The sequence below is a fragment of the Furipterus horrens genome, unplaced genomic scaffold (assembly GCF_987537825.1).
Source record: "Furipterus horrens unplaced genomic scaffold, mFurHor1.1.pri manual_scaffold_1, whole genome shotgun sequence".
Lineage (NCBI taxonomy): Eukaryota > Metazoa > Chordata > Mammalia > Chiroptera > Furipteridae > Furipterus > Furipterus horrens.
The window spans coordinates 142545449-142617537 of NW_028327171.1; the positions used below are offsets into that span (position 1 = coordinate 142545449).

At 36.2% G+C, this 72089-nt stretch overlaps 1 pseudogene; it reads right to left on the reverse strand.

The window, feature by feature from the left end:
• Nucleotides 1–4994: 4994 nt before the first annotated feature.
• LOC150021993 (large ribosomal subunit protein mL48 pseudogene) lies at nucleotides 4995–58072 on the reverse strand (annotated as a pseudogene).
• Between the last annotated feature and the right edge of the window lie 14017 nt (nucleotides 58073–72089).

Consider the following 72089-nt stretch of genomic DNA (forward strand, 5'->3'; position numbering starts at 1 on the left):
GCTGTTTTCCTAATTCAGAGTTATTTTAAGTAAGAGTACTGAGGTTTGAGAACAGTTAGTTAAGGTAAAAGTTCAACCCATCCATGTCTTGGGAAAATATTTTAGATAGAGAACTTGGTAATTTAGGGGAAAAAGATCTCTCTTCTTACCATTAGAAAGAAAAAGAAATTCCCTCTGTAGGATTAACAATTTATTAGGGTATACAAATGCAATTCAACATTTCTCTCTCTCAAAAAAAAGAAAACAAAAAAACTTTGACATGATAAAGAACCATGATAACAAAGAAATTAAAAGGCTTTTCAGTGATAAAAGGATTCATAAAAAGGAACTGTATTTTTTTTACAAACTTTTAAAAATACTGTGTTGTCTCTGATTTATGTACTTTTTTAAAGTAGAAAATGAGTCAAATTCAATTTTTTTTCTTAAAATAGAAAATGAATGTATCACCTACTTGGACGTCCAGTGTATGGCTGGGAATCAAATTAATCGTTCTCATGAGGATTAAAAAATAACCTCTCTGCCATGCATTTAATTTCTAAATCTTTGATTTAGGACACTGACTTGTGTGTTTAAATGCCCTTAATGACACATCATTTAACTTTTCTGAGATTAAATTAATCTATCTTTTTGTAAAGATGAAAATAACAAAGATCTAAGAAACTCACCAGTGTTCAAATTCCAGAATGTAGCGTATCTGTCCCTAAGTATGATTATTTCACGGCGGTATTGAAGCCAGCAATCAAGGTTGTACTGTAAGTAGAGAAGAAATAGCAATGTAACTATTGGGGGAAAAGTAGAAGTTGAGAAATTGCCTTCTGGGTAAAATGTAAGTGGGGAAACAGCATGATTTATTGCCGTGTATTGTGGTATTAGAATGTATGTCGGTAAAACAAATTAAACTTATGTTTCTGTTAATAAGTAAGCCAGCAAGTGACAGTATCCAGAGAACAAATCTCTAAGAAAATCTACCTGATAGTTTTGTGGTTTCTAAATTAGCCTTTTAAATTTTAATGCCAGTGTCATAGAAGGAACATCATATTTCATAGCTTTGGAAATACAATGCAACTTTAGAAATACCACAAGCTTTCTAAGAAATCCTTTCCTCTCTGTAAATAAGTATTTCAAAAGTTCTGTTAGGAAAGCATTTTTTAGATTTCTACTTGTTGGCAGAGTATATACTGTTGTGGTTCCCCAAAGGACACATCTATTCCAAAACACATTTAATAGAAATTATTGGATTGAAATTAAAATTTGTTTTCATATGTTTGTTGTGAAATATTTCCAACCTACTTTGAGTTTTTTGTTTTTTTTTTTCATTTTAAAATGCCACATATTTGGGGAAAAAAATGTTTTTTACCTTTTAAGTCAAAACCTTGGATTGCACTTTAGGAAAAACAAATCTTGTAACATGGGAAAAATAAGGTTGGAGAGCAAACAAATTTGATTCAGGCTTGAGATAACAGAAATAGCTGTAATCAGAAGATATCTTTTATTATTACAGATGGAGATAATGGTGAGAAAAGTGTGGGAGAATGCCTGAGACCTATTTTAAGACAAATGTAACAATATATTACCTACATAGATTATTAATACCTTTTTCTGAAATTTTTTTTTTAATAATAAAAACAAATTTCATCATCACAGAAAGACTAAAGTTGACAAGCATTGCTGAGTGTTTCAGGTATACAGCATCTACAAGGCCATATATTATATATGGAGAAATAACCAAACCAAATACAATCTAATCCTGTCCTCTAGGAGTTTATAATCTCTTTTGAAAAATTATGCACTTGAAAAAAAAGTTGAGGCATACTTAGAATCATATGATTCAGTAATAGATTTTTATTTTTTAATTTAATTTAATTAATTAATATATGTATTTACTCCAGACAATGGCAGTTTAGTACCTTATTTTATATATTACAATCAAAGGAGGAGGAGGAAAGGGGTCACATGAAATCCATTAGTGATAGATATGGAAGGACAGAGAGACGGGAGGAGAAAGCAAAACAGGAAAACTCTGGGACTGGTAAAAAAGTAAAAGGAACAGACACAGACTTCTTATACATTGCTGGGAATAGCATAGTTAACAGTCAACAATTAACACAATAACAATAACGATGAGCAGTTTTGTGACCTCTGCTCTGGTGCTAGATTGTGTCCTAACGGGTCTGGAAAAAGGAAATTACCTGACATTCCAGAAGTCTGTTATCATGGATGCAACAGATTTTTTAATTCAATAAAGAAAAATATCATATAAATAATAAACATATGTGCTCATTGGACTCTAAGGAATCAAGTATGTGAAATATTTCAGAAAGAAATAATACTAATTTTTAATAGAAAAATAGCTTGGTATACATTATAGAATAGAGGGAAAGAGGAAAGAAAGACCACTGGAAATATTTGATTCTGGTTCAGGGTATTCAAATTTGAAAAGAATATCTAAATGCATGGCCTAATTTGAAAAAAGTTTCTTAACAATTCTAGACTCTATTTTTCTTGTATTTTCCAGTTTTATAGAAAAATAACTGACATATATCACTAAGTTTAATGCGTGGTGGATTGATTTACAGGTATGGTGAAATGATTACAACAGGTTCAGCTAACTTCCATCTTCTCATGTAGATATGATAAAAAGAAATGAAGGGAGAAAAAATAGAAAGGAAGCAGGTATTTTTTTAATGAGAGCTTTTAGGATATACTCTCTTAATAACTGTCCTATATATCATGCAGCAGTGTTAGCTCTAGTCATACAGCCCTAAGACTTCTTTATGTTATAACTGGAAGTTTATACTTTTTCACCAACTTCCTCTAATTCCTTGTCCTCCTACCACCCACCTCTCGTATTATCACAAGTCTGATCTCTTTTAATATGACATTTTTGTTTGTTATTGTTTGTTTTGGATTCTGCATATAAGTGAGATCATACAATATTTATCTTTTTCTGTCTGATTTACTTCACTAGCGTTTATCTACCAACATAGGTTGATTGCATCTCTTGACTTATAAATTATGCAATGGACATGAGATGAAGATATCTTTTTGAGTTAATGTTTTTGTTTCCTTTCAATATATTCCCAAAAGTGGAATTGCTGGATCATATGGTAGTTCTACTTTGAATTTTTTGAGGATTCTCCATACTGTTATTTATTATAGCTATACCAATTTTCCTCCTATAGTTAATGAAACAGATTAGACAATTATAATACATTCTTCTACATTGGAATTCAATAGCTCAAAGTGGCAAAGATTAGCTATTTGAAGTAATCAAATGAATGCCAGTATAAGAATTTAATATTATTAATAATTAATAACCAAATATAATTGTTATATTCCTTAGGAGTAAGACACTTTAAAGACACCAATGGTAAATAAATAAATTTTTCAAAAATGGCATTACATATCATTACAAGTTGCAATAAAGGTAAGAAAGAAATATATTATTATTATTATATTATGCATATTATTAGTATTAGGATTCTCCAGAGAAACAGAAACAATAGAAGTTGTATACATATGGAGATTTATTATGAGGAATTGACTCATGATTAAGGAGGCTGAAAAATAACATGACCTGTTATCTGCAAGATGGAGACTCAAGAAGGCTGGTGATGTAATTCAGCTTGAGTCTAAAGGCCTGAGAACCTGGGGGACAGATGACATAAATCCTACGCCAAGAGCAAGAGAAAATAAGATGAGATGTCCCAACTCAATGAATGATGCAGGAAGGAAAGGGATGAATTTCTCTTTACTTTACTTTTTATTCTATTCAGGACCACAAAAGTTTAAACCAACCATATTGGGGAGGGTAATCTACTTTAATGAGTCTACCACTTCAAATAATAATATTATCCAGAAACACCCTCATAGACACACTCAGAAACAATGTTAAAACTGGGCACCCATAGCCCACTCAAACTTACACATAAATAAGCCACTGGATTTAGGAGTCCCAGATAAAACACAGGATTTTTGTATCAGGCCACCCTAACTGGACACAATTTTCTTCATTGACTTCACTGAAGTACTAAAGAAATTATGCCTAAAACTTTATCAATCATTTAAAAATTATGTTCATAACTCTTAATTTTACTTCTAAAAAGTTTTAAAGTAAGAGATGTTATATTCTCACACCAAATGATTTGAATAAAGTTATTGACAGTGAGAATAGAGTGAAGAAAGCTGAAAGGTATGTAGAACAGATGGTAAGGTTTATGTATCCATAATCAAATGGTAATAGTTTTATGCTCTTTCAATCAGTGCTGATCAGAAAACTAACATTCAGAATCATAGAACTGTATGATTAACCATGAATGCTTATGTATATGTGTGGGTCTCCACATAATGGTGGAGTTCTCAATGTTGTTACTATAGAGTATGTTTAATCACATAAAGCTAAAACTCATGGTATATTTTGCAAGGAACACATTTAATTTGCTTTTTTGGGGAACTAGACCATAGTCTGCTTAGTTATTTAATATATTTTTATTACCATACATAAAAATTGATTTTTATTGCTATGTAGTTTCTTAAATTTTAATGAGTGTATACATTTATGTAACCACCAACACAATCAGGAGACAGCTGTTCTATCAGTCCCCCAAACTACCTCATTATTTCTTTAGTAGTTAAACTCTACCCCACCCCAACCACTGGTAATCCCTGATCTGTTCTCTCTGTATCATTACAGTTTAGTCATTTCACAAATGGAATCATATACTGTTCTCTCTCTCTCTCTCTCTCTCTCTCTCTCTCTCTCTCTCTCTCTCTCTCTCTCTCTCTCTATTAGATAAAGGATACCTATGATTTGCTCAAAGGAAAGTGATGACAATTGGCACGCACTCTTCCACAGAGGAGAGGAGGCATTCCTGGCTTTGGGGAGGGGTTTTATATATAAGGGTCAGGGTGTCCCACTTCACTTGGTCACCCAGGCAGCTCTTCTCCTTGACACTCAATATCACCAGTGCTGGCATGAAAGATTCTGCGATGAACTAGTTCGCCTTGGTTAACAGTTTTGCCAATTCTGGCCAAGCTTTGAACCTTCCCTTGAAGACTTCTTCAGTGTGCTCCCCCTTCAGAAAGATTGCTGATCTGAACCACTTGCTCACAGAGGGTAAGATTGAGTCCAGGGACATTTTCCTGCCTTGGGCCTGGAGCTGGTAGCACGTCCGTGGTTTCCATAGGCATCGCCTAACTTTCCTTGACTTTAATGGAAACATGGTTGCAGAGGTTGTGAATATATTCAGCATAACTCTCTGTCAGAGCCATGTTGTATGCAGTTAGGTCAATGTTTAAAGCTCCATATTCATAACCTGTCCGCAAATTAATGGGTCTCACTTCTACTTTTTCTTCTTGGGCTCCTGTGTTTTAATTAGATGCTTGCAACTTCCAATGCCATGGGTGGGCTTAGTCTTGTAGTGTCACCTGCAGAACAGACGGGATTCTCTCATAATGTTTTGACCCTTCAGAGGGTAAAAAAGCTTGCTTAAAATGATACCACTCCTCACATACAGTGTCTTTCCCAGAGCTCCGTTCGTCCTTTGCAGCTGCGGCCTGTTACTCTACAGGCTGAAAATCGGCCCAAGCAGCCTCTGTCCCTGGGCTGCTGTGAACCCTGCAGTTGACTTGAGCAACGCTGGGGTCAGGGGTGCCAGTCTCCATGCAGTAGACTATCTGAGTATGACTTGTGACTCTATATAATCTTCCCTTCGCATCCCCGAATTCAACAAAGCTTCAGATTGAAGACAGTATTTTCCATTTGCAGTTGGAAATCCACGGTTACGAATGTGAAAATACTGTTTTTGATTTGTGGTTGATTGAATCTGTGGATGCGAAACCGAGGATAGAAAAAGCCAACTGAATTGGAAGAAGAAAAAAAAATCCGTATATAGGTGGACCAACCCAGTTCAAACCCATGTTGTTCCAGGGGCAACTGTGTGATTCTAAAAAGGTATGTAACCTTTTAAGATGGCTTCCTTGGCTCAGCGCTCAGCCTTTGAGACGCATCTTGGTTATTGTATTGTAGTATGCTCTCTTTTTTTATTGCATGGATGTATCATCATTTGTTTATTCATTCACCTGTTGAAAGATATTTCTGTTATTCAGTATGGGGTTATTATGAATAGAGCCACTACACATATTGTGCACAGGTTTTTGTGGATCCATACATTATTCTTTCTCTCAGGTGGATAACCAGGAGTGGGATTGGTTAGTCATCCTGAGTATTTCAGTTTTCCATTAGCAGTGTATGGGTTCCAGTTGCTCTGCATCCTCACAAGTACTTCATCTGTTTTTTAATTTAGTCATTCTAACAGGTGTGTAGCTGTATCTCATTGTGGTTTTCTTTTGCAATTTTCTAGTGACTGATAATTTGAACATTCTTCTCTGCATTTATTAGTTATTTGCATATCCTGTTTGCCAAAGTGCCTGTTCAATATCTTGCCCAGTATTTAATTGGATTGTTATTTTTCCTGTATTATGGATAAAAGTCTTCGGTGGTTATGTGATTTGTAAATATTTCCCCCAGTTTGTTCTTTATCTTTTCATTCTATAAACAATGTCTTTCATGGTGAAAACATTTTAATATTGATGGAGATATTTATCAGTATCTTCTTTAATGGATCATGCTTTTAGAGTCAACACAGGAAATAAAGATTTTTCTATTTTTTTGTTCTAAAGACAATACTATTTGTTGAAAATACATTCCTAGCTTTATTAACTTGTTTTTGAACTTTTGACAATTGCCCATGTTAGTGTGGGTATGTTTCTGAAACATTTTATCCCAGTTATCTACTTTCTTCAACAATGCCACACTGTCTTGATTAATTTAGCCTAATATGTCTTATCATCAGCCAGTGTGATTCCATAAACCTTTCTTATTTTTGCTATTCTTCTGTTATCTTTACATATAAATATTAGAACTGATATATAAGTAATTGTTTTGGAATTTTAATGGACTTGCATTAATTCTATAGATCATTTTAGGAAAAATTGATATTAGTATTATGTTGAGTCTTTCAACCATTAAGATATCTCTATTAATTTAAATCTTATTTGATGTATTCCATCAAGTTTTGTACCTTTCAGCTGCAGATCCTGTGTATATTTTGCTACATGGCTAAATGAATATTATTATCTAGGGGGTATTGATTATTTAATTGTGGAGGTTTGATAATTTAATTAGTGCTTCCAATTGTACATTGCTTCATATAGAAGTGTATTTTTTTGCCATTGATATTGTATCCTGCAAAGGTATTTTTTGTACTTTCTTAAATTTTATATGTAGACCATAATGTTGTTTGTGAATAAAAATGGGTTTGTTTGTTTCTTTCTAATCATTAGGACTTTAAATTTCTTTCAACAGTAGTTGGGGCTTCTAGTATGATAACTAAGAGTGGCAAGAGTAGAGAATATCATTGCTGTTTCTGATCCTAGCAAGAAAGAATTAATGTTTAAGCATTATGCTATCTTTAAGTTTTTTTCTTGATGTCCTTTATCAAATGTAGGATTCTCTTCTATTCCTGATTTAGTGAGACTTTTCTTATCATAACAAAGGTCATGAATTTTAAAAATATTTGTCCTACATTAATTGATGATATGATCATGGGGACTTTCTAATTTAGACTATTAAGACAGTATGTTACATTGAATAATGATTGAATATTTAACTAGCGTTGCATTTGCAGGATAAATTTTACCTAGTCATATCCTCATGTTCATGAGGAATTGGTTTCTACATTAAAAAATAAAATGTTTTTACTCTTTTTATTTAATGTTAGTATCAAGGTAATGAAGCCTCAAAATTAGTAGGAAATGTTTTCTCTTCTATTTTCCAGAAGAGATTTTATAGAACTTGTGTTATTTCTTCTTTAAAGTCTGATAGGATTCATCAACAAAATTATTTATAGCTGATGATAGCTTTCTTGGAAATTTTTAAATTATAAATACAATTTAATTAATAGTCATGGAAATATAGTTACCTATTTTACATTGTGGGAGTTTATAAATTGAGTTTCTAGAGGAATTAATACATCTCATCTATGTTATGAATTTATATTGTTAGAGGTTTTTTTTCCTTGCCTTTTTTATTGTTGTTCTTTTACAGTTGTCCCAATTTTTCCCGTTGCTCTCCCCTGCCCACCCACACCCTGCTCTCAGAACCAATCCCCACCCTGTTGTCCACGTCCATGGGTCATTTATACTAGTTCCTTGACTAGACGTTTTCCCTTCTTTTCCCTCTTATACCCCTCCCCCCTCCCCTCTGGTTGCTGTCAGTCTGCTCCTTGTTTCCATGCTTCTAATTCTATTTTGCTTGTTTGTTTTGTTCATTAGGTTCCTCTTACAGTGAGATCATATGGTATTTATCTTTCACTGCCTGGCTTATTTCACGTAGCATAAAACTCTGTAGTCTCTAATTTTCTTTTTACTATCTATACAAAAGGTAATGATATCAATTCCTCCATTTCTGTTCTAGGTAGATTGAATCTTCTCTCTCTCTCTCTCTCCCCCTCATCCTCACCCAATGATATGTTTTTATTGAACTTAAAGAGAGAAAGTAAGGGAGAGAGGGAGAATCAATAATGTGAAAGAGAAACATTGAATGGTTGCCTCCTGTATGCACCCCAACCACGGATCACACCTACAACCTAGGTATGTTCCCTGTCTGGGAATCGAACCCACAACCTTTTTTTGGTATACTGGATGATACTCCAGCCAACTGAACCATCTAACCAGGCCTCTAAATATATTGCTATATGTTTATTTATTTTATTTTTATTTAAATAACTAGTTTTCATCTTAATTATTATTTTGTATCTGCTCGATTTAGGTTTGTTTTGCTTCTTTTTTTCTGGTCTTTACGTGGAAGCTCAGATTATTGACAGAAGATCAGCGTTCCTTTTATTTTATTTTATATTTAAAAATATGTTTATTGATTTTAAGGAGATAGGAAAGGGGGGAGAGAGAGAGAGAGATTTCGACATCTATGCAAGAGAGAATTATCGATTGCTTGCCTCCCATACCTACCCCAGATGGGTATTGAATGCATAGCCTTGATTTGTGCCTTGACTGGAAATCGAACCCTCAACCTTTTGGTGTATAGGATGATGCTCTAAGCAACTGAGCACATTGGCCAGGGTGGGGGATCAGTGGTCTTTTAAAAAATATATACTACTATAAATTATCCACTAAACACTGCTTATCAGCATCATATTTTTTTTTCTCTGTTGTATTTTTATATTCTTGCAGGTCAAAATAGTTTTAATTTTCCTTGGAATTTCCTTCAACCCATGGACTAAAGTTTATTTGGACTAAATGGACTAAGTCTATTTTTGTTCGTTCTACATTTGTATTTGTAAAAAATATGTATTTTTCTATTGTTGGAAAGAATATTCTTTAAATGTTAATTAGATCCATTTGGTGAAAGGTTTAATTCAGCTTTTGTATACCCTTTGCTTAATTTCTATTTATTATTTCTTTTCTTTACATATGCATATATATTATTTAATCTTTATTGTATTTTTTCTAATACCATTTAGTCCCCTTATATCCACCTCCCCCCCCCCCCCAGCAATGTAATTGTTATGGTTTGATTGTGTCCCAGCAAAATAGTATGTTGAAGTCCTAATCCCCAGTGCCACAGAATTTGATGTCATTCAGAAATAAGGCCATTGCAGATGTAATTCGTTAAATTGAGGTTATATTGGATAAGGTGGGTCCCTAATCCAATGTGACCAGTATTCTTATAAAGAAGGAAAATTTGGACACATACACACAGAGAGAATCTCATATAAAGAGGCTAAAAGCCAAGGAATGCTAAAGACGGCCAGCAAACCCCCCAGAAGTTAGGCGAGAAGCATGGAATAGGTTTTCTTTCATAGCCAATGGGAGAAAACAACCTGCCCATACCTTGATTTCAGACATCTAAGAACCAGAAATGTGAGACAGTAAATTTGTATTGTTTCAGTCACTCATTTGGTGTTACTTTGTTATAATAGCCCTAAGAAAATATTACAGAAATGTTGGTATCTCTAACTATAATTGTAGATTTTTATACATCTTCTTTCAGTTATGGAAGTCATTGTTTTATGTATTTTAAATGTCTGTTATTACATATAAGCACATTTAGAATTGATATATCTTCTTACTGAATTAACCCTGGTCATATATAAACGTTGAATTGTTTCTCTCACCATTGGCCCTTCTAGGGCCTGGGCTACGGTCTGTTAGTTGACTTCTCACATATTTTGTTATGCTGACTAGAATCTGATCCATTTGTGCACAACTTGGAGGTGAACTCAGGAGTTTATAAACAACGTCAGAGCTTTGCTTCTCTGAACTCCTCCCTCACGGTCTGCACAGTATTTTCTAGATCTCTGGGGTTCACCTCTTTAGTCCTCTGACCAATAATCTGGGGATTTGGTTGACCTGCTCTGCTGTTCCCTTTGGAGATGTGCCCCCCTTCTAGGGCTACAGTGACAGTGAAAGAGCTTGAAAGAATCAGAGGTTTGCTACTTCCTGGGGATCAGAGCTCCCGTAATGGGAGAGGAAGATTCCCCTCATGGGGCCTCCATTTTGCTACAGTTACCACCATTACTAGATTGCTCGGTGGCTGATGCACAGTAGATTGATAGAATTTTTTAAAATGGGAGAAAGAAACTACAAAACAAAACAAAAATAATGAATTTCTACTTGAGTGCTAGGCATTTCCTTTCCTTCTCTTTAAACCAGAACAAGAAACCTTCTAGAGCTGTCTCTGTCTGAAGTCTAGTGCCCATTGCTAGATTTGGTTGCATTAAGATTGGGTTGGAAACACCAAGGAAATATTGAGATGGTAAACTCACTGTCAGATCATTGATATTTTATTCCCCCCTAATCTGCTTTGATAACTTTTTAGAGTTTTCAAACAGTAGTTCCATGCATGTTTGCAGGTTGTATAGTTCTATTCTGTGTCATAGACAGATGCTTATACCACATTATTTGGAAAAAGAACTCCAGGACTCTTGCTTCTTTAACCCATTTGTGTCACTGTATATTCTATAATATTTCCTAAGGGGCGGCTGACTGACTTTTATGCACATCAGTTTCTAAGCCAGACCACCTTTGTTCAAATGTTAACTCTACTACTTACCAGCTGTAGGGTACTTGAACTCTTTCTGATTGTCTTTTCATCTTTTAAAGGTAACAATGATAATAACAGCATCTCCCTTTCCGTGAGTTACTTAATTTATGTATGAAAGTGCTTGAATAGTTTGAATAGTTTTTAGCACATAGGGAGCACCATATGAGATTTGTTGTTATAATTTTGATATAAAAATGTCATTTCTTACTCACCTTCCTTATTGTACAATCTAAAGAATATGTATTGAATTATAGTAGAAATATTAGGATATATGTGAAATCACTGTGTTCATTTCAGACTTTGTAAAAATGCAGATTATCTCTTTCTGGTTTAGATCACCACTTTCTCTTTGTCCTCACTTTCTTTGATGCATAACATTAGAGTGTCCTGTGAAGATGCAGCACTCATGACCTGGTCTGACCACTGTAGCAATTAAATCACATAATCAGAAAACTAATTCCATAACACTTTGCAAAGGTTATTAATTGTTGCTGTATATATTTCTGAGAAAGTCAAATATTGGGCAAAGGGCATAGGCTGATAGTCATTCATCAGCCAGGATTCAAAGGGAAACTTAACACCAAGCTTCCTCAGGATGAAGATAACAATCGGAAGACTGATGCTATAATGTGGGGATGGGGGAAGAACAGACCATCTCTCCCTTTTTCTCCTCTCTCAGGGTAGGTCACTAAGAGAATACTTTAGAGGTTGCAGATAATTATTACATATTTTCACTAATAATAACCACAAAATTTAAGACAACAATCAAAATAGAACATACTTATATACTTGATGCCTAGACAAAACAAGAACATCACATAATTCTGTTTGAAGGATATTATTAATGGTGTTTAGCTTGAAGGAAAGTTTTAGAAAAGTTTATGGACTCTGATTGAGTCAGAACCATATTTGTGTGTATGTGTGTGTGTGTGTGTGTGTGTGTGTGTGTGTGTGTGTAATAGTTGAATGTGTGAGTCCTTATTTGTTTTGGAGCAATTTTCTTCAATGAGATAAGTGGGTTAAAATAACTATGTATTAACTTACTTTTTAAGAATAAAGGAATCTTGACATATAAGAACAATGTTTCAGGTAATAGCTTGAGTAAAACATTTCTAAGGGAAGGCATAATTGTGTGTTCTTTATCTGGAATGCCAGTTTTTCAGTAACTGCTATATATAAACACTCTAAAATGAGGTTATAAGTGGTTAACAATCATTAAAATTTATAACATATCAATACATTTAACACCTGAAAGTTTTTATTTAAAATAAGAAACAAACAACAACAACAAAAATTTGGATTCAGGTATTTAAAAACAAGACCCTAGCTGGCTTAAGCAGAAGGAAAATTTTGGTTCTCATGAAACATTGCATTCAAAGACAAGGCTGGTTTTTGGCATGGCCATAATCATAGCTCCATGATATCATCACAAACAGTTTATTAACTTTCTGTCTTTGTTCAGAAGTCTCAGGTTGTTTGGTAGTGGGTAAAAAGAACTTGTGTGTGTGTGTGTTGGGGTGGAGGGGAAAGTGGAGCAGTCTACCTTCAATGAGAAGAATATTCTGTCATTGACATTGCTTAGAATTGTTTAGAATTGCCAGTGAATTGTGACAATAAAAGTCATTTTTAAAGTAAGTTTTAGTATTATTTTAAGTCTCTGCATGCAGTGCATATCATACTGTCTGAACCCAGAGTGCTGCTGGCTCTCACAATTTCCAAATTACGTGGAAGGAAGATAGTGGCAGCAATTCCATCCATCCCCTATATTCGTTTAAGAAGAAACACACCTGCTTCCCTCCTAGGCATCTCAGGGAGCTTCCTGCTGTGTATTAACCCTTCTGACTGGAACCTACATGTCTTTACACCTATGCCTGGGGTTAGAGGAATGCTCCTCAGTGATTGGTTTAAGCCAATCAGGGTTCATGCTAACTCTACCCATACAATAGGAGTAGGCATAGTCAGGGGGCAGCTTGCTACAGGACATTTAGTGATGTTTTCTACTAAAAGAAGGATGGATAATTGCTGGACAGTTCAGTAAATTTTCCTGGGAATTCTTTATGAATTTTTATCTAAGTGCTTTGGTATAAAAATGGAAGAGTTGATTATTGCATGTGACTTATAGTCACAAGGTAGAATTTTTGACCCACTTTCCTTTTTAATTCCTTTTTTATACCATGATATACACAAGAGAAACAGACACAAAGCAAATTAGTCCTCAGAACACATGTCACTTATTACATCTATCTATGCTAACTCTCTGACCAACAACATACATGGGATTTTAAGTGAGTTCCATGTTTGCATCTGTATTTGGTTAAATATATGAACTTTTGTTCAGTATTTATTTGTCTTGCCAGGATGAATCAGCAAACACAGAGCACACTTAAATTTATCCTTGCGAAGTAGTGACATAAATGACTTTAGACCTTTTATATGTATCCTTTCAAGGTATTCATGTTTTTCCATGTGAGCTTCTGCAGAAAAAAAGCAAATCAAAGAATTCTACAGTATTTACTATTTTGCCAGTTGGTTAATTCTAGCAAGCCTTATGTGACAGTTATGGACCATACCAGAAATCGACCAACTATGGTTCATGGATCAAATCACACCCACTCTTAGTTTTTGTAAAACAAACAAACAAACAAACAAACAAAAGTCTTATTGTGACAGAGATCATTTGCTTACATATTGTCTGTAACTACTTTCACTGTACAATGGCTCTGAATATCTAAAATATCTACAGTCTTGCCTTTTACAGAAAAATTTTTTTCTGACACCTGGGCTATAAAAATAGCTATATTTATTGAGTACTTGCTATTTGCAAGTTAAATGGTCTAAAGGCACAATATGATATGATTTTTACAATGAAGTCTTACTATAATCATTCTAGAGATGAACATAACAGAAATAGAGACATAAATAAGTAGCCCAATGTTACCTAATCAGTATGCAAAGAGAGCCAACTGGAAACTAAATAAAAAAAAATAAAATAAAGCCTATTTATTTATCCACTGCTTCCTCACATCCTGAACATTTCTAATTTGTACTAGGCACAAAAATAAAATATGGAGTAGTGGAAAGAGCTGTGAATTGGGAAACAGAAACCAAAGCTCCAGGTCTGTCTTGTCATTAGTTAGCTATAAGGATAAAGAGATCATTTCAAATTTTCTGTCATAGCTTCTCCATGGATGAAAGGAAGCAATGCTATGAGAGGACCACTGAGGTCTCTTTCAGTTTTAAATATCTAAGATGTGAAACTATCTAAAAAACTTAAAAAAGCTCCTGTTTATAAAGAATAAAATAGATTTGATGTCGTCGGCAGTCGTCCGTCTCGAGAGACGATGGTGTAGCTTCTTAAGAGTCTATCTGCACCGCCGAGAATGGCTGTGCAGTCCGACTCGGGAGTGACACGGTATCTGTCTCCTCCCGTGTTGAATCGACATCTTGCGATGACGCTGGAGTGTCCTCTCCAGTGAAGCTGAAGCTACAGAGCCTGGGCAGGGTGATATGGAGGGTCTGCTGTTGCCCATGCAGCAGACCCCCCCTCTCTTCGCAGCTGAAGGGTCCAAGGGAAAGACGGAGTCAATACAGCTTGGCTTCAGGTGCGCCGCAGGAGTTGCCGGTGTTGACTACAACGTCAAACCGCCTTAGGGACTCCGGCTCCAGATTTTCTGTCGGGGTTTACTCCCTTAGCCTTTCCCCTGAAGAGGTATGCCGCAAGGCAGCGGAGGTTTTTTGGAGTCAGAGTTTTCCTTCTCTGATAGATTTGATGTAATCCTAACAAAATTTGCTCAAATCTATATAAAGGAAGTAATTACATAACAAGAAAAATATTGACTATAGTTGAACTGGTTATCATATGGATGCTGGTTATTTGGTGTGTTGATATAAAAACAGGTCTGAAGAATTGATTTGGGGCAAATCTAGACCTAATGTCAAAATATATTGAAAATATATAGTAAGAATTATGTGCTATTTCTGCTTGTACCCCTCTGCCTTCTCTATATTCTATATATGATCATAGGTATTTGATTATATTTTAAAATTAAATAACATGAAAAGTTTACTTAATTGTCCACAAGGTTAAATTACAGAATGATATTCCCTCTTAAAACAATGATGGACAATTACTGCAGGCATCATTTGGAATGGAGAATTCTCTGGTTTTGGTCCCTAAATTTCAGTTAATTCTGTGCAACTACAGAGGAACATATTCTCCATAATATCTTAACTGGTCTTTTTTTTTTTTTGAAGAACATGAAGAAGTTTGTCCTCCAGACATTTCTTCTTGATGCTTCTCAAACTTGACAGTTAATTTCAATGAATGTTAATGAGAATTCTCATCTTTGAGAGTGACTAACATATGCTGAGGGCCACAGACAAACTGGAACAATCTGATGTATGTATTTGTCAAAGGCTATACATACATATGAGAGAAAGCACAGAGATATATGAAAACATGGGTCTCTTTGTGGTATAAGTAAGTCTATCAGCTAATCAGACTGGAAGAAACCCCTCTGTGTCAGTCATGTAATGAAGAGATATTAACTGACAACTTTAAAGACAGTGACAGGATTAGGGACCAAGCCAGCCTGCTGCTTCCACATCAAATTAGTATTGTGAAATTTACAAAGCTCCTTTGGGGGAGTTTTGGTGGAGGTTTTTGTGTGCAGGAAGGTGGCACAGTTGCTTTCTAAAACATGGACCTTTGTGCATATGTGTATGTCTGTGTGTACATGTGTGCACCTGTGCATGCATGTGTGGTGGGTGAATGGGCCATCCATTCTAACTTATAAGTCTCAAGAGACTCTAGAAATATAGAAAAATAAAGATGAAAAATACCTGAGTATGTTAACCATTTCCTTCAACTCTGCTTAATTTCACCACACAGAAAGCATCATAGAAACTCCTAGAGAGATAAGACCCTCAGGTCATAGTCTTTGGCAAAAGCTGGCTCTTAATCTCTAATCAGCCTATATAATTATAATGCAGACATTTGATTTATTCAAATGTTAAACTTGTGTTCATGATGGTGGTGGTTGTACGTATTTGTGTGGTATGGGTGATTGGTGATTGTATGTGCTTGTGTGTATATTTCTAAGGGACATGTGGAACCATGGTGCAATGGCTGAGATCAGATCAACCTGTTTAGTACTGACCGAAAGACATGATTGGAAATAAGTGAAAATATCTGAAATAATTAATGTGTTACCCTCTGCTTCAATGTGTGTATATGTTTGTGTGTATCATTATTTTTAGTTCATATTATTTTATCAATCTACTATTAATTCTGTATTAATAATAATAATATTGTTTGAGTATTAATGTTCAAAAGAAGTAGTATTTTTAGGACTTCTATTGAACATTTATTTTTAAAAAGATTTTATTTCAAATTTATGAAACATTTATATAATAAATTATCAAAAGATATAAAATTACATCATCTGGTTATATTTTTTCATGAATATACTGTGACTTTTTCACTTTGCATAGGTCTGACTGTCAACCTCAACCTTTCCAAGTGACATTTTCATTTACAATCTTATCATTTTATAATTATTACTTTTCAGAACTCCTAGGGAGTGAACAAAAGCTTCCTCTTTGAATTTCCATTGTTATGGTTCTTTGAAGAACAAATTAAATTTCAACCCTAGCCAAAATAAACTTTAAATGACAAAGTAAACCTAGAATTATGCGAAAAAAAAATCTAGGGAAAGCCTGACTCTGGATATCATAAGTTCAGGTGTATTTAAGATAATTTACTACCATGTTTTCTTTTCTTTGTGCAAGGCTGTGGTGCCATATGCTCCCTTTGTAGTAGAAAAGGGAGGAAAGAGCTAAGGTCTGAAAAACATTACTACAGAATGAGCTGAGGAAACTAGTTAGTATATCATTCTATCCTGTCCTGAGAACAAAGACCCAAAGCTGAATTTTCTTCCCCAGCTTAACTCCCATCTATCTCTTTTATGTACCCTTTTCCTATTAAAGTCAATAATATGAGGGGATATAAGAGGAGTCTATAGTCTGAATCTACATAGTTAAATGCTTTGGCTTAATGTACTAATAAAAAAAAAAATTTAACAATCCCTTTTGGCGTATGGGACCATTCACCTAAGTTTCTCCCAAGTACCTTGACCCTATGGAAGTAAAATAGACAATTTCATTTACCACACAGAACTGATATATTAAATGGACTTAAGTACTTCACATTTATTAAAATTATGGTTTAACTTTCACATAAAATCACTCAGTAAGCTCACTTGGATCTGTCTCTGTAAGTTGCCATATTAGAGAGCCTTTTTTTTTTCCTTCCCCCACAGTTCACCATATTGCTAAAATAAATTGCCTTCCCTCCTTCTTTGTTTTGGCTTCCCTTGTGTTTTCCTTTGATTTTTCTGTTTATTTCTCTTATCCTCCTTCTTGCTTCTGGATTATTACCTTTGCTCCTGCTGGCTGTATACACACCTTAAGGTTGTACTGCTGCTCAGTTAAAGAAAGAGTAAAAGTTGATAAGAATGCTATTGTATTTTTATTCTGAAAAACAATGGAAATGCAGTATCATGAACATATACTTTCATATATGTTCAGAATTTTCTGAACCAAGTGCATTGTGAAGGATATTTTAGAAACATCACTTGGCAAATTTTCTCTTAAAGGGGCCTGGGTATCCCCTAATTTGATAATATTTCTGAACTCTACCACTGTTTGTGACATAGTATGATTTTTGTTTGTTTTGTAATTGACTCTTTGTTTTGCTAAATACTAAATTTTATCAGTTTTATAAAAATTGTTGCTTTTTTAAGTTGGATTTTTTTTTTTTGCATTTTAATTGTTTTATCCATTTGGTTCTATTTTTCCTTTTCTTTTTGTCCTTTCATAACTTTTCAGATTCTTTATTTTAACATGTTAAATGGATATGTACATACACACATATATAAACTAATCTAAAGTGTTAAGAAAGGTGTTGGCATTATCCCAAACTTCCTTTGCTGATAAAATGTTCTGAGGTCTTTGCATCAATAAATGAAAAAGGGATTATGCTGGCACTGGGTGCTACATCTAGTCTCTTGATGCAAGACTTATTTTAATTTTACTATTCCAGTATGTTTTCTGATCAGTGGAAGAAAGAGCCCAGGATATGAATTCTCATCTGGGAAATAACAAAATAAAAATAATGAAATAATTCTTCAATTTTCATATGTTGACATACTTTTATATTTATATCAAGATTATCAGCAGCTCTTTTCTCTACTTATAGATAGAGAATCTGGAGCTAAAAAGGGAAGTGAGGTGCTCAAGGGCATTTTGTTGGTATCTTTTAAAACTTAATACCCTGGCTCAGTTGGTTGAGCATCATCCTGTAATTGAAAGGTGTGGGTTTGATTTCTGGTCAGGGCACAAACCTAGGTTGTGGATTTGGTCCCCGGTCTGGACACATTCGGTAGGTAACCAGTCGATGTTTCTCTCTCACATTCATGTTTCTCTCTCTCCCTTCCTCCCTCTTTCTATCTCTCTCTAAAAAAAAATCAATGATCAAAACTATGAACAATAAAATGGCAATAAATACATATCTACCAACAACTGAATCTAAAAAACAAACTAAACAAATAAGAGCAAAGATGGAATCATGGTTATGAAGAGCATTTTGATGCAAGCTAGATGGGAGAGGGGTGTAGGGGAAGGGATGAGGAAGAGAGGGGGATTAAAAAGTACAAATAGTTACAGAATAGCCATGGGGGTGTAAAGTACAATATAGGAAATGCAGTATCCAAAGAATTTATACGCATGACCCATGGACATGAGCAATGGTGTGGAGATTGCCTGAGGGAGTGGGGGTTGCTCGGTGGAAGGGGGCAGAGAGGAAAAATCTGAGACAACTTAATAGCATAATCAACAAAATATATTTTTTTAAATAAAAAATTAAAAAGCAATGAGAAAATTTTCTTGGGTGAGGATTGAAACAAAATAAGACTTATAATTTAGGAGTTGATGTCATGGTCATGACTTTCCTCATCCTACACTGTTGACTTTTGGGCTTCTGTACAACTGAGTCACAATAGTGTTTAGTGACTAAGCACCAAGTTTCTGAGAGTAGATAAGTTTGAATTAATATTTCATTTATCCCACTGTGTAGCAATGTGACACTGAAATGCTGATTGGGCAAGTTACTCAATATTTCTAACATACTAGTTTTGTAAAGTAGGAAAAATAATAATATATTCTCTCTCTCTCATATATATATATATATATATATATATATATATATATAGGCCCTGGCTGGTTTAGCTCAGTGGATTGAGCGTCGGCCTGCGAGCTAAGTGTCGCTGGTTCGATCTTCCAGTCAGGGTACATCAGAGAAGGAAAACTCTGACTCCAAAAAACCTCCGCTGCCTTGCGGCATACCTCTTCAGGGGAAAGGCTAAGGGAGTAAACCCCGACAGAAAATCCGGAGCCGGAGTCCCTAAGGCGGTTTGACGTTGTAGTCAACACTGGCAACTCCTGCGGCGCACCTGAACCCAAGCTGTATCGACTCCGTCTTTCCCTTGGACCCTTCAGCTGCGAAGAGAGGGGGGGTCTGCTGCATGGGCAACAGCAGACCCTCCATATTACCCTGCCCAGGCTCTGTAGCTTCAGCGTCATCACAAGATGTCGATTCAACACGGGAGGAGACAGATACCATGTCACTCCTGAGTCGGACTGCACAGCCATTCTCGACGGTGCAGATAGACTCTTAAGAAGCTACACCATCGTCTCTCGAGACGGACGGCTGCCGACGATATATATATATATATTTCTTTTTCTCTTTCTTTCTCTTAAGGGAAATTATCATGGGGGCTGGCAAGTCTAATATCTGTCAGACACTTGTTGACTGGGGGTTTGAGAAAGAGTTGAAATCACAATCTTGAGCACCAACTCTATAGGTCGGTCCAGAAACCTGGAAACTCAGGCTGGATGAATACAGTACAGTCCTGAGACAGAATGCCTTCTTATCTGGGAAATCTTAGTTTTGCTCTTAAGGTCTTCAATGATTACAAAAGTCTCACCCATATTATGGAGGGTACTCTCATTTACTTAAAGCCAATTGACTATAAATGTTAATCACATCTACAGTATACCCTCACAGCAACATGTAGAGTAGTGATTAACCCGACAACTGCGCACCATCACCTGGCCAAGTTGACACATAAAACTAACCATTACATGTTTTAGTGTAGAACACTAGTTAATGTGTGTGGAAATTGAAGCTTTTTGAAGGAGCAGAATCTGTAGATATTCCTCTCTAGGCAAACCCTGGGAGTCTTCCATTGTTCTTAGACTCTTAATATAGATGGCCATAGTGATTAAGACCTCTGCTTTTCAATTTTTCTGCTCTGCTGGTTAAAACCATGTGGGCTTTGACAATTTTCTAATTCCTAGGAGGCTTGGACTCCTTACCAAAGAGGATGCTGATACTTTTCTCATGGAGGGAAAGGGTTTGCTAGGAGAAGAAAAAAAGTAATACATTAATTCCCAAGATCAATGTCTGGTATAGAATAGTAGTCCATCCTAGTTAGCTATTTTATTATTTTATCTGACCTTCAACATTGTTACTAGGATGATGAGATAATTTTGTCAAAATTGGGACATAGTTGAGGATGAGTAAGAGGTGCGTGAAAGTTTATTCCGGTAACACAAGCAGAGGCTGGTGACCAGGGAAAATCAGGCCGTATAGTTAATCTATCTGTACTGAAATTTGCTGCAGAATTCCTTTCAGAGTTGAATGTGCTTAATACGTTAAGTTTTTTAATTCTTTGAAGTTTTTTTTTGTTCTTCACAACTACTTAGTCATCACATGTAGTTTGATTTTGGCAGCTAAAATGGACAGAACTGCCTTAGGCAGACTCTACTCATTTATTTGCGGATAGGTGATGTTAGAGAAAATTTAATTTTTCCTGAGGGTCCCCGCAGATGAAATTTAGCTAGTTTTATGACATCAAATTTAATTTCTTGCTGCTATTATTCAGCATTTAGGTATACCCACATGGAAGCTAGGTCTGCAGCCAGATTCAAATCACTAAATAGATGATATTTATAATTATCTCTATTTTTTTAATAAGCAAGATATTTTCAGCCTCAGGAACTCCATGTTGCCATAACAATACTATGATATGCTTAAAACATATGACATATGGAATAGAGATTCTATGGAAGAGAGATAAAACCCGCTTGATAAATGCCATGTAATACATCTTATTTAACTGTTCATATATTTCTTGCTCTTTATTCCAATTAAACCCTATTTTCTCACTCTAATTTTGTAGAAGTGCTAAAATTCTCTCACTTTTGGCTTTCCTGCCATAATAGGATATCATCGATAACATCTGTAACACCAAGTTCCAAATTTACACAGTCTAGAAGAAATGAACATGGTTCAATCAGAGAGGCAGATCCACTAGGAGTGATATAGATATAGAATACAGAATTTAGTAAATAAACTTGACATAATTCTGGTTAGTGGTATATATAAGCCCGCAATACATGCATCTGATGATGGGCCTGACATCAGCAAAGGCCTCAGCTGGGAAGGCAAATGCATGTAAACTGGGGAAATCAAGAACTAACAGGAACCTGTGAGGGCCAACTGGAACCACGCCTATCTTTCACTGCCTCTAGTATCAATGATGCAGCTGATCCCCAGGGTAAGCTGGCACCCCTTCTATACACGTGACTAGCCCAGGGTTCTGGGAGTCAAAGAAGGAGATCCCATAAGTCCGGCTGCTGTCTACACTGAGAAGATGAGAAAGAACATTGGCAGTCGTACAAGTGAGTAGTTACAAGGCCTTCCCTACAAAGACTTAAGCAAAAAAAAAAAAAAAAAAAAATGCCTGCTTCTTCACTTCTGCCTTGCAAATCTCATATAAATTTCTCTTGTTGTCAGCTCTGACCCAGGCAACTTTATGAAAGGGGATTCTGGGAGATAAAGTTATAGCTAAGCTAACACTGGATAAAGACACTAGAAATGGTTTCAATAAATTTCTCATGGCTAAGTGTAAATTGGGATGTGCTGAAATAGTTGCATTTCTGTAACTGTTCTTACTCCCATGACTATGGAGGCTCTGCTATAATGGAGTCTTTTGTAGCTAGTCTTGGAGACCTGCTCATTGTTTAAGACCTACATGCTGCCAAAATTTAGTAGTGTCAGAGCAAGACCACCATCTACTTTCAAGATCTAAGTTCATCTAATTTTAAGACCCTATCCTCTCCTACATAAGTAGAAATATATAAAGCAAAACTATGAAGAAATTATTTAGGTCACTCTAATGTTCAAAGAGCAGGATGTATTTAATGGTTAAGAATAATGGCTCTGGAATTAGCTTAGGCTTAAACTATGGCTCTTCTTCCTACCAGTTATAATCTGTGGGAGAAGTTAACCAACCTCTGTTTCAGCTTTCTCATCTGTGAAGTGGGGATAATAATAACCGCCTCATTAGGTGTGGGCATTAAGTATTCAAACATATAAAGTACTTAGTTTGATCCTGTGCTTAATAATTCTTGGCTAATATAATTATACCACGACATTGGTATAATTTTGGTATAATCACTTGAATAATAATTAGTTGTACAATACTTTATCAAAGTCCTCATGATTAGGAAAATCAGTGTGTGTTATATTTTTAAAGATAATCCAATCTGCAAAATAAAATGATGTTTTGGATGTGGATATTTATTTTGAAACCACACCTTATTTCTTTTCATAGGAGAATTTTGTCCTGAACCAATTTTATTAAAGAACCTGGTCTTGCCCTGATGCTTTAACCTTCATGCCCATGAGCAAAATTAAGGCATTCTTAATACTCTTCTCTTCTTTATCTCTTTAGTTTTGGACAGGTGAGTTTGGCCCTAAGACATGTGAGAGGGGCCAATTCATATATAACCAGCTGCTTAAAGCTTTTCTTTCCTTTTTCAGTTATGTTGAACTCAAACATATTCACATATAAAATATTTCCATTGATGCTGGGAACCACCAATAACCCCTAAGTGTTGACTTCTTGATGTGTGAGTGAACCCTGCTTGTCCCAGAAAATCCCATTCTGGGGAGTAGTATTCTACCCCACACTTTATTGATATGTGTTAACCTGAGGTGGCTAAAATACTAGGCAGCTGTCTTCCTGAGCTTTCAAAGGAACAGATTGAAACTTGGAGCCAAGTTTGTTCATATTTGACCATTTTCACCTTGTGAAGCTGTGATGGAATTTACCACTATGCATTAGGTGGAAAATGTGAGTAATAGCATTCACTTCAGTAAGTAAAATATATATTTTATTATCATTCTTAACATTGAGGAAATTATGTTTTCTAGCTTTGTTGTACATAGATCAAAGAAGAGACTCATTTGTGCCAGATTTCACTGTATATTAAATGAGCTATTTTTGGTGACATTATGAGGTAACCAGAACCTCTTTTTAGTTTAATTTTACCTTTAACTGAATTCAGATTGCTTTAACTGAAGAGTCAAAGGGCCTGACCTCTAATTCATTAACATAATCAGAAGCACATGCAAGCTACTGGCTGCCAATCCATTTGTGAGTCAGTGACTGCAAGATACGCACAACAGCCTTAGAGGTTTTACTCAGTGGTACTGTGGGGGTTATTAGATACACAGGCAGAAAAAAAAAAAATAGAGAGAGAGAAAGAAACAAAGAAAGTGACTCCATATAGGTTGCATACAATTTGGAGCTCAAATTTTCATAAAGGTGGGTCAATTTCATAAAGCAAGTCAAATTTTAGGTGGATAAATCATTGAAGTAAATATTTCTTGCTTTCACAAACGTTCATCCCTAGGTTTTATTTATTCTATAATTCCTGAAAATTCCAGTGGCAGGTGATTGTGATAGCTTCTCATGAGACAAGCTCTCAGGTGGAGTATTAGTTCTCCAAGCAAATTAACTTTTGGTAAGAATTTAAATAGGGCTACAAATTTGCCTCCTGACACACATATAGGGGTTAGAAGAGAAGAAAAAAAATCCCTGATGAACTGAAATAAGAGCACATAAAAGTGAGTGAAGGCTGAGCAGTGCCTGACCCTTAGGGACTTGGCCCTAGGATGATTTGAGGAATGTGCTCCTTTTCCAGTCTATATTTTTACTTTGTAAAACAAGTCTCATTCATGCAAAAGAAAAAAAAATCAACCAAAACCTTGAGAAATGAATTAGATATAGAACGATTTAGGTTTTTATTTTCTTTTCTGTCATCTGGCAAAAAGAACCAATACATATATGGGATATTGTGAATGTTGCAAATACAGAAATGGAGAGTATCTCAGGAAGTAGACAGCGCTGACCCCACAAGGTAGTGGCTGCAAGCAGTATTGTCCGGTAACATTCTTTATGCAGCAATGTCATTCCACACTTACAGAAATGGCATAATGAGGAGAAGTTGGATTGTCTGCCTGGTTGCTTGGTTATGGTGTCATGATCTTCCTCCACCTTTGTACAGTGAAATCATCATAGCTGATTAACTCTGATTATTTAGCACATTATTGGCTTATTCATGACCACATCTAGGCAGAAAAAGATTTGTCCTTGAAGACAAATTTCATGTTGGATGTCTTGGTCATTCTTAAATTTACATTGGTTTCTTTCTACAATTTAATTCTCTGAATCACATTTCTGTATTGTACGTAAAATTTATGCCTTTGTCTCACAAGTAAGGGCAAGAAATATATTGACATGTTTGTGATCCAGAACCAATCTTTATGCTTAAACTGATCTAAAAGATTCAGTTACTTCATCTTTAAAGTGTTAATTGTGATGCTAAATATCACCAAGAACTTCTTTGCCAATCTTTTTTTTTTTTTTGTACAGATATGTTTTGATAAATCATATAAAGTTGTATCAACTCAGTCCCTGATACAGTAACTGGTAGATAGTAATTACTCAATAATTTGAATGGACTGGTCTGATATTTTATATAAGGCAGCTGAGATTAAATGAGAACATACCTAATGGCTGATATCTGAAAAGCCAGATCTAAACCTTGTGTCATTAATTGTCAGTAACCAATGTGTTAATGGAGACTTGCCATTCTTCTTCACCCATCTTCTGTTACTCATCACTTATTCCACATTGACCTTAATTTCCTCCTACACTCCTGGAGTGAGTTTTCTGTAACACTTCTCAAATCTCTTACATTTCTTGATTTCTCAGTTTTTCTTAGAGCACCATTGCTATCAGCTGCTTCTTTAACTCTTATATTGTTTTCCTTTTTTCTGTCCCATGTTTGAGAGTTAAAACTGTGGTCGACAGAGAGGCAGACTTGAAAGTCAGACAGAAGTCTGTTCCACTCTCTGGCCTAGCTGCCTCTTAGAGTTCTTAGAAATAAGTAAATATTTCTTCTTTATGCTTTCCCTGATCTCTTTTGCCTCCCTTGTTCCTGGTTTTGTTGTTTGAGTCCTTTATTTCTTTGCTAACAAAAATTATGCTTCCTTCTATTTAACTCCATTGTCACTGCCCAGATGTAGTAAGCACTCTCCTCCCAGGGCCATTTCCCCCCAACAGGGCCTCATCTGTCATTATCTTGTGGGCTATAATATTGAAAAATAAAAAAGTAATTTTTCACATTTGGGTGCTATTTGGATTAATGTTCCTGACCCCTTTGGACAAGTTGGCACTGAATATACTGAAATACAGATACTCAATCTTTAATTTTCTACTTTAAATAGAACATACTGACTCTATAACCTTGTTTTTCATTATTTTACCTAATGATTGAAGAAGAAATGTTTGTCTTCTTCTCATATAGTGGGGAAGGGAAACAACTATCCTGTAAAGAAAATAAAACTTTTTACCCTTTGCTCTTCAAGACTACTGTCCTTCCACTTAAGCAGTGTTCTTGGATTATTAATATGAGTATTTACAAGAGAACTTGTTATAAATGCAGAATCTCAGGCCCTACCTAGGCCTGGTAAAATGAAATCTGCACTTCCACAAGATCCCCAGGTCATTTCTATGCACCATAGAGCTTGAGAACTGATTTGAAGCATGTTAATTAAAAGGGTGAAGCCAAAGAACTTGCATGCACGACCCATGGACATGAACTAAGGGGGGTGAGATTGCTGGAGAAAGAGGGGTACTGGGAAGAAGGGAACAAAGGGGGAAAATTGGAACTATTGTAACAACATAATCAATAAAAATATACAAAAATAAATAAATAAAAATAAAAATAAAAAATCCTTAAGAAAAAAAAAAAAGAATTGAAAGGCATTTTTGAATTGGAGAAAATATCAGAAAAATAGAGGCAGTCTTTAAACATCATTTATAAACTTGTGAATGAGGCGCTCAGAAGAGGTATTACTTTTGAAACATGCCATAATATAAATAATAAACTATTGCTAATAGAAGTGATAATCTATAATGTCTGCCATGACAAAAGAGAAGATAGGGTAGATTTTTCTGCTTCACCCTGAATGAAGCCATGGAAAATATTGTTCGTAACTACCCTGATGTTACAAAGAAAAAATTACCAAGTGACATATTCTAGATTAAAAGGAAATATTAAAACTGGCTTTCAATATTTAAAGCTTATTTAACTGGTAACACTTCGCCTGACACTGACTCATGTCATTTTATTTCACTCTTCTTTTGATCCATGCAAATAGTTACATGGTTTAAAATATATTATCATGTCACCTTTTTGAATAGATCAGATGAAAGAATTTTTTAATACTGGGTGATGAACCCTATGGCCAATCCTTGATGAGATAATGTTTGCAATAAAGCAGTGAATCTAGGCAAGAAGAAAGCCATATTTTTCTTTTTAAAAATAATGAAAATGCATTATTTATACTTACTCTTTCAATATCGTGCACACTGATAATTAATGAGAAGTTTTGTGACCATTTGTTTGAGGTGTTCCCATGCATGTAGGAATTGTCAATCTCATTTTTATTCATGAGATCAAAAAGGTAGCAAGCCAACAGTATTGTTTTACCTCTGACTGTAAAGATGCAAAGGGTGTCGTGTGAAGTATTAACATAAAATAAAATTAGTTCTGTTCTGCTTTAAGTTTACTCAGGTTATTTTTCTCTTTGCTGCATACTTAAAGAACTAGGTTCCTTTCCCATACTTGGTATGTAGTACATCTTTTTTCTCTGAGTTAATTCTCCAAGTCTGGTCTGTCAGCCAGTATAAACAACACTTGATGAATGAGACTCAAGGTGTTTAGTCACCTGAAGCAGCTGTTTGAAGTAACTCTACACACAGCCTGAGGCCTGTGTTTTCACAGCTGTGAGAACTCTTCAAAAGCTTTCCCTCTTGGCCTAGCTCTTTGCTGTGGCTTTAAACTCTTAGCACAAAATCTGGACTATTTCAAAAGAGCAGAATGAAACTAGAGACAGTAATTTTGCATGATTTTGAGCCAAAAGTGGCCTAAAATAAATAAATGAAATACATTTGAAAGTGCTTTACCTAGGTGGGCTATATATATCTGAGAATTGTTCTGCATCTCTATGTCCCCATATACTCTCTTAAAAGGGAGATGTATGGCTGAAACACTACGCTTTGTTTATATGGCAGTATTTTCATTTTCTGTACTGATTCTATGACACCAGGAGTAAAATCTTATGAGCTTGGAACTATATGTACCTGAATTAAGCTCAGGGAATTGCTAGATATTTGAGAGAGATCCAGGCTCATAAATTGACCTAAGGTGATTAAAAATGGCATTCTTTGCCAGCCTGATTAGGTGATTCAAGCTTTTGAAGTTCCTCTGATGTCTCCTATTGACCTGGCGTGTTAAACTATGGAGCAAACTTAAATGTGACCACTACATTTGTTATAAGGCTTCAGACTTCCTTGATTCTATTTCAACAACAGCTGTTTTTCTTCCTCTTATATATAATGAAAAGGACATAGTTGCTTTTCACAAAGATTCTCATTACTTCTCTACCAGAAAGATGTGAGGACCATTTTGTTCTGTAGATATATATATGTGTGCAAGTGGGGACCCCCCCCAAAACGTAATTTATTTATAAAAACTTATGTATTTATTCTTCCATGTTTGAACTTCAGTCAACTTCAAAGTACTCTCCATTTGATACAATACGACTATCGAGACATTTTTTTCCACTGCTCAAAACAGGTTTTGAACTCGTCAATTTTGATTCCTTTTAGTGCTTGTTATTTTTTGTTCCTTGTTTCTCTTTAAGGACTTTTTTCATCTGGGGAAACAAACAAACAAAAATTGCTGAGGGTGAGATAGGTGAATAGGGAGGGTGGGGCATGGGGTTCATGATATTTTTGGTCAAAAACTGCCGAACACTCAGTGCAGTGTGAACAGGTGTGCTCATAAATCACCCTTCATGAAATGAGCAAACATGTTGAAAGAGTCTTAAAAAAAAAATGACTGCAACAGAATGCAGCCTCTCACACCAATGCCAGCTGGTACACTAATACAGATGTGTTCCTAGGACACTCACCTAGTGGGGGAAGTCTTTACTACAAGGGTTCCACCCTCCAGAAGATAATTCCAGGCTTTTTTGTGGGGGACCCCCTCATATATACACACATATAGACACATATATAATATACACACACACACACACACACACACACATATATATATATATATTTAAAAATACAAAGATTTATTTTATTGAGCAAGACTGAAAATAAAATGAAGACATAAGTTCACATCTTTGGTGTTGTCTAAAACAATTTCTCTAGCTATCAAACCAAGATAATCCAACATTTTGTTCATTCATATATATATATATATAATTTAGGGATTTTATCTCTGAATTTATAAGAAGATAGTTTTCTTCTTGGAACTAGTGGGTCCCATGCCAAGTAAAGTACACTTGACTTTTATAAAATTTTTATGTGTTTCATAATATATATTCTTCCAATTATTCTTCTCTAATTATAATTAATTAATTAAATAGAATCATATGTATGGTTCAGCCATTTCATTCACAAATATGTATTTAGTGTCTATAGGTGCCAAGAACTGAATTGCTGTGAATATAGAAGTTAAATAGACATGGTCTTGCCACCACAAGGTTTAAAATCTAATTGGAAAAGCATGCATTGAATAAATAACAAATAATGAGTGTTTTACAATTAAGGTAAATGCTAGAAAGGAAGGGCCAGGATAGCATGAGCGCAAATAATCCTTAACTGTATCATTCTTATTTTCTCTGAAGGCTTTGATTTTAACATAATGTTAAAATGGGAAAAGATAATGTTAAAAGCAACACCAATAATGAATTTTTATAATAGTATCTTAGTGCATTAGTGATTAGAAGAAAGTCTAGTTTTTTTCAGTATGATTTTCATACCAACTCATGCAGTACTTTTGCCCTTATATGTGTAAATCTTATTTTTAACGAATGTGTTGAAATTTAAATACAATTTTATTATCCTCAAATATTTATGTAAAATATTTAAAGTACAATGCCGCATTGAGAAACTATGGGGTTTGCCATTTTGTTCAGCCATGTCTTCTGCTTTGAAATATTTCTTAAGACAAATATAGGTTAATTTTGTCCATTCATTTATTTATCTTTGAACAATTTATTGACTGCCTACTATGTGCTGTATTTGTCTCTGGGAATAAAAATATGAATAAATTACAGCTCTTATATCTGTAAGCAACCAATTATTTCTATAAGTAATAAACTCTGAAATTTCAGTGACCTATGAGGAGAGAGCACATAATAGTCCAAGGCTCCCTGCCTGGATTTTATACCCCTAGAGCTAAGAATGGTTATTTCCCTCTAAATTGTTTTTAAAAAATTAAAATAAGAGTACTATTTCATGCTATGTGAAAATTAAATTATAATAAAATTTCAGTGCCATTAATAAAGTTTTAATGAAACATAGCCACATCCATTCACTTATGTATTATTTTTAGTTGTTTTCGCTCTACAATCAGAGTTGAATAGTTGCAACAAAGAGTATAGGACTCACAAAGCTGAATATATTTACTATCTAGTTTTTTACAGAAAAACTTGCTGATCCCTGGCCCAGTGCAATATGTTTATTTTTATTATTTATAAAATTGTTGTCATTGATCCATAAGGGTCCCTCCTCAACGTGTGATTCAGGAACCCAGAGTCCATCCATTTCCATCTCAGTAGCCCTCTTTAACAAGGTGTCCCACAGCTAATGTGTTTATTTGCAGCATGCTAGGAGAACGAGAGCATAGTGTATAGTGCATGAGAACATTTTTCAAACCAGGCCTGGATATACGATAAACATTGATTCAGTTCACAGTGGTTTAGTGGGAATGCAATGCTGTTCCCACGCTTAACTATAGATAACTCTGGGAAATACAGTCTAGTTTTGTTACAAGGAATTAGAGGGAAAGGGTTTAGCAATCAATTACCAGCCTCTGCTTTAAAATTTTTCCCCAAAGTTCTTAACAATTTGGGGCAAACAAACATGTAAAAAAATTGTATTATTCTATAAGTGTTTAATTAATAATTACATCAAAGTTAGACTGAAAGCAGGGAGAAAGAAATTATTTAATGGTTTTTACAAATGGTAAACACAAGAAACTTGCTACAAAGGAAAGACAGAATGGCATAAAAAAGTAATATGTTTCATGTTAGCAATTTATATGAAGTGCTAATGAAACTCCAAGATGCTGGTGGGAGTCTGGGTCAATCAGAAAAGTATTTACAGAGGGACTATCATTTTTGTGAGGAAAATAATAATAGTTACTATTTATTAAGCACATATTACATTTAAGATACAACAGGAACTCTTTACATATTAAATGTTTTAGCAATTACCACAAACCTATTAGGTAGTTTTTAATCACCATTTTATAAATGAAAATGCTAATGCTGAGTTAGATTAAATTTTTTTCTCAAGGTCACATTTCTAACACATTGAGACTTTAAGCCACATCTTTTTTAAATCCAAAGCTTGTACTATGACTCTGACACACTGTACAAACAGGATACCAAATGGACAACAGCAGAGGCCCACTCCTTGTGGAAGGTAGTTTATATAGAAATAATGAGGCTGGATAAAACAGAGTGTATTAAGAACAATAAATAATTCCTTGTGACTGAAATAGTGAGAAACATGGAGGAGAGGTAGATGATGATAAAAATGCAGGTTGGACTTCAGTTTACATTTGCAGAAATCCAGGAAGTATTTTTATGTGCAAGAACATCATGACCAAATCTGGTTTTTAGAGAAATAACTTGATGTCTAGTGAAGGACATATCTGAATGGAGAGATGACAGATATTTTGAAAGGAAAGAGAAGCAAATTTTTAGGGAGGAAATTTTCTTAGAATGCATCATTCATGAAACAGAAATTTGATTGGTATTTCCTTAATCAACTAAATTTTTAATGGAGTTTATTTCAAGGAGTAAATAACAAGAGAGTGTGAATTTTTGGAAGTAATCTTATGTTTTCTTATTAGTATATGATGAACTTAGATAACCAAAGTTACCATGAACAACCTTGTGAAGCACCCTTGATGCACAAAACATTTAAGGAAGACTAGGATCTTCATTATTTTCTTAGGTGGAACTTTTATAAAGTTGAAAACAGCAAAAATGAAACCCTTCATGTACACTAATGCAAACATTATCTGGCATTTGTACAAAAATTTTATGAGTTCTTTCTCACCATAAAGGGCAGTGCTTTTTTATTACTCTATTTAATTAAAACTTGTTGTAGAGACCACCTATGCAACGTAACCAATCTCACTTTCAGAGTTATAACAGCACAGCAGAGGACTCCTCAGATCTTTATTTCGGGGCTCTTCAGCCTTCCCCTCACTCTCTCCTTTCTAGGCTTACAGAACAGACTGCTGGTCTTCAAGAGAACACGTATCTTTACATCCAAATCTTTTTACCTGGTCAATTAATATTTTGACCTTAAGTTTCATGTTTCTAAGACAATAATTCTTTGTGCAATTGACTAGCTTACAAGTAAATGGCTGTATAAGAGCTTAAATTTTGTTTGCTTTTTTTCAACAATAAACATATTTTTGTTACTAAAGCAATAATATCAAATTTGAATTTGTTTTACTCTATAACTATTCTATTACAATAGGACACAAGGATATGCAGATGTTCTCTGAGCTACACTTAGCTGTATTTTGCAATATCAGAACCATGTTTTCTTTAAAAATGGTCTCTTACGAGCAGGGATTTGCCCATGTTTCTTCCTTCTTTACTGCCATTGCCACTGATCAATGGACTACCAGATATGTGATAATCAAACAGTAAATGTTAGCTAATATCATGCAAGGTTCATGTCACGCTTTTTGAAATAAGAATCATTCTGACTATATTAAGACAATTTAGATGGGGGTGATTGTTTGAGATTGATGAAGATAACTGCCATCTCTTTTTCCACAAGTACTGGAAAAACTAGTGCCAATATTGGCAAAGTTTATGTCCAATGTTTATATACATATATATGTATATGTGTGTGAATATATAAACGCACATAAAAGATCTTTCCAGAAAAAATGCAGCCATATACTATGAAAAACAGAGACATTTATTGAAGAAAATACAAGATATATGAAACATTATACAGAGGACAATGATACCTCAGTCCCCTTCAAAGTAGGTACCTTGGAACCTTACACAGTTCTCCCAGTTGCCATAAGCTACCCCACTGTATTGACCTGAATCTCATTAATGATCTGAAATCTCTTCTCTTTTAAAGGTAATTTTAGTTTTAGGAAAAGCCAGAAGTCACAAGGTGTCAAATCTGGGCTGTATGGGGGCTGAGTCATCTGGGTGATTTGATGTTTCACCAAAAAAACTCTACAGGAGGCATGATGCATACACAGGCACGTTGTTGTGATGAAGCTGCCAATCACCAGTTGCCCATAGCCATGGCCTTCTGTGTCATCTGAATAGTCTCTTTGGTGGAATGTTTAAGCTTAACACAAAATTTAATGCAGATTTGTTGCTCTACTCAGTCATTTTGAATGTAATGGCCACACAATGCACATGCTCACTCAACAGCATCTACTGCCCCCAATGACTAGTAGGTGAAGGTGTCATAGTTCACACATGCACATTCCAGTCCATTCTCCTTGGTGGCCAGGTTATATGGGTGTTATGCAAACCGTTCTCGTTATATTTACAATGATTGGACTTCTTCCGGACAGACCTCTTAAATGTATGTTAGGGTATATGTAGACACATTTTCTAAAAAGCACTAATATCAGTACCTATAACAAGTATTGATACCCACTCATCATCATCTATCTTAAGTCAGGTTCTCAAAGAAACAGACTTTGAGACAGGAATTCCTTGTAGAAAGATTCTGTGGATAAACACTTGTAAGGAAGTGAAGAATGCAGGCCTGGGCAGGAGGTATTAAATTAATAATGCTGTCTCAACAGAGGCCTTGGCCTACCCCATTTAGAATTCAAAGTCTTAATGGCTTTGCAGAGTCACTCCAAATTGAGGCAAAATGACTGGACTTTTGCAGCCCATTATTCCTTAGTCATTGAATGTGGCCTTGTTTCCAAGGAAGGGCATTGACCTTGGGTAGGGCTATTCTCTTCAACTGAGGGTAATCCTCAGAGAAGGACTACTCTTTGGGCTACCAGAAGCAAATACTGCCAGGACTGAGGGGATAAGTACTTCAATTTCAAAGATTTATCTGTGCAGTACACCACAGTATCCACTACAGTTTATTTTTTGCATCACTCAAAACAAATTGCTTCTTATTAGTTCATCTCAACTTGGTTCTTTCAAGTTTCTAGTTGGTCTTTTTTTTTTTTTTTTTTCTGTAGAGATTTACACACACCAAAAAGGGCATGGCATGAAATATAGTCCTCATTAGTGCAGCTAGTCTCAGATTTGTAATGATATTCACCATCATTCTTCTAAGTAATCTATTTTAAATACCACTCAACCTGGCTAGTACCTCTGCTCTTCTATAAGGTGTAAATAGTGGCGTGATCAAGACTCTCATCTTCAGAAGTCTGATCCCTTGATACTTAAATGATTTTTACACTGAGGTTACTATACTTGCACATTTATTGTCAAAATAAATGACACAAAATATCACTAAGTGCAAAATATTAATATATACTTCCCTCATTGCATAGAGAAATGCCAGCTCTATCTCCATCTAACAATTTCAGTCAATTACTTCTGCTGGAATGGTGACTCCTTTTCTTGATTCCTTGCATGTTGGCATAGAAGAGTCCAAAGTAAATGGATGGCAGAAAAGATTAAGTTTAATAGACATTTAGATGTGTCCCCTAGTGGAAGAATTTTTCTTCTGAACAACAGTATCTCTAAACCCACAAAGTTGAGGGTTATCGGGACAAGAAACACAGCTTCTCCAAATAGATTACTGGAGTGAAGACAAATGAAGTCACAGATACTTCTCTCTGGTTCCTGGACCTATACATTCATGTACTGAGAATATACCACCCTAAAATTATAATTGTTTTAGGATATACATATATGGCATCCTGGAATATAGTACTGCATCCTTTCAGATTACTATCTCAAACATCATTTTCAGCTGCACCTTCTGAAGGCTGTTCCATTATCCTCACAGGCAGACAGCTTCTGGGTTGTACAGTATATGACTGGACTAGCTAATCCCATGACCATGAGTTCACTGTTATGCCTTCTTTGCAGGAAAGGGGTTTCCTTGGTTTGATGTAATGGTGTGTTGAATCCTTTGTACATGAACATCCCAATCTGAAAGCCCACAGTAGTGGTGCTGGCCAAGGTCCTGTAAGTAGGAAGGGCAAACCATATCTAGAATAAGTATTGATTCTATTCTGAATGAATTGCTGACCCACTAAGGAAACAATGGGAGGGGTCTGTCAACTTCCAGTTATGTCCATTTCAATTATACTTCCATATTCTGGATATATGATGACCGGGTGTATTTATTCACTCAAAGAATCCACAGTGAGATGAACCTAAAACAGGAAAAAGTTGAAATGTGGCTCACTTGTAATAAAAGTCTAAGTCAATTTTAGGAGCATCCCTAGAGTTAGGATATCACTGCAGAACTGTACCAAAGAGAGGTGAAAGTTGCAAACATTCATATCCTTCCCTTTGCTCAGTCATTGAATGTTCGTTGCTTTTTAGATGAGGCATGAATGTGGTAGGCAGCCTTCTCACCTAAGAGTGATCCACAGGAAGGGACTCATCTATGAGCCATCATCAGCCAACACTCCTGGAAGCTTAGGAAATGAATGCTCAGTCTCTAAGGGAGGAGGGAGATCATGGCAATGAATATCAAACTTTATTCAAAAATATCAATATCAAAATTCACTAGCCTAAAACATTTTATCTGCTAAAAATAGTCCACATAACTTAATTTTTGTATTTCATTAAACCATTATCAAATAGTTAGGGTAATTGTTCTTATCTTAAGAAATGTTGGCTATGAGACTAATGGAAGATTTATGATATTAACTTATGTTGCTTGCTCCACAGAAGGAAGTAGTCAAGAAACCATAATTACATAGGTAGAATGAGATAAATATGAGATAGGAAAACAAATTATCCATCTTCATCAGATCTAGGAAACTACATATAAATGCTTGTACTTAAGGCATAGTGATCCTCCTTTCTCATAGTCATTTTTAAAATAGTGCTTTTAAAACACAAAGGAATAGCTTTTACTGTTTTAACTATGGGAAATTGCTTAATTCTAACCATATTCTCTAGGTCTTTGTCAACCATGTAGCTATAAAATAAGGTAAGTTATAGCCAAACAGAGAAACAGAGTAAATAAGATAAAGATATAAACAATATGATTGCAGTGATGATTGCATGGTGTCTGCATGATTATTGCTGATGATGAGTTCTACAATAAGATTAAGTAAATAAAAGACATAGGGATTGTTGGCATCATGGAATTTTAGACAGATGGTTACCCAAAAAATGTACCACTCTGGTGCAGACATGAAGAAGGTGAGAGAGATATCAAGAGGGAAGAATGCCCCGGGAAGGGAGAATAACAAGTGCATAAAACCTTTGTCAGGGGTACATGCTTGTGTGTTCAACAAATAGTAAAGAGTGGAGAGAGGAGAAATGGTGTCAGTATGGCAGATTGTTTTCAGTCATTGTAAGTGTTTTGGTTTTTATTCAGTGAGATGAGAAGCCATTTGGAACCAAGGAGTAACAAGATCTGATTTTGTTAAAAAAGGATCACATTTATTGCTCTGCTAAGAATAGATTTAGGAAGACAAGGATGGAAGAGGGAAGATCAGTTTGAAGGCTAGCATAATAATTCAGACAAGAGATTATGGGGGAGAAGAGCAGGTAGCTGTGAAATTTCTGAAAAGAAGTATTCTGAAGGCAGCGCTATCAGAAGCTCCTGCACAATGTGGATGAACAAGTCAGAGACGACTTCATTTTTTTTTTTTTGGATTGAGTAATCCAAAAAATGGTGATGCCATTTCTGACCATGGGAAAAATGCAGAAGAGGAAAGTTTAGTGTTAAGAAAATTCGAAGAACTCGGTTTGGGTAGGTTAAGCGTAAGATTGCTCTTAGCTGTCCAAGTGAAGGTGACACGTCAGCAGCAGAACACATAAGCCTGGAGTTCATGCTGAAACCATGTATTTGGGGCCTGGCGAGATGAAAGAGCTCTAGGGATGCTGGTGGACAGGAATCAACCAAAAAAAGAGAAGACGAAGAGGTAGAAGCAAAACCAGGAGAGGGTTATGTCTTAGAAAACATTTAAAGAAATATTTTAAAGAGAAGAAACATTTTTAGATGGCAATATTCCAAATATTTTTTAAACTGTAAATATAGGCAACTGATTTTGAAGAAGTAGTTGTTTATGAAACAATAATTCAATAAACCAATATATATTTTCTCACCATATTAAGTACAGGTAATTCAATGATACCCAGTTGTTAGCTGCCAAATTTGAGACAGTCCTATGTATTCAGGCTTATTGAAAGTATCAGTAATATTCATTTGGAAGAGGACTTGTGTGTGCCTTGCTTTATTTCCATTTCTGAATACAAAATATTGATATTGATATTGCTCTTGGTACTGAAGCAATAATGCAAAAAATATATAAAAACCACAGGGTCATCATCATACAAAAGTTTAGAAATACTCAGAGTTTTAATAACTTGAGTACAGACTAGATAATGGTCTCTAGACTTAAGCTCTTCTTATATAAGCAAATATAATACTCTATTTTGTATTAAACAACATAGTGTCTCCCTGGCCCCTTGATTAATTTGGGTACTGCCTTACAGATCTCATTCTTTTCATTTTTGGCTTTCATGTTGTTAAACTATAATACCATTAACATCTATTTCAAATAATCTCCCCTCCCTGGTGATTGATGTTAGATACAATTATGATGCCAATGCTAGGGATAATTCTTCACAGATGTTGTCAAATTACAGGTTAAATGGGGAAAAGCATTTCTTTCTTCCGGCCACCCACTCTTCATTCCCTAGAAATAGGTGCGTGGTGCTGTGTATCCTGTGCTGTAGGTATGCCAATTCCCCAGCCTGTTGCTCATCTGGTTTAAATGACTTCCATTTGCTATTTCAAAGAATGACAGAATGTTATGTTCAGAGTGCTTTGCAGGTACCAAAAATGCAGTAATTCAGCCTTGAATTTTAACTAGCAAAGAGAAGTCCATTGGGTCTGGCAGAGTAATGCTGATTTTCTCCTTATTATAAATAACATTTGCCAATACTAATAAAAAAATGAAATGATATGATGCCTGTGATTTGCTTCAAACTATTATGGGAGAAGGAAAATGGCTGAGTTGATCATTGTTAAGGCTGGGTGATAGATACATTGTGACTACTTCTATATCTGCTTAATTTTACATTTAAAAGCATTAAAAAAAAAAACCCAGAATTTATGTTATTTTAACCCTTCGTAAACCTTTATGTTCTCAGAGGGAGGAAATACAAAAAGTCCACAGGTAATTCTCCTCTCAGTTATTTAAAATAATGAAGTCATGTTTTCTTGGTCATTCATTTCGGGCAAGTGGATTATGGTATGGCATTCCTTTAGTTTTGCATTTATTTTTGTAACTGAGTTCATTGCAATTCTCAGCAGAGAAGAGGAAAGGATATGAGATGAGGGACAGAACAGAGAAAAGGAAATTTGGGTTGCTAAATAAACAAGTAAGGTTAGAAAAAAGGTTTGGGGATTTAGGTTTTAGCTTCACGTAACAACTGTCATATTGTAAGCCAAGAAAGTCTGATCTACATTTTAGTTGAAATTCCTCCACCTGGATAAACTGGGGCAAATATTTTGAGAAATTTTCATAGAGGTGTGAGGTGGCTGTGTTAGTTAGTAAATGTCAATCTAGAATGTAAATTTAAAGATGCTTCATATCTCCCATTGGATCAGGAATAATGACAGGTATTTTTTATTTTATTGTATAATCTATTTTAAATACAATCTTCCTACACAAGGTAGAAATACTATAAGTGGCATTTTTTTCTTTCTTTAAATGGCAATATGTTCACCTGATGTGTATTGCCCAATATATCTTGGCAATATTTCATTAAAGGCATTCTACTAACAAAGTGATCTACATTTTTTATAATCTCCAGAAAGAACATTGCTTTTCTTTAAATCACTGTCAATATCTAAAACTACAATGATTAGGAAGGATTTCCAAGTGTCTAATTGAAATTTTTACCTCTCTAGCTTAATATCATTAATCTTGAATTTTCAAGGTATTTTCATCAATCTTATTTCATCATTCTTATTATTTTTCTTAATGACTTGAATATAAATTTGCTTCTAATAACTTGAGTGAGTTTAACTACAAGGCTTTCCAGGCAAGAAGCTGAAAGGGAAAGTGAGAAGGATGAAAATAGAACTCAGGAATTTGGAAACTTGTCTGACGTTTTGACTACTCCATGGTGAGGTAAATACAACCAAGGTTTGACTTAGAAAGAAAGAGTGGTACAGCCACAGTATGGAGGTTTCTTAGAAAAGTAAGAATAGAGTTACCATATGACTCAGCAACACCTCTTCTGAGAAGCTACCTGAAAATTTTGAAAACATTTGTTTATAAAGGTACATGCACCCCAATGTTCATTGCAGCATTATTCACAGTGGCCAACACAATGAAACAACCAAAGTGCCCTTCAATTAGATAAAGAATATGTGGTACATATCTATAATGGAATACTACTCAGCAATAAGAAAAGATAAAGCACTACCATTTGTGACAACATAGACGGGCCTTAAGAATATTATGCCAAATGAAATAAGTCAGATAGAAAAAGTCAAGAATCATGTGATTTCACTCATTTGTGGGCTATAAAACTAAGTGCAGCAAATGAACAAACAAGAAAAAGAAACAATCATAGACACAACAATATGGTCATTACTAGAGGGAAGAGGGGAGGGGATAGTAAAAGGTCAAGGGGTCAAACATATAGTGACAGAAGATGATTCGACTTTGGGTGATGGGCATACAATGCAATATACAGATGATGTATCATAGCATTGTACACTTGAAACCTATAATTTTATTAATCAATGTTACCCATATACATTTAAATAAGAATAAAAAAAACCTCAAAAAAAAAAAGAAGGATAAATTCAATCTTGATCAAAACCTGTATCAAGACAATACTGCTAAGGTGAGGTATGAAAATGAAGGTTTCCAAGTAGTTTTTAAACTGAATATTATAAAGTATTGTTAGTCTGTGTTAGTGACTAGGAGTATGAGAAGGGAGTGTGTGTGTGTGTATGTGTGTGTGTGTGTGTGTGTGTGTGTGTGTGTGTTGTTACAGAGCTCAGAAGAGCTAAACAAAATTGTGGTAGGGCAATTACAAATATGTCCCCTATTCTTCACTTTACCTCTTATCTACACCCTTTATAGCTTTGGCTGATGGAATGGAATACACACTTCCATACTCTCTCCCAGACCTCTGCAGGGCTATGTTAATCTGTTCGAGGATGAGAAATAAATTGAGTACTAAAGAACTCAAGCAATCCCAGAAACAGAGCCTCTAGCTAAACATAACTGAGGGAGTCAACAGAGACCAGAACAACTGACCTGCTAAGCCCAGTCTCAACTATAGGCTTGTGGAATAATAAATTAAGTAAAGAGGTATTAAGTCACTAATTATTTTTAAACACATATTAATGATTTTTATTTAATTCATTAGCAAATGAGTGAACTCAGACTCAGTAAGATTTTACATCCAGTTTAAGGGACCAACCAAAGCACAAAGACATTTAAAGATGAATAATGTTGAAATGAATGTGCAAATAGAAACAAAGCTGACATTTTTTTCCCAATAGGGGAGAAAGCCAATTGAACCTTTATGTGGTTAATACAAAATTTGCATGTCAATGGGCAAGAATTATTTTGCATTGTTACCAATTATCTACAATTCACAGAGTTTAAAAGATCTCAGATGCAGAGCCTTAACCAAGTACCAGAGCCAGGATGGCTTGAAGAACAGAAGTGTACTGTCTCGCAGTTCTGAAGGTTAGAAGTCCAAGGTCAATGTGTTGACAGGAGTGGCTCCTTCCAGGGCTTGGGAGGGAGAATCCGTTCATGCCTCTTACCTAGCTTCTGATGGTCTACTGGTATTCCTCAGCTTCTAGATGCTTCACCCTGATCTCTGTCTTTGTGTTCACGTGGTGTTCTCCCTGCGAGTATCTTTCTTATTTTTTTTAAGTATATTTTATTGATTATGTTGTTACAGTAGTTCCAATTTTTTTTCCCTTTGCTTCTCTCTACCCAGTATGCCTCTTCCCTCCAGCAATTGAACCCCCCTTAGTTCATGTCCATGGGTTGTGCATATAAATTCTTCAGCTTCACCCTTTCCTATATTATTCTTAACATCTGCCTGTCTATTTTGTACCAACCGATTATGCTTCTTAGTCCCTGCACCATATCCCCATTTCTCCCCCTTGCCCCTCCCAGCTGATAACCCTCCAAATGATCCCCATACCTATGATTCTGTTCCTATTCTGGTTTGCTTAGTTGGATTTTGTTTTTATTTTTAAGATTCAGTTGTTGATACTTGTGAGTTTGTTGTCATTTTAATGTTCATAGTTTTGATCTTCTTTTTCTTAAGTAAGTCCCTTTGACATTTCATATAATAATGGCTTGGTGATGATGAACTCTTTTACCTTCACCTTGTCTGGGAAGCACTTCATCTGCCCTTCCATTCTAAATGATAGCTTTGCTGGGTAGAGTAATCTTGGTTGTAGGTTACTTTTCATCACTTTGAATACTGCTTGCCAAATTGTCCTTTGAGAAATCAGCTGATAGTCCTATAGGCACCTCTCTGTAAGCAACTCTCTGCCTCTCTCTTGCTGCCCCCAGGACTCTCTTTTTATCTTTCACCTTTGGCACCTCAGTCATGATGTGTCCTGGTGTGGTCCCCTCTGGGTCCAGCTCGCCTGGGACCCTCCGTGTTTCTCAAACCTGTATGTCCATCTCCTTCGCAAAATTTAGGAAGTTCTCATTTTTTTCAATTCTTACTTCCTCATTCTGCACTGTTTGGCTGTTTTTTCTTCCTTCTGTTCCAAGTCATTGATTTGAACCCTGGTTCCCTTCCCTTCACCATTGGTTTTAGGGGATTTTCCTTCATTTCACTTAGCATAGCCTTCACTTCTTCTCTTATGTGTCTGCCATACTCAAGACTGTGAGCATCTTTATCACCAGTGTTTTGAGTTCTCATCTGTTAGGTTGTCTATCTCCTCATCTGTGAGGTTGGCTATCTCCTCGTCACTTAGTTCTCCCACTGGAACCTTGATCCGTTTCCCCTTTTGGACCATACTTCTCTGTCTCCTCATTCTGAATGGCTCCTGTGTTTGTTTGTCTCTGCATCCCAGGTAGAGCTGTTGCTCCTGTTACATTGTAAGGGACGTAGCCTTAGGGATTCATCAATATAGGGTGACCTGTTTCACCACATTGTGGCACTGTATGTGGGGGAGAGATCTGAGAGGGAACAATGCCACCCACCCAGCACTCGTTCCCCCTCCAAGGACCTCCTCCACCCCCGCACTGGACCATTGCCCCTCCAACTGCTGGCCTGGCTGTTGCTCCCAGAGTGGGTGGGTCTGTGGATGTTCCAGGACCATGGGGACCCTTCAAACAAGCAGCAAGCAGATCCTGCTGAGATTGGCAGTTTCTGCCTCCACCCCAACCCCTACTGGTCTGCACAGTCAGAAGCAATGAGGCTTGATTTTCCCTGGTGCTGGGACTGTGGGCTGTGAGGGTCAGTGAGGAGCTGAGAATGCTCCCCAGATGTCCCTCCTGACCCTTCAAAATGTGCGACTGCGCTTTCCACTAGCCTGCCGCTGCCGCCGCTGCTGCCACAACCACACCACACCCTCCCCGTTCTGGCTCTGCCCCTCCTACGTGTCTGGATGAGCATCTCTTCTCCATATCCTTGTTTGGTGGACCTCCACGCAGCTTGATCCTCTGGGCGCCTCTGTTTTTTTCCAGTCCTGAGGTAGCTGCATGCCCTCCCAGCTGTGGAGGGAGATGCAGCGTGTCTGTCCATGCCTCCATCTTGGCCGGGAGTGAAAAGTCACTAAATTTTGAAATTATTAGTAACACAGCAGTAGATAGCTGATATTAAAACACTTTAGTAACTGATAAATAAGCTTGACTTCAAGTTGAAACTCTTTTTTTAACATGGATGCCATAAAATTAAATCAAGAGACACGGACAGTCATATAAGTTTGAAAACTACAGATAAGGTAAAGGAAATTGTTGCAACTCCTTAACTCCACTATGGTTGATCTTCACTTTATTTTTCTTGTTATTTAATTTATTGGGGTGGCATTGGTTATAAAGGTTATGTAGGTTTCAAGTGTATATTTCTGTGATGCATGATCTTCATGTTGCATTGTGTGCCCACATCCAAGGTCAGATCATCTTCTGTCACAATATAGTTTATTCCCTTTACCTGTTACTATCTTCCTAACTCCCTTCTCTCTGGTAACCACCATACTCTTGGTGTTTATTTTTTTAAATTTGTTTGTTAATTTGTTTCTTTCAGTTTTATATCCCACATACGAGTGAAATCATATGGTTCTTAGCTTTTTCTGTCTAACTTACTTCACTTACCACGATATTATCAAGATTCATCCATGTTTCACACGTGGCAGTATTTCATTTTTTCTTATGACTTAAGTCATATTCCACTGTATATATATATTACATCTTCTTTATTGAAGGTCACTTTGATTGTTTCCATGTCTTGGCCACTGTGAATAATGCTGCAATGAATGTAGGAGTGCATATTTTTGCAAAGAAATGTTTTAAAAATTTTGAGTGACAACCAGAAGAGGTGTTCCTGGGTCATATGGTAACTCTGTTTTTAATTTTTTGAGGAGCCTCCATACCATTTTCCATGGTGATATACCAGTTAACATTCCACCAGCAGTGAGTGAAGTTTTCTTTTTCTTTACATCCTCTCTAACACTTGTTATTAATTCTCTTGTTGATAGCCATTCTAACAGATGTGAGTTGGTATCTTCACTTTTGAATTTTTTAGCCATCTGCTTAATTTATTGTCATTACAACAAATTCTGTTTTAGTATTTCATAAAGGGAAGGGGGCTGCTACTTTCATGTTGTAGTGGACAGTTCTTTGTTAACAGAACTGAATATTAAGATGTTTGGTGTCTCAGGCCCCTAAGTATTAAGTGCCATTAGTAATTTCCTTGCATCTGTGGTAACCCAACTGTTTGAAAGTTTCTTAAGATAATGAAATGTCTCAATAAAGAAATAAAATGTTAATGCATTATTCTTGAGAAAAGCTGCATGTTTGTTTAACTCTTTTGACTTTAAATGGTCAATACTTATTGTTTAAATTATAGAAATTGTTGTGTTTCATTGCTCATTCTGAACATCCAGCACTTATCAGAGTGCCTGCCACATAGTAGGCATGTAATGCCTACTTTTTGATGACTGACTGATCAGTGAGGAAGGGAAGAAATTTAACTGCTCATGTACTGAAGCAATCATGCAAATCCATTTCAAGTACTTGTTTCAGTATTAAGAGGCCAAGATGATGGTCCCAACAGCCAATGTGAACTTACTTAACTAATTCGAAGTGAATATTTTTACTAAATAAGCAAGGGAGTTGAAACTGATTACTTTGGGGCCTAAGTTCTAAATACACATTATCTTATTAAGTTCTCCCAATAACCAATGTTTATTTATTTATTTATTTAATGTCTCTTTTTATTGTTTATTCTATTACAATTGTCCCAATTTTTGCCCCCCTCCACTCAGCTCACCCCTCTGGCCACAGTCAGTCCCCATACTGTTGTCCCCATCCATGTGTCATTCATACATGTTCTTTGACTAATCCTTTCCCTTTCCTTACTTCATTCCTCCCCTCTCTTCTTTCCTCCTACAACTATCAATCTCTTCTATGTTTACATATCTCTGGTCCTATTTTTCTCATCAGTTTATTTTGTTCATTAGATTCCAGTTATAAGTGAGGCCATATGGTATTTTTCTTTTGTCAACTGGTTTATTTCAATTACCATAATAGTCTCCAGTTCCATCCATGCTGTTGCAAAAGGTAAGGTGTTCTTTCTTTCTGATGCATAATATGCCATTGCATAAATGTACCATAGTTTTTAAATCCATTTATCTGTTGATGGGCACTAGGGCTGTTTCCAAAACTTAGCTATTATAAATAGCGCTGCTATAAACTTAAGGGTGCATAAGTTCTTTAAAACTGGTGTTTCAGGATTCTTAACATGTAGTCCCAGCATTAGTACTGCTGGATCACAAGGAAGTTCCAGTTTTAGTTTTCTGAGGAAATGCCATATTGTTTTCTATAGTGGCTGCACCAGTCTGCATTCACACCAACAGTGCACTAAGGTTCCCTTTTTTCCTCATCCTCGCCAGCACTTGTTTGTTGATTTATTAATGATGGCCATTCTGACAGGCACGAGGTGATATCTCACTGCAGTTTTAATTTTCATCTCTGTGAGGACTAGTGATTTTGAGCATTTTTTCAAATATCCCTGAGCCATCTGTATGTCCTCCTTGGAGAAGTGTCTATTTAGGTCCTTTGACCATTTTTAATTGGATTGTTTGTCTTTCTGGTGTTGAGTCATTAGAATTCTTTATATATGTTGGAGATTAAACCCTTACCAAGAGTATCATTGGCAAATATGTTCTCCGATACAGTCAGTGCCAGTTTCATATTTTAAAGTATATTTTATTAATTATGCTGTTACAGTTTTCCCAATTTCTCTCCCCTTTGTTTCCCTCTGTCCAGCATCCCCTCTCCCTCCAGCAATCCCACTCCCTTTAGTTCTTGTTCATGGGTTGTAGATATAAATTCTTTGGCTTCACCCTCTCCTGTACTATTCTTAACATTCCCATCTATTCTGCACCCACCAACTATGCTTCTTAATCCCAGCACCATTTCCCACTTCTCCCCTTTCCACCTCCCAGCTGACACTCCTCCAAATGCTCCCTATACCTATGACTCTGTTTCCACTCTGGTTGTCTGCTTAGATTGTTTCTGTTCTTATTTTTTAGATTCTGTTGTTGATAGTTGTGAGTTTGTTGTCATTTTAATGTTCATAGTTTTGATCTTCTTTTTCCTAAATAAATCATTTTAACATTTCATATAGTACTGGCATGGTGATGATGTACTCCTTTAACTTTACCTTGTCTGGGAAGCACTTTATCTGCCCTTCCATTCTAAATGATAGCTTTGCTGGACAGAGTAGTCTTGGCTGTAGGTCCTTGATTTTCATCACTTTGAATACCTCTTGCCAGTCCCTTCTTGCCTGCAAAGTTTCTTTTGAGTCTTAAGGAAACCCCATTTGTAGGTAACTCTCTGCTTTTCTCTTGCTGCTTTTAAGATACTCTCTTTATCTTTAACCTTTGCATTTCAATTATGATGTGTCTTGGTGTGATCCTCTTTGGTTCTAGCTTGTTTGGGACTCTTGGTGCTTCCTGGCCTTGTATGTCTATTTCCTTCGTGAAATTAGGAAACTTTTCCTTCATTATTTTTTCACATAAGTTTTTAATTTCTTGTTCTTCCTCTTTTTTTTTTCTGGCACCCCTATGATTCAGATATTGGCATGTTTAAAGTTGTCCTAGAGGTTTCCAAATCTCTCCTCAGTTTTTTTAATTCTTGTTTCCTCATTCTGTACTGGTTGACTGTTTATTTCTTCCTATGTTCTAATTCATTGATTTGAATACTAGTTTCCTTCCCTTTACCACATGTTTCTTTTCACCTAGCATAGCCTTCATTCTTCCCCTTATATATTTGTCATACTTAATCTCGTCTGTCTTGTCTGTTAGCATCATTATCTCCAGTGTTTTGAACTCTTCATCTATTAGGTTGGCTATCTCCTCATTGCTAAGTTCTCACACTGGAACCTTGATCTGCCCCCCACTTTTGGGTCATACTTCTCTGTCTCCTCAACTTGAAAGCTTTCTGTGTTTGCCTGTATCTTAGGTAGAGCTGTCATACCTGTTACATTGTAAGTAGTGGAGCCTTAGCTACCCATCAGTGCTGGGTAACCCGTTTCACCATTTTGTGGCACTTTATGTGGAGGAGGGGTGTGAGAAGGAACAAGGTCACTTACCTAGCACTCACCCCTTTTCTAGGCAGTTCTCCCACTTCCTGTACTGAACAAGCTGACTGTTGAGAGACCAGCAGTTTCTCTCTCTGCCTCAACCCCCACTGGTTTCAGTCAGAAGCAATGTGGCTCTATTTTCCCCAGTACTGCAACCTTGAGCTGTGCAGTCTGGCTGAGGCTGGGATTGCTTCCCAGGTTTCCCTCATACTTTAAAAATGTATGACTTTGCTTTTCACTATGGTCACAGCCCCTGCACCACTGTTGCCACTGCCACACTGTGTCCTCCTCTCCCCCCAGCTCTGCCCCTCCTACCTGGCTGGATGAGTATTTCTTCTTTATTTCTTCATTTGTTGAACTTCCATGTAGTTCGATTTTCTAGAACTTCTGTTTTTGTTGTTGTTTTTTGTAGTGTTGAGGCAGTTGTAAATTTCTTCTCAGTTGTGAGGGAGGTTCAGTGTGTCTTCTTATTCCTCCATCTTGGCTGGAAGTTTCTGCCCTTTTCATTTTGATGATTTCTTTGGCTATGCAAAAAAAAATTAATTTGATGTAATCCCATTTACTTAAAAAATGTTTTTCCTTTATTTTCCTTGCCATAAGGAATATATTGGCAAAACTGTTTCTACATGGGAAGTCTGGAGTTTTACTGCCTGTATTTTCCTCTACGACTTTTATGGTATTACAATGTATACTTATGTCCTTTATCCATTTTGAGTTTATTCTGGTGTATGGAGTTACTTGGTGTTCTAGTTTCTTTTTTTCATGAATCAGTCCAGTTCTCCCAACACCATTTACTGAAGAAATTATTTTTGACTCCACTATATGCTCATGCCCCCTTTGTTAAATATTAATTGAGCATAGAGACATGGGTTTATTTTTGGGCTCTCTATTCTGTTCCACTGCTCTATGTGTCTATTCTTATGCCAGTAGCAGATTATCTTGATTATAGTGGCCTTATAGTTTGATATCAGGTATTGTGATCCCTCCTACTTCGTTCTTTTTTGAAAGATCGCTGAGGCTATTTGAGGTCCTTTTTAGTTCCATGTAAATTTTTGAAGTATTTGTTCTAGATTTGTGAAATATGTCATTGGTATTTTAATAGATTGAGTTGAATCTATAGATTGCTTTGGGTAGTATGCACATTTTTTTTACGTATATTTTATTGATTATATTGTTACAATAGTTCCAATTTTTCCCCTTTGCTCCCCTCCGCCCAGTACCCCACTCCCCTAACAATCCCCCCCCCAAGTCCATGCCCATGGGTCGTACATAAAAGCTTTCCTGCTTCACCCTTTCTTATATTCTTTTTTTTTAATAATTAAATAATTAATTATTTTAACAATAAAAAATAACAATCCCTTCCTCTCAGACTTAAGACCCTTTATAATCTTATAAAGGACAATGGGCAAAGGTCTCGAGCTCCTCTAGCTGCTTCAAGCTGGACATGTTTGTCATCCTACCTACTCTTGGGTGAGAAATCCCTAATAAGAGTGGGAGTGTGGAGGGGAGGGTGGCCTTTCCACATGAGGAACGATTGTACAGACTCCAGGTAGGTTGGCTGTCCCTGGACAATGGCATGCTTGAGTTAGAAGGCTGGCATCCTTGTTGTATTCTGGAGGCAACAGATTTGGCAACAGGGTTAAAGGACATCATTCAATCCATAACCACTAGATGACAAAAGACAGGTATTAATTTTTCAATGTCCCACATTAGGGAAAAGAAGGGCTTCTTTGGAGGAAGGTGTGCCAGGTACATCTCACCTGTCCAAAACCCTTTTGCCCATTCTACTTAGTTTGGGCTGAGGGAAATATTTTAGGTTTCCCCCCCTCTCAGGCTTTTGGGCTCTTTCTGTCCAAGCCTTTAGAACAGAAAAGAGAAATCAGTTTTAAAATGAAGCCCACAGACCACCCCATTCTTCACCAACTCAACCACTTAGTTCAGCCAAACCATTGAGTCTCAGGAGGCAGCAATGCAGACAGGATTAAGTGAGGCTTATACATACAGACAATCACTCAGGTAATGAGATCGTAGGCTTATGCCCTTTGAAAACAGAAAACTCATTTTAATTTATGTAACATAACCCACATACAAGTCTCTAAATCTACAGGACTGTCTTATTGGAAAGACATCCAGTTGCAAGGCATTTGAAATTCTTCTTGCCTGAAAATTAAACATCTTTGATAATGCCACAGACATAGTTTAACTTTCAAATGAAAACAAATTTTAAATTAAAAAGAAACTTTAAAGATGGTTAGCTGCACTACTTTGTAGTCCACCACTGAGCATTGTGATTTTCCTTGAATCACGATTTTTCTCCCTAAGATTATCCTCCTTGTCATTAAAGGGACTGCATTAAGTCAATTTTTACTTCATCACATTCATTTGCATAAACACAACAAGAGCAGAAAATGATCACTTATGATCTTTAGTTCTGCTTTTCTGGAACTTATGCAAGGAACATTTAGGGTGACCTTCAGTCTGCCCTTCAAGGCACAGAAGCAGAACCACATACTTGGCATTCAGCCTTCCATGTAAACACCTGTCTTTTCTAAGTTCTTCTGGTTTTCCACTGTACCTTAAGGTCCCATCTAGCTATCTTTCAGAAAACAACATTCATTCCTTCCCTGGAAAGATGGCCATGGACCACGCATCCATCCAAGGTATCAGGCCTTTTATCTCATGGACCTTTATTACCTTTGAAAGTCAATCCCAGTTCCTCAGGGCTTTTTGGTAACAACCAAAGCCCAAGCATGTCTCCTTTAGGCATGACATTCCAGTCAAAGTCTTAGTTAAAAAACAAGACAAAACAAAAAAAAAACCTCTATTAACAAGTGGTCTTATTAGTTTTATGCAAAGAAACATGTCATTACTTACTTCTTTAGAATGCTAAACTCTGGAAGGATCAGATAGGGAGAAAAATGTACAGTGTGAATGAAAATCCTTGTCCTCCTAATATTCACTGAACTGGTATTTCTATTCTTTATATTTCCATTTTTTCTCCCACTAAAAATTTTTTTTTTTTGTTTTTCCATTACAGTTGTCCCACTTTTTTCCCCTTCTTGCTTCCCTGCACCCTGCCACCCCTTCTCCCACATTCAGTCCCCACCCAGTTGTCCATGTCCATGGGTCATTTATACATGTTCTGTGACTAGACCCTTCCCCTTCTTACCCCCTTCTCTCCCTCCCATCTCCCCCTTTTTTACTGTTAGTTTATTCCTTGTTTACATACCTCTGGTTCAATTTTGCTCATTTGTTTGTGTTGTTCATTAGTTTCCTATAATAGGTGATAGCATAAGGTATTTTTCTTTTGTTGTCTGGCTTATTTCACTAAGCATAATTCTCTCTAGTTCCAACCATGTTGTTGCAAATGGTAGAAGTTACTTCTTTCTTTTAGTACTTATTCATTGTCATTTTCCCCCTCTGTACTTGTGTTCCTCTATGTCTCTCTCTGTTTCTTCATCTTCTTAAAGCAGACCCTTTAGCATCTCTTGCAATGCTGGTTTGATGGAGATGTATTCTTTTAGCTTTCTTTTGTCTGGGAAACTTCTTATTTCACCTTCCATTTTAAATAAGAGTCTTGCTGGGTAGAGTATCCTTGGTTGTAGGCCTTTGTTTTCCTTTTCTTGGAATATTTTTTTGCCATTCCCTTCTGGCTTGTAGTATTTCTGCTGAGAAATCTGCTGATAGCCTTATTGGAACTCCCTTGTATGTTATTAGTTGTTTCTCTCTTGCTGCTTTTAGGATTCTCTCTTTGTCTTTGAATGTTGCCATTTTAATTATGATGTGTCTTGAAGTGGGCCTGTTTGGGTTCATCTTCATTGGGACCCTCTGTGCTTCCTGGACTTGTGTGACTCTTTCTCTCCTCACGTTAGGGAAGTTTTCTGTCATTAGTTTTTCAAAGAGGTTTTCTACCCCTTGCTCTTCTTCTTCTCCTTCTGGAATTCCTATGATATGGATATTATTACATTTCATGTTATCCTGCAGCTGTCTTTGAACCTCTTCAGTCTTGTTCAGTCTTTTTTTCATTTTGTTGCACTCTCTGGGAGTTTTTGTCTAAGTTGTCCTCCAGCTCGCTGATCCAATCTTCTGCTTCCTCTAGCCTGCTTTTAATTCCTTCTACCGTGTTCTTCAATTCAGAGACCATATTCTTCATTTCCTCCTAGCTCCTATTGATAGCTTCCATGTCCTTTTTCATGCTGGTGTAATTCTCAGTAAGTTCCTTGCAGTTTTTCTGGAGTTCTTTGTAGTTTCCGCTGAGCTCATTGAGCTTCTCCATAATCCACGTTTTGAAATCCTTATCTGATAGTTTGTTCCCCTCTATTTCATTTAGCACTCTTTCTGGGGATTCTACCTTTCCTTTCAGTGGGGGGTTGTTTCTCTGTCTTCCCATTTTTTGTGACTCCTATTGTTTGTTGGTACTTCTTAGAATGATCTGCACTTCTTGGATCTGCCCCTAGTGGCGTCAGATCCTGTACCAGTCTTGGCCTAGGCAGCCTGTTGGAGACTTCCAGGGATCTACTGTCTTTGTCTGTCTTCTTTAGTTGTTAATCTATTCAATCTGTGATTAGCTGTCAGGCTTAAGGACCTTGGGTGTGGCAGCTTAATTCCTGTAGGCAGGGCTTTTCCTTCCCCTCAGGCTGATGCCACTTGGAGGGGAACAGTATGCCTGCAGGGTGGGGATGGTCAGCACTGGGACCCAGCTGGCTTCCCCCTCCAGCTCTCCCCCCCAAAGCCACCACACCAAACTCTCCCCAAGCATCTCCAGCCCTCTCCGCCTTCCCTCCATCTGAGCCCAGGGTAAGTGGGGGCAAAATATTTTTGTATGTGATCTGCTTAAGAGCTCTTTTTCTCCAGCTGTTTCTCTCCAGCTAGCAAGAAACTCTGTGGCTTTTAGCTTTTCTCAGCTGGATACTATTTTACTCTGTTGCTGTAGGCTGGGAAGCTCAGCTGGGGGGTTAGACCCTGCCCTTCTCAGGGGGAATCCCGGGCTGCTGAGCTGTTTCTCAGTCCCTTCAGCTGCCAACCGTGTGAGCTCAGCCAGCCCTTCCGCTTCTCCGCACTCCCTATCAGTCACGTTGTGATGTAGTGGCCTTTTCTGTCTCACCGTGGTTATAAGACTTCTCTCCAGCCTGTGTTCGGTTGGTTATTTCAAATGATTTCTCCAAAATTAAGTTGTAAATCAAGACTAGTTCTGGAAAGAGGTTAGTGTAGATTCCACTTACTCCTCCAGCATCTTGTTTCTCAGTATGCACATTTTAATGATATTAATTCTTCCAATCCATGTGCATGGTATATGCTTCCATTTATATGTAACTTCCTCAATTTCTTTGATTAGTGTTCTATAGTTTTGCAGGTACAGGTCTTTTACATCCTTGGGTAAAGTTATTTCAAAGTATTTTATTTTTCTTGTTGCTATAGTAAGTGGGATGTTTTTCTTAGTTTCTCTTTCTGATAATTTATTGTTGGTATACAGGAATGCCATCAATTTCTGAATATTGACTTTCTATTTCACTGCTTTGATGAATTCACTTAATAAGTCAAGTATATTTTTGGCAGAAACTATAGGGTTTTCTCTCTCCACTATCATGTCATCTCAAAATCATGATAGTTTTACTTCCTCCTTTGCAATTTAGATGCCCTTTATTTATTGTTTATTTTTTCTTGTCTAATTGCTGTGGCTAGAACTTCCAGTATTGTGTTGAATAAGAGTTGTGAAAGTGGGTACCCTTGTCTTGTTCCTCATCTTAAGGAAAACACTTTTACTTTTTGCCCTTTGTATATGATGTTGGCAGTAAGTTTCTCCTATATGGCCTTTATTATGTTGAGGTATGCTCTTTCTATTCCCATTTTGCTGAATGTTTTTATCATCAATGGGAGCTAGATTTTGTCAAATGCCTTTTCAGCATCTACTGATATGATCATATGATTTTTGTCTTTCATTTGTTTATGTGATGTATTACATTTATTGATTTGTAAATGTTATACCATCTTTGCATCTCAGGGATGAATCCCCCTTGATTGTGGCATATGATTCTTAATTATCTCTGGATCCAAATCACCAATATTTTGTTCAGGATTTTAGCATCCATGTTTTTAAGAGATATTTTAATTTTCTTTCTTTGTTGTGTCTTTACCTGGTTTTGTAATTAGGATAATACTAGCCTTATAAAAAGAATTTGGGGTTTTTCCCTCTTCTTGAATTTTTTGGAATAGTTTGAGAAGGATAGATATTATTTATTGAATATTTGGTAAAATTTGCCTGTGAAGCCATCCAGTTCAGGTCTTTTGTGAGCCAGGAATGTTTTGGCTACTGCTTCAATTTTACTTGTTGTTAATGGACTGTTTAGGCTTTTTGCTTCTTCTTGATTCAGTTTTGGGAAATTGTATGTTCCCAGAAATTTGTCCATTTCACCTAAGTTGTCTAGTTTCCTGACGTATAGTTGTTCATAGTCATTTCTTACAATTCTTTTTATTTCTGTAGTATCAGTTGTTACTTCTCCTCTTTCATTCAAATTTTATTTATTTGAGTACTCTCTATTTTTTTTCTTGATGAATATGGTTAAAGGTTTGTCAAATTTGTGTATATTTTCAAAGAACTAGGTCCTGGATTCAATTACTTTTTGGATTGCTTTTATAGTCTACATTACTTAATTCTGCCCCGATCTTGATTATGTCCTTCCTTTACTCACTCTGAGCTTCATTTGTTGTTGTTTCTACACTTTTTTTAGATGTAGGGTTAGTTTGTTTATTTTATATTTTTTTTATCTTTTCTAGGTAGTCCTGTATTGCTATGAACTTCTTTCCCAAGACTGCCTTTGCTATGTCCCATGGGTTTTGGGTTGTTTTCATGTGTTCATTTTAATTTATTTCCAGAAATATTTTTTCTTTCTTTTTTGATTCCATTATTTAATAACATACTATCCAGTCTCCATGTATTTGCATGTTTTTGAGTTTTTCCTTGAGTTTGGTTTCTAGTTTCAAGCTATTGATATTCAAGGAGATGCCTAATATGGCTTCAATTTTATTGAATTTTTTGAGGCTTGTTTTGTGTCCTACCATGCGGTCTATTTTAAAAAAATGATCTATGTCATTTGAAAATAATGTATACTTTGCTTCACTGAAATGAAGTGTTTTATAAATCTCAATTAAGTTCATTTCATCTAGAATGTTGTTCAATGAGACAATATCCTTGTTGATTCTTTGTTTGGAAGATCTAGCCATTGTTGCCAGGGGAGTGTTAAAATCCCCTACAATGACTGCATTGCTGTTGACCTTCTTCTTAAAGTTCTCCAAGATTTTCCTCATGCATTTAGGTGCTGCGTGCATATATCTTTACAAGGGTTATATCCTCTTGTTGGATCATTCCCTATGTATTATATAGTAATCTTTGTTTCTTCCTATGGCCTTTGTTTTGAAGTATATTTTGCCTGATATAAGTATTGCTACCACAGCTTTTTTTATTTTTTATTTTTTTATTTCACGTCCATTTGCTTGAATTATTTTTTCTATCCCTTCACTTTCAGCCTGTGCAGATTTTTTTTTCGGAGGTGGGTCTATTGTAGAAAGCACATATAGAGATTGTTTTCTTATCTACTTAGCTACCCTATGCCTTCTGCTTGCAGCACTTAATTCATTTACATTTAAGATTATTATTGATAGATATTTTCCATGTTTCCTTTTTGTTCCTGTGCTCTCACTCTCTCTCTTTCTCTCTATTTCTTTTTCTTCTTAAAGTAGTCCCTTTAGTATCTTGCAGTGCTGGTTTGATGGAGATGTACTCTTTTAGCCTTCTTTTGTCTTGGAAGTTCTGTATTTCACCTTCCATCTTAAATTAGAGCATTGTTGAGTAGTCTTGGTTATTTTTTATTACTTGCAATATTTCTTGCCAATTGCTTTTGGATGGTAGTGTTTCTGTTGAGAAATCAATTGATAGCTTATCAGAGCCTTCTTGTATGTTACTAGTTGTTTTATCCTTGCTGCCTTTAAGATTCTCTCTTTGTTTTTAATTTTGCCATTTTAATTATGATATGTTTTAGAGTGGGCCTCTTTGGGTTCATCTTGATTGGAACCCTCTGCATCATGAACTTGTGTGATATTTTCTATCACCAAATTAAGGAAGTTTTCTGTCATTACTTTTCAGAGATGTTTTCTATCTTTTGTCCTTTTCTTCTCATTCTGGTAATCCTATTATACAAATGTTGTTATGTTTCATGTTGTCCTAAGTTCCCTTAAACTATCATTATTCCTTGTGAGTCTTTGTTTTCTTGCTCTACCTGGGTTTTTTCCTACCATGTGTTCATCTCACTGATACAATCCTCTGCTTCATCTAGCCTGCTTTTAATTCATCCTAGTGTATCCTTCAATTTGGATATTGTGTTCTTCACTTCCTCCTGGTACTTACTCATAGTTTCTATGTCCCCTCATGCAGCTATAGTTCCCACTAAGTTCCGTGTATATCCCATAAAGTTCCTTGTCATTTTCACTGAGTTCTTTGAGCATTCCTATAACCATTATTTTGAACTTTGTCTGTTAGATTGCTTGCCTCAATTTCATTTATCTCTTTTTCTGGGGATTCCTCCTTTCCTTTTGAATGGGGGTTGTTTCTTTTTCTCCCCATTTTTATGTGACTCTTTTTTGGTTTGTTTCTATGTCTCAGATTGCTCTGTTTTGACTGCTTGTCTTCCTGAGGTGAACTTCTGTGGAAGAAGTTTTGTGGGACCTGGTGGTTCAGTCTCTTTGATCTTCTAATTTGGATATTCTAGGGATGCCCTTTCTTTAGTTGATGTGGGCTGTCTTGTTATATTTTGGCTTTAATTATTGATGGCTCATTCATTGGTGGATATTCCGCTCCAGCTAGCTAATTGAGAGCCACAACCCCACCACATCTTGTATGCTGTGTACAAATGCTGGCCTAACAAGGCAAAACTACCCAGTAAAACAAACCACTGCCAGTAAATATACCCCCATATGACATCAGCAATGTCAACAACAAATATTAATAAAGATGGAAAGAGAATAAGAATATTATATGATAGGAAAGGAATACAAAATGACTAAAGGAGAGAAGAGTGATTTTGAGAGGGAAGCAGGAGGGGAAATAATAAGAGTAGGAAATAGAATCAAGGCAAATAAAGAGAGAAAATAAAATTTAAAACATAAGTAAAAAAAGGAAGGGTGATGGCAGAATGGAGTGAAAAAAGAGAAGGGTGTAATATGAGTTTTGAAACAAAATAAAATAAATAGTTAACCAATAGGAACAAAATAGAAGGAAAAAACAGAACAGGGCCAATGACAACAGGTAAACAAATATTAATGAAAGTGGAAAGAGAATAGAGAATATGAGATGTCTACAGTAAAGTAAAATGATTTTGAGAGGATAAAGGAAGGAGAAATCATAAGAATAAGTAGTAGAATCCAAGCTAAGAAAGGGAAAAAATAAAATTCCAACCTCAAATAAGGAAAAGTAGGAGGAAGACAAAATGGAGGAAGACAGGAGAAGAGTAACCTATGAAATTTGAATTTAAAAAATAGTGAACAAATAGGAGTAAAATTGAAGAAAAACAGCAATAATCACAATATCCACACCAGACAAGCAACAATTAATAAAGGGGGTAAGAAAATAAGAATATTATAAGAAAGAGGAAAAATTGAGCTGATTAAACAAAAGAAAGATGATCTTAAGAGGATAGAGGGAGGAGAAATAGTAAGAGTAAGGAACAGGAACAAGGCACAGAAAGGAAGAACATAAAATTTAAAACAAAAATAAGAAAGGGCAGGAAGAAGGCAAAAGGGAGTAACAGAAGGGAATGGTACAATGTATTTGAAATAAAAATACAAAAATATGAATATAAAGAATAAAAAATAAAAACAAAAGTAGTGAATTAGTTGGAATTGAAGAAAAAGAAGAAATGTTAAAAGATTATGCAAAAGAAAAAAATAACAAATTCTGAAGAAGAATTAAGTAGAATTCATTTCAGCAGAGTTTGGTCTTTCCCTTCTATCTTTTCCTTCTGGGTCTGCCTGTCTTTTTATCAGCTTAAGGTCCAGGTTTGGGTCATCCAACTTCTGGCAGCACCACATGTACCACCTCACCTGCCTGAGAGGCGCTGTTCGTTCTTCTGGGAAAATTGTGGGTGTGACCCCCTGCCCCTGCAGCAATCTTCTTGGTCTGTCCCAGCTTATTTACAATAATGTATAATTTCTGGTGAACTAGCTGTCCATTTCAGGGAAGGGATTGTCAGAAAAAGGTCCTGACTGTATGTGGCCAAGGTTTCAGGTTTCAACATGAAGTTGGGCCTACTTCCGAATTGTGACTTCCGGTTAGCTGATTCAGCATGTGAGTTCCAGTAGCTGATTCAGCAGGGGTTGTGTAACCACTGATGTAACTACTTCTAGTAGCTGGTTCAGCAGGTGATGTCACCACTTGGCTAGAAGTCACCTTTGTGTAACAAGTGTATATAAACCCATGGCACTATAGAGTAGGTGTGAGAGTGTACCGCCAGCACTCTTGGACATGCCACACCAATAAAGTATTCAAAAGCTCCCCAAGGCCCCACGGAAGCTTTTCTCTGCCACCAGATCAGAGCCCACCTCACTATTCTGGGGTCTTGGACCCAACAGGGACCAATCTGTGTAAGAAGGTCAGCTCTTTCCTGCTTTGTGCTGATGGCAACTCTGTGAGCTGCGGCTGGGAGGGGTCCTAATTCTGCCTTGCTGCACCAATTTCTGACCTCCCTGCCTTGCTGACCTCCATGGAAAAGGCCAGCCCCATGACCCACTGTATTCTGTCTCCATTGGAGAAGCACAAAATGGACCCTTTTGGCAGTTCTCTTCCTGTCTTCCTCCTGTGAACATGCACCCTGCAGGGCATTCTTGAGCCTGTCCTTCCTGTTCTACTGGATGCTCTGGATGCATGCTTGCAATCCGGCAGGAGGTGGGGGCTGAGTACTCCCTTCCTTTCCCAGAGGTTTGAGCTCTGCCAGGGAAGGGGGTTCTGCCCGGCTGTAAGATATGTTGTTACAGAAACAGGGGTGTCAAAAAACAAACCCCAGAGTTTGCGGCTGGGGGACGGGGAAAAGGAAGCAGCTTTTAAGATGCCTTTGCATGCCTGGGGCTAGTTGCTAGTGTCTTTGTTATGCAGAATGGCTTTGATACTTCCAAGGCCCAAGAAATGGGAGGAGTCTTAAATTGTGGGATGGTATGGAAGGACCCTACAGAGCCTGTGTAGGGTTTTGTGAATGGTCAGAACTGGTTGCAACATCCACTGTGTCAGAGGACGCAGTCAGGGATATATAAGCAGCTGTGGACATTTTAGCTCCGACTCTTGCTTGCTTGCTTTCGCGCTCTCCCTCCACGTTGTCTGGAGGAGGGGGCTCTCCAGGTTGCTCTCTCTCTTGCACTCCCTTCATGCCACTTGGTTAAGGGGCCTTCTCCATGCGGTTTTGAGAAGCTAGGTTCTCCATGCGGATTAAAGAGGCTGAGTTCTCCATGCGGTTTTGAGACGACTCTCCAGGCCGCTTTAAGAAGCTCTTGCCACGTGGTTTTGAGAAGGACAGCAGATCCACGCAGTTTGCAGGAAGAGGGCAGTTTGCAAGGAGGTTGAGAATCCAGGCGGTTCTGCATTAAAACCTGGAGGGCACCACGGCACAGAAAGGACCTCCCCAATCAGAATTGAATGATTGGCAGCTACTGGTAAAGCTGAACTGTGCCTAGGAAGTGAGGAAATGGTGTTTCTGACTTTTCTAAGGCTGGCCTGGTTTGGTAGGGGGAGGCAGAACTATGTGTTTGTGGGTATTTTAAAGAACATAAGACTCAACAGCAGAAATTCGCAAATAATCTAAATCTATTTAACTGTTAAATAAATAGTTCTTTTTCTTTTCACTAAGCTCTAGTACTGAGAGTTGTAATTCTGGTGGCGGGCAATCTGGCCCATAACTAAATGGCCTGTGGGTTCTGTTTCAATCGGAGCAGCTCAGAGGTTCTGTTACAATTGCAGGCGCTCAGCTCTTGCCTGTCTAATTCCCAGCCCACTACCCTCTCAGTAGACACAGTCTACTGAACCCTCCGTTTTGTGTATCCCCCAGCTTGCTCACCGCTTTGGGCTGAGGTCTAGAAATCCCTTTGCTGTGCAACTTGCTGACCTCCTTGCACAGCTGTATTCAGTGGGAGCAAACTGTGCTTTCTGTCTTGTCCCTTTCCTGGCAGAGCAGCTGTGCACAGGGAAGCACACTTTAGCTTCCCTTCTAAAAAGTTTCTCTGTGGCACACCCACTGCAGTACCAAGTCACTATCCAGTTTTTTGCATGTACTACCTCTCCCAAAAGCCAAAAGCCTCTCACAGTCACAGCTAGCTTCAGCCTGCCTCTGCCCTACCTAGGGGTCGCCTCTGATCCTTTTGGGAGAGAGGTAGAGCCCCCCTCCTGGTTGGCATTTGTTGCTGAAGCTGTGGATGTGCTGCTCACTGTGTGTGTGTAGCCTGGATTTCCCAGACTTTGTATACGTTCCAAAATCACTCCCAGACTGGGTCTGGGGATTGGTTCCCTGCCCTGCAAGGGGAGGGAGCCAACAGGTTGCGAATTCTGACTAGTTTCTCTGCAGCTGCAGGCAGAGGGAATATTTCCCCTTGCACTTATAAAATCTCCTTTCCACCCATTGTGAAGCAACTTCAGAAGTTTGGCATACAAGCTTCATATCACCTAAGATTCCATTGATTGTTTAGGTTATTTTTAAATTTATTTATTTATTTATTTGTTTGTTTGTTTATTTATTTTTAGAGAGAGGGGAAAGAAGAAAGAGAGGGAGAGAAACATCACTGTGTGGTTGCCTCTCATCTGTGTCCCCAACTGGGGACCTGACGTGCAACCTAGTCATGTTCCCTGACTGGGAATCGAACCAGTGACACTTGGTTCGCAAGCCTATGCTTAATCCACTGAGCCACAGTAGCCAGGGATTGTCTAGGTTATTTGTTGGAAGATCAGCAGAGAATCTGAGTTGAGAGCAAGGGTAAGTGGATTCAGCTTCCACCTACTTGGCTGCCTGCCATCTTCTCCTAAGAGAGTCAGTAACCAATGTTATAATACTGTTTTTATCCCCATGATATGACACCCCACCACCAAAAAAAAGGAGGGGGGCAAAAATAGGACCTTGAGAAAATACTACCTTAACTAAAGTTGATCAACACACTTATTTCTTCTTGGTTTTATTTTTAGTTTTTGTCAGTTCAGCTAATTTTCTGTACTGCTCCTAAGTCAGATTTTTACCCACTGACATAAAATGAGAAATTAAAAATGGGTGTTTTAGAGAGTCATATTTTGAAGTCCTACCTTTAAAGAGTTTATCTTCAGGGAGTTTATGTGACAGATTCAAATTTTATTTAACAACTAAACAGTTAAATAATACAAATTCAAATAGGAAAATTGGTCCTAATAGTATATGAATGTTATATGGTGGAGTCGACCCTTTCAGATAAGATTTTTGGTAAAGACCTCTCTGAGGCTGATATTTTAGCAGAAATTTCAATTATGTGAAATTGCTTGCAATGGGGAAAGGAAAATTAGGCAGTAGACTACATATCTAAAGTGATCAACTCAATTCTGAGGACTCTACAAGGACTCCAGCAATGTATTAACCTATTCATTGTGTTTTTGAATTACCATGTCAAATATATCAACCATCTATACTCAAAAATCAACATTAATATATACTTAAACACCTACACATCTTCAAAAATATCACATTATCAAACAAAATAATTATAATTAAATATATTTTATCATTCATTGATAAAACAGACTCAGATCTATTGTTGTTATCTCCAGTTAGGAAATTTGTCTAGATTTTAGTGTATGAGCTCAACCAAATAAAATTTAGGAAGACAAAGATAAAGACACAAAAAGCAAACTCACAATTTGGTTGGAGTTGGGAGGAAGATACAAGAAAATCAAGAATTATAGTATAATCTGAGTGGGCTCTTTAAAGAGAGAGTCATGGTTCTCTTGGAACCAAGAAAGGCATTTCAAACAAAATTAAAATCAGTAAGGGCTTTCTGTCCAATGTGAAAGTTGAGCTGACAAAATAACTCTTTGTTTCTAATTAAGGTGAAATTCATATAACATAAAATTAACTATTTAAAGTGTACAATTCTGTGGCATTTAGTGAATTCACAATGTGGTGCAATAGTCTCAGTTACCAAGTTCCTAAATAATTTTAGCACCCCAAAAGGGAACTTAGCACTTTTTAAGCAGATACTCTATCCCTTCTACTTCCCAACTTCTCGTAACCACTTATCTGCTGTCTGTCTTTATGGGTTTACCTATTCTGGATATTTTGTATAAATAAAATGATATAATATATGACATTTCATGTCTGGTTTCTTTTCAGTTACTTTTGAGATTCATCCATGTGGTAGCTTGCATGAGTATTTTATTCCTTTTATATTGAGTTATATTCCATTGTATAAAGGTAGCCCAGTTTGTTTACCCCTTTAGTCATTGATGGACATTTGCATAGTTTCTATCCTTTGGCTCTTATAAATAACACTGCTGTAAACTTCCACATACCATTATTTGTTTGAATTCCTGTTTTCAAATCTTTGGAGTATATACTCAAGAGTGGGATTGTTAGGTCATATAGCAATTTCACATTTTAGATTAATCCTTGATGTAGGTCTTCACAAGATAAAGAAAATATAGACAAGGCTTGAGTGAAAATGAGAAAGCATTACAAAATGTCACTCTTGGAGACATGCATTATCTGATATAATAGCATCAAAGGGCAAGTGTGTGGGAGAGAAAGGTGGGGGAGTATACCAGGCTATTACACCATAACTTGATTATAAAGGATCCTATGAACTAAAGAGCTTGAGCTTTACCCTACGGGAAAGATTTCATGCTGAAAAAACCAACTTTCAGGCTCAGATCCACCTAATCCATGAGCCAACTCAAATAAAAGCTGGCAGCATGTATCAACACATGGGTGCCTAGATTTATTCAGGTGTCTAAATCTAACTGTCAGAAAATATCCAATGATGAACTGTAGTGAAAAGCAAATGATAACCACTATGGAGAGATATACATGGGTGATTAGCAAAGTCACTATGGACACAATACAGGTGATGGAATCTAGGGCAGCAATGGTCAAGAGGTAGGTCGCATCTGAAAGCAGAAGGAGCATAAGTTGGTCTGGCAAAATGTGCTGAGAGCATGAACAAAAGCAGTGATAGTGGGAATTATGTAGAAAAACCATATTGTAGAGATTTTAAAGAATAGAATTCATAGTACTTATTTTTTAGTTGGATTTGGTGTTTGGGTAGGAAATGAGGTATCAAAGATAAACCCTTTTTTAGATATGGCAGACACGATATGGCAACATATAAAAAACTTTTAGTAAGCCTTAATTGTGTGAAAATATTTGCCCATGAAAAATAACCATTTTTAATATTACTTTATGATAATGTAACAGCTTTTTTTTCTTCTAGTAGATAACTTTGGAATATGCCTTTCCAAACTGCTAGAGATGCTTTGGAAAATGTCTATGTTATTTCCATTTGGAATGCTACAAATTAATTGTTACCAGTGTGAGTATGTAAGTCTGATGCTAAATGTCATAATAATGATTCTTTGGTATCATTGTGTGATATCAAAAAACTTAATATTTTAAGTTTATTGTTTACATAAATAATGGAAGGTGAGGGAAACATTAGAACCCAAAGAAGCACTGATAAGATTAAAAAAAAAAAATCAAACTCTTTAAAATTAAGTCCATAGTTTAATCAGGGTTTCTCAACTTTGACACTATTAACATTTTGCAACAGACAGTTATTTAAGGTGAGGGACTTACCTGCTGTGCATTGTAGAATGTTTAGAAGTATCCTTGGCTGCTTCCTTCCCACTAAAAACCCCCAAAAGTTGTAATATTCAAAAATGTCTTAAATCTTGCCAAATGTCCCATGGTGTAAAGTCATCATGCGGTAAGAATCTCTAATCAATATGAATGGTTAAAATATAAAGTGATAATTAAAGTAGAACTTTCCCCTTTTGATACACAATATTAATTAATTTGCAAGATTTTTTTCTGTTCATTTTCTCTCTATTGAATGCAACAAATTCATGAGTTGGTATTATAAGCATAGACAGACTAAATTGTGACAATATCTAGAATCAAGAGACATGATATAGTCATTCATAAAATCATTCAACAAGTTACTATTATTGACTGCTTGCTGTTTACATTGTATTGTACTAATTTCTTTGGAGGAAACACAATAAGTTTCATTCTTTCAAATAGCTAATAATGTCTTTGGATTGGTCAGTAATGGCTTTAAAATATTTATATAGGAATTATTCAGATGGTGATTTAATAGTAGGTGGAAATCAGATTTCTCTGTGATTCTGCTGGAGTGGGAATACTGTAGATTAAACACTAAAGCATAATTTTAATGAATATTAAAATGAGAAGTGCTGGAAACAACCTAAGTGCCCATCTGTAGATGAGTGGATCAAAAAACTGTGGTACATTTACACAATGGAATACTATGCAGCAGAAAGAAAGAAGGAACTCCTGCCATTTGCAGCAACATGGATGGAACTAGAGAGAATTATGCTTAGTGAAATAAGCCAGGCAAAGAAAGAAAAATACCGTATGATATCACCTAATACAGCAAACTAAAGAACAACACAAACAAAGGAACTAAATAGAACAAAGAGCAGAATAGCAGTCAATAGGGGGGAGGGGAGAGGAAGAAAAGGGGGATAAGTAAGAGAAGGGTTTAGTCATAGAACCTGTATAAATGACTCATGGACATGGACGACAGGGAGGGATATGATTGCGGGAGAGGGGGTGGGTTGGGTAGGGGAGAGAAATTGGGGGAAAAGGGGACAACTGTAATTGAAAAACCAAAAAAAAAAAAAAAATGAGAACAAAAAACAAGGACAGGTTTAATTAGAAAATATTCTTAGAAATGTTTAATCTATAAAAATATTATGGTTATTGACTGGAGAAAAGTTTGTGGCAGAAAGTCTTGGTATTTCCACACCAGACTAGCACCCCTCTAGCTGCTGCCCTGGCTGTCGTTCCCAGAGTGGGTGGGTTTGCCTATGTTCTAGGACCATGGGGGCCCTTTAAACATGTGGACTCTGCTGAGACTGGGAGTTTCTGCCTCCAACCCAACCCCTACTGGTCTGCACAGTCAGGAGCAATGAAGCTTGATTTTCCCCGGTGCTGGGACCGTGAGCTGGGAGGTCCGGTGAGGAGCTGAGAATGCTTCCCAGATGTCCCTTCTGACTTTTTAAAATGTGTGATGCACTTTCTGCCAGCCTTCCATTGCTGCTGCTGCTTTCATCACCACATGTGTCCTTTCTGCCCCAGCTCTGCCCCTCCTACCTTTCTGGATGAGTATTTCTTCTTTATATCTTTGTTTGCTGGACTTACATGCAGTTTGATTTTCTGGAACTTCTGGTTGTTTCTGGTTTTGAGGTAGTTGGATTCATTCTTATTTGTGGAGGGAGATGCAGCGTGTCTGCCTACATCTCCATCTTGGCTGGAAGTCTCCACAATCTCAGTAGCATGTCTTTTCATGTGGCATTTCTCTCTTTTACTAACTATTCTCGAGGGCAGTATATCTTGTCACCACTTCAGAACACACTGATTCAGAGCTGAACATTATAAATAGTTATAATCACACACATCAAAAGGCTAAAAGTAACAGCAGACTGTAATAAAAGTAGGAGTCGTAGAGAGAAGGGGAGAAAAAGAGAGAGGAGATTGGACAAAATGATAAAACACTGAGGAAAATAAATAATTTCTATTTATCAATTAGAAGAGAGAAGCTATTTCTTAAGGCTTTGTGGGAGGTGGGTTGCCCACACTAAAATGGAAGTAGATTGAAAGACCCACACGGTCTGCTCTTCACTCCTTCAGAGATTCTAGAACTGTAGGCCTTAATGCAGTGTTGAAGCTACAAACAGGTTCTTTTCCTCATAAGTAAATTACACTGTTTTGTTCCTAGGAGTGATTCAAGAGGCAAGTAATTATTTTTAGAGGTCAAGAAGAAATTATCTCCACAAATAAGGGGCAGAAAAAAAAAAAGTCTTGGTAAGTAACAGTATATGACTGAAATTAATAAGAAGTATCTGTAAAATAACTCAAGCTTAGCTTGAGTAGGCTTATGAAACTTCTCTGGCATGACACCATTTGACCAAACAGCTTAAATTCTGAACTATGGAGTTTATATTTAAATTTCCACATGTTATGTTTATATTTACATGAAAGCCAACATCCTTTTACTTCTTTTGACTGTCATTCATTCATTCAAAATAATTTAGCCAACTCAAGATAAGATTGGATTCTATTCGTTTTTTAGCTGGTATGTGCCAGATTCCATGCTGGATTATTTTGATCAAAGAAAAATATTGCATAATTCATAAGATGGAGAATCCTGAGGAAGAGATAGAAGAATAAACTAATAGTCACAGGTATGTGTAAGTGCTGTGAATAGTGGAGTATTTAGATTATACACATGAAAAAGGCAAGAAAATTTTATGAAAAACTAAGGTTTTAGTTGTGTCTTAAAGAATGAGTAGAATTTCCCCATATGGAACAAGAAGGAAAAGGCTTTAGATGAAATAATAAATACATATACCTATGGAGATAGGTGAGTATGCAGAATGTTTCAAGAATTTCAAGTTGTTTGGTATCATTGAAATGAAATACAGAGATTGTCAGAAAGTGAATACAGAAAAGCTGAAAGAGCTGGATCATGATGGGCATCAATTGCCAAGATAAATATTCAAGGCTTTACCCTGTGGGCAATTGAGAGCTATTGAAACGGGGAATAATTCTATGATATTTGTGTTTTAAAATGTATTCTCTTATGTGGAGCATAAATTAGAAATGGGAGAAAATAAAATGCAGGTGGATTAGCTAGGATTTTATTGTAAAAGCTGGTAAGAGAAATATGGAGAGCATGAACAAAGGCAATGAGAGCTGGTATGGAGGCATGATCATAAATGGGTTTGATGAATAAAGTGGTAATCTAGAAAGGACTATGAAAAAGATGGATGTGTTATGCCACTGTAAGGACATGTGAAATAAGACTGTGGTAGAGAGTTTCTTTCTGGTCACTAAACCTATTTCCTCCCTTCCCAGACATAGATATAACATAAATTTTGCATGTTTCCGTTTGTGGTGGCCATGTAACTATGTTCTAGCCAATGATATTTAAGGAAGAGTAATGCAAGTCACTTCCAGACCAGGCCCATGTGATCCTCCATGTTGTTTTCCTCCCACAGAGTGGACAGAGACTATCTGGTGACATTGGAAGTCGTCTACTGAAGATGCTCAAGAATACAAGAGGAACCATCACTATGACTCTGAAGTACAACGTGGAAAAGAACTTCCCCAAATCAGGTACATTTAATATTTGTTTTACATCACCAAACATAAATATTGGGTTTGTTTGTTTGGACAGCTAATAATGCCTTAACTAATATAGGGCTTTATCCTAAGGAAGTTTACCATGACATTAGAAATTTTTTTCTTACTTATCATATTTCCACACTTATCAATACCTATATCTAGAATATATAAGTATAGCATATGCAAATTTATTTATATTATAGTTAACCCAATTTTTGTTATAAAGCATCCAGTATTGACTTTTTATGGCCATCACTCAGAAACCATGACAAAAATAAATGTCAAGCTTGCTGGTGTACGATATAACAAGAAGACTAGGCCTCTGTAACAGTAGAGTGATGCTCCAAATCTTTGTTTAGATAAAGTCATTTACTTATTTGAATTTATGGCAGGATTTATATTGCTATACACAAATAGATATCAATAGTTAAAGAGATTTTATAGCTTTCTGACATTCAATATATTATGCAGGTTTAAAAGGCCCTGGAAAATGGGTAAACTATCTAAGCTGAATAACATTCCACTTGTAAAATTGTTACTTAAAGTACAGAGGTCTCAGATTTAGTACTTAGTCTTGCTTGTTTAAGCAAATGGTAAACTGTAGACAGGTTTTTCATTTGACAGAACAATCCTGACTGAACAATGCAGCTTCCACAGGGCTAAAGCTGAAATGAAATATGACAGGCACATATTATTAAGGGAAATTCTTTAAGGAATGCTTACTTTTAACACTTCTCTTAAGCAATACTATTTTATTTTTCTTTTGACATAAAGCTCTCTTTTTTACCCACGGTGAGTTTAATTTTTACATGATTTGGGTATATTGTTATCCCTGAAATTAAAATTCTTTTGAGACAGTCCAAGTGCCTGAGATATTAGAGGAGCTCTCTTACATTACCTTGCATGTACAATAGCTTCTTTTATTCTGCATTAGGGTCTTAGAAGAATAATTTCAGTTTACCAGTTAGTGGTTTAGACAAAAGCCTAAAATCCTGTGATCAGTCAGTCCTCCGAGGAAGGCATTAGCCAACTGATTAAACTATTGAAAACATGGAAGATGTACACCTTTGATTAATACAATAATAGAAGTTTTCCTAAATAATGTTTGTTCCTGGGCCGTTTCCAAACTAGTAATAAACAAAATATGACTTTTTTCATTGGGAAAGTTATAAAAATTTTTTTGTTGGAGGTAGGGAAGGAAATGTAATTAAAGGCTAATTCCAGACTCACATTTCATTTTAACCAAAAGAATATGTGTGATTTGGACAACAGTCACCTAGGCACTTCCTGTGTTAAGGCAGTGCACATTGTCAGCAAATCAAATTATCCAATAGCAAAACTACATCTGGCAGAACTAACTATGCCAGGTAACCTTAAATAGAAGCTCAGGGGTACTTAACTGTGTGGCAACATTGGGCTTTGTTGGTAAGAGTTATCTAAAGTTCCTCTTTGTAACATTGCTATTAAAAGAATAAAACGGGAAGAAGTGAAATAAAAAACATTAAACTTGCTGCTATTATGTGTGTGTTTTAATATCTCCTTTGCATTTGAAAGTCCTAACAACAGCATATTTAAAATAACGCGACTGGGGTTTCATTTATATGTTTTTATATATATATATATATATATACTTAAAAAATTTTTTTTTGCTTTTGCATATGGTCCTTATAAAATGAAGTTTTAAGATCATAGATACTTTAAGGAAAAACTGTTACACATCAGTTACATTTGGAAAACCAAGTAACTCTGAATATCAATTGACTTTAGGTACCAATCTAATCTGAAAATGCTCAATGGCATTTTTTGTTGTTATTAACAATCTGAAGGGAAGCTTTAATATATAATCTTGTCACAGGAATGTGTGGAGGTCTTGTTATAATAAATTTTTTAAGTGTGTTGTATGTTTTTAAAGCTGATTCAAACTCACATATAGACTGAACAGCACACACTCCTAAATCTAGTCAATTCGGATTTGATAACATTGTTTTGTTTTATTTTCTCTTAAGGGCAGTGATAGCACTTGTAAATGAGACCAAAAGTGGGTCCATCATCTCCATTAAAGCTATATATCTACTGGTTGCCTCTGAGGTTTGTTTTACTGCAGACATTAAGTGAAAAACATACTCTTTCCTATATGCAATGATTGGGACAAATTTGTTCACATATATGACAGCCAAATTACCATATTGGCTCTGTAATAGTCATGATGGCTCAGGAGGAAGCATGAGACAGCTTTCAAAAAGAAAAAAAAAAAATTACCAAAAATCCTCTAGGTAAAGCTTTGAGTAATAATAAATAAGAATTTAAAAATTTCCTGGGATGTCCATTGTCAGAAAGAAGAAACCAAGCCTTACTTCTAATAAGTTAAGTTAGTGTTGCTTCAGGAAAGAGTTGGCATGGGGTATCTGACTAAGATCTTTTAACTCTTATCCCAAATATTCTGAGATCAGGTTTAATTTATTCTAATTTATTTGTTCCCTTAAACACAATAATTGTTTTTCATTTTAGCCTAAAAGTGGGAACAATAATGGAAACAGGGATATGCAAGGCATGGGATTAAGAATTTCATAAAATTGTGATTCAACTTCTAAATAGCCTGCATATGATACTCAAACATATTGGTTAATTCGCTCTAAGACTGTCCATCCTATAACTCAAAACCTTTTGTCAGGTCTGAGAAATGGTTTGTTTTCTTAACCTAATGTTGTTTTAAAGGGCAATACCCAGATGTTCTGGGTTTGTGATAAAGGGAGAATAAATGAGTCTGTCTGTCCAACTGGAGCCTACTTAGGAATCTGTACAGATGCCAGTTGCAGGGTGAAGTGTGATGGTTCTGATGCACAAAGGACTCTCAAACATTTTAAGAAAACAAAAGATTTTAATTAATGTTTCCTTTACATGCCTTTCTTTGTTTAATAGTCTCCCACCAAAGAGACTCAGGCATATTCTGGGACCACTTTTAATGTAGATCTATTATTTCTTCTTCATTTATAAAATCTTAAAGCAAATGCCTCTGTAGATGCAAGTTGGATTTTGCTATGTTTTGTTGCTTTAACCTTAAGCTTTACTTTAAGCTGTGTAAACTAAAATTATAGATTGCTCTTCATTTTCCAAGCTATTTCCCTCTAAGAAATACCTTCTGTCTTTTTCCAAATTGAAAAGACTAAAAATGTGTTTGAATAGAAACTGTGACAATAATGACCTTGGCTGAAGTTTTGGCTAAGCGCATCCTACACGGACCAAGAGGAAAACTCTACCTGAGGTAAGCAGAAAGTCACCAGAGCTTTCTGAAAGTATTTTCAGTAAAGCTATTTCATTTCATTTTTCTTTTTTTCTTTATTTTTTTAAAAAACACTGAACATAAGAAATCTCGATACACACAAGTTCTATATCCAATTGTCTCTAGATATATAATATATTGACATTCTCAAGTTCAGGGTAGTCTGATCCATGATTTCTGTCTAAAAGTGTGAAATAATCTTGTTGAGTTAGGTTCTCCTTTAGCTACTAAAGGATGTGGGTATGTAAATCCTATCTATAATAATACAGTTTTGTGTGTAAATTACTATGCATTGGAAGTGAGACTCTACCCCACAGAAATTATGTATCAGCTTGGAAATTACAATACATAACAGGTTTCTTATCCTGTAGATCATGATAATTTTATAGTGTAATTAACTATATTCAGACAAAAGTCCTATCTTTTATTTATATCCAACCAACTATTTTAGGAAATTATGACTGTATATTTCTTTGGTGAAAGAGAGGAAAATCAAGAGTTTCAGTACTTTTCCTGATTTTTTTAAATATTGTATTTATTTATTTTAGAGAGAAAGGAAGGGAGGGGGAAAGAGAGGGAGAGACACATCAGTTCGCAAGAGAAACATTGATTGGTCTCCTCTTGCATGTCTCCTACTGGGGACCTGGCCTGAAACCCAGATATGTCCCCTGAACAGGAATCAAACTGAGCCACACCAGTCACAGCCTTTTCCTGACTTTTTTAAAGGAATCATTTAAAATCATTTTCTTTTATGAAATAGAGCAGAATTTTATTATTTGTTAATAAGCACTTTTCTTCTAATTGTTTTGTGATTTCTAGAACTGATTTTATTTTATTTTTATTTCATGGGACCTGATGATGCTAATAGAATAAGGAGTAGAAAGGTTGCAGGACGGAGCTCAGTGTTCATTTTTATAAAAATATTTTTCCGTAAGGTTTAACTTTATACTGTACAATCGTCATAGTTTGAGCATGGTGTTGTGAAAATAAATGTTCAGAAAAACATAACATTTTTGTTTTCTATCATTGGTTTAAATTTAATTAAAAATTGCACAGGTTTTGACTGTGTATTTTCATATTTCTAATATCATAGGGCATAATTCTAATGTCACTTAAGTGTTTGCGGAAATAATTTTTGACATTCCAATCTAAATGAAACAACCAAACCAGATCATAACTTTTAAGCTAAACCTGCAAAGAAATGAGATCTGACATTGTGCTTTGAATATATAAACTAATCTAATTTGCAGCTTTAATCCATACAGTTTAATTTTAAAGAAAAATATATCCCTACTTACTTGCAAGAAGAATTTGAGACATATTACATAGAATCAGTGATTGTTTGATTATCACTGTCCTTTCACAATCTTTTTCATCCATATTTTAAACTTTCCTTCAAACAACAAGGAAAGTGAGGTTATTTTAAAAGTTTATGCTGCAGTGATTTCTAGTTTAACTTCCTCTGTCCAGAAACTTGAGACCTCTAAATGGGTATCTGAAAATGTAGTATAAAATCTAAAATTCTAATCATTAAAACATCTTTATAGAAACAAAAGGGAAGAGAATATAAAATATAGAAGAGAAAAAATGATACCATTTACAGGTTTTACTGACAAAAAGTTCAGTGAGCTCCTCATCTCTCACCATCCATCCTGTTCTGGACGGTACTTCAGTAACACTGGACTTCTTTTATTTCCTCGAACCTGTTCATTTCCACCTCAGGACCTTTGCCCAGGACATTTCCTCTGCTTGGAAAGCTGGTCCTCTGGCTAGCTTCTTTTATCTTTGTTTAACTTAAATGTCACCTCTTCTGAGAACTTTCTGACAATCCTATTCAAAATTTTTACTATCTCTGACATCATCCTGTTCCATTGTCTTCAAGGCACTGATCACAGTGTATAACTGATCTTTATTTATTCACCTGCTGGTTTAATGCCATTTTCTTTCACTAGCCTGTAAGCTCTAGGAGGATGTAGTATATTTCATTGGCCACTCTGTACCCAGAGGCTAACACAGTCTTTGTGGCATAAATACATTTAAATTAAAGGTATTTGAGGGCTACATCATAACCAGAAAAGTAAAATCTTGTCTCCAGAACCCCATGTCTGAGTGAGACAAAACATAGACATGGAAAAATTAAAAACAATATTATACAATAGTGTCTACTGACTACCACAGTAAACATTTGACAGAATGAGAACTTATAGAAGTCTGAAATGGTCAAGGAAGTCTTGACGGAATTGACAAAACTTCAGCTTTGTTGAAAATTAAAATTGAAAGCAGTTAGATCCATAAAGACTAAGCTAATCTCGTGATGGGGAAGGGTACATCATTTATGGAGTCATTCAATAAATATTTTTAAATACTTACAATGTTTTGGAAGCTAGAGTTGGAGAAGCAAAGCAATCAGAGAAGTCCTTGCCCTCAGGAGAAACAACACTTATTTACTGACATTAAAAGAATTGTTGACTTTCTAAGTCTCAGTTACCTCACTTGTAATACTGGGGGATAATAGTCATTGGTAATGAAAACTGTGTGTCCTACTCAGAACTTCTTGATTTTCTTTTACCACCTCTGTGAGATCTGCCCTACACATTCTGCATAGTCTGCTGCTAAAGGCTTCAGCCTTTTCAGGTTTCATGGATCACTATATTTGTCCTGGTTGCCTAATTGGAAAAAGTATACTAAAAAAATACTCTTTATTTTATTTTATTTTTTAAATTATATTTTAGT